The sequence below is a fragment of the Mesocricetus auratus genome, unplaced genomic scaffold (genome assembly GCF_017639785.1).
Source record: "Mesocricetus auratus isolate SY011 unplaced genomic scaffold, BCM_Maur_2.0 Super-Scaffold_100011, whole genome shotgun sequence".
Lineage (NCBI taxonomy): Eukaryota > Metazoa > Chordata > Mammalia > Rodentia > Cricetidae > Mesocricetus > Mesocricetus auratus.
Genome location: NW_024429195.1, coordinates 19679239 through 19751327, shown reverse-complemented (window position 1 = coordinate 19751327; position 72089 = coordinate 19679239). Strand labels below are relative to the sequence as shown.

At 36.2% G+C, this 72089-nt stretch overlaps 1 pseudogene; it reads right to left on the bottom strand.

The window, feature by feature from the left end:
* Positions 1-25734: 25734 nt before the first annotated feature.
* Positions 25735-60376, bottom strand: LOC110340797 (annotated as a pseudogene).
* Positions 60377-72089: the final 11713 nt, after the last annotated feature.

The following is a 72089-nucleotide window of genomic DNA, read 5'->3' as shown; positions in this document are numbered from 1 at the left end:
GTTCTGTTTCCCAGACTCTCTGGCCATGGGATTATAGGATGGTACTACCCAGACATATGTCTAACATCCATATATGAGAGAGTTAATGCCATGTTTCTCTTTTTGTGACTGGGTTACATCACTCAGGATGGTTTCTTCTAGTAACATCCATTTGCCTGCAAATTTCAGGATTCCATTGCTTTTTTCTGCTGAATAGTACTCCATTGTGTAAATGTATCACATTTTTTCTATCCGGTCTTTAGTTGAGGTGCATCTAGGTTGCTTCCAAGTTCTGGCTATGACAAATAATGCTGCTATGAACATAGTGGAACAGACATCCTTGTATGAATGTGTATCTTTTGGATATACACCTAAGAGTGGAGTTGTTGGGTCTTATGGTAGGCTTATTCCCATTTTTCTGAGAAATCTCCATTCTGACTTCCAAAGTGGCTGTATGAGTTGGCACTCCCAATAGCAGTTGAGGAGTATTCCCCTTTCCCCACAACCTCTCCAGCATAAACTGTCCTTGGTGTTTTTGATTTTAGTCATTCTGACAGGAGTGAGATGGTATCTCAGAGTTCTTTTGATTTGCATTTCCTGAATGGTTAAGGATGGTGAACACTTTCTCAAGTGCCTCTCAGCCATTTTAGACTCCTCTATTGAAAAACTCTCTATTTAGTTCTGTAGCCCACTTTTTAATTGGATCCTTTGGTGTTTTGGAGACTTGCTTTTTGAGTTCTTTGTAAATTTTGGAGATCAGCCTTCTGTCATATGTGGGGTTAGTTAATATCTTTTCTTATTCTGTGGGCTGCCTTTTTGTCTTAGTGACTGTGTCCTTTGCCTTACAGAAGCTTCTCAGTTTCAGGAGTTCCCATTATTTAATTGTTGACCTCACTGTCTGTGCTACCAGTGTTATGTTCAGGAAGCTGTCTCCTGCACCAATTTATTCAAGGGTACCACCCACTTTCTCTTCTAAGAGGTTCAGTGTGGCTGAATTTATGTTGAGGTCTTTGACCCATTTGAATTTAAGTTTTGTGCATGGTGGAAGAGAAGACCTGGGATCTGGGGTGCTTGGCTGCCTCTGGGATGTGATGCTCTGTGGCAGCCAGTAGGCAGTCCCCAAGCCCTGGAAGGCAGCCCCAGATGTGGGGCCTTGTTTACCTGCACCTGCTGGTCCCCTGGTCTCATTGGTAGAAGTGAAGACCTGGGATCTGGGGTGCTTGTCTCCCACCAGGATGGGAGGCTTTATGGGTGTCCCCAGGCACTGGAAGTCAGGCCCAGATTCAAGGCCTTTTTACCTGGGCCCTCTGGTCCCTTTGTCTCATTAGTGCTAGGGAAGACCTGGGATCTGAGGTGTATGGCTCCCTCCAGAATGGAAAGCTCTGTGGCCGTTCCCAGGCAATCCCAAGGTACTGGAAGTGAGGCCCAGATGCAGGGCCTGATACCACTGGTCCCACTGATTCTGCTAGTTCTACTGGTCCTGCTGGTCAATGTCTTAGTTTTTATAGAATATCCTATCCAGGACCTTATGGCTTTCAGAGTTTCCATGCGGATGTCAGATGTAATTCTGATAGGTTTGCCTTTATTTGTTACTTAGTGTTTTTCCTTTGCTTCTCTTAATCTTTCTTTACTCTGTATGGATTTTTTATGAGGCAAGGGGACATTTTTTGTTCCACTCTACTTAGTGTTCTGTAAGCTTCTTGTACTTTCATTGGCAATTCTATCTTTAGGTTGCAAAGTTTTTTGTTTTAGGACTTTGTTGAATATGTTTGCTGCACCTTTGAGGTTGTTTTCTTCACCTTTTCCCATTCATATTTCTTTGAGGTTTGGTCTTTTCATGTTGTCTCATATTTCCCAGATATTTTGTGTTAGGGAGTCTTTGGACTTAAGATTTTCTTTGATCAATGAATCTATTTCTCCTAGTGTATCTTCAAAACCTGGGATTATCTCTACCAACTCCTGTATTCTGTTGGTTATGCTACCATTTGTAGTTTTATATCTTTTAACCTGTTTCCAGAATTTCCTCAGTTTGTGTTGTCTTTATTTTCTCTATTTCAGTACTCAGGTCTTAAACTGTTTCTTTTTTTTTCTTGGCTTTCTTTAAGACATTTGTGTTGATTTCTTGAATTCTTTGGTTTGTTCTTTCTTCCACTTCTTTAAGGAATTTTCTCATATGTTCTTTGAGTTCCTGTATCATTTTCATGAAATTGTTTTTTTGGTCATTCTCTTCTGCTTAATCTGGGTTGGGATTTTCAGGTCTTCCTGGTGTAGAGTCTCTAGACTCTGATGGTGTCATGTTGGTTTTTCTGTTGTTTAATATGTTGTTATATTGTTTGCTTCCTATCCCTTCTTTCAGTGGGTGTAGATGGAATCTATTTCTCTCCTTGTGTGTAGGGGATATAAGTTTCCCTTCAGCTTGGTGCAAGCAGATCCAATACTCAGATGGTTCTCCTCTTCCTGTGTGTGGAGGTAGGAATAGCACCAGGACATTGGAATACCCTGTATGGAGTGTTCAGTCTGGCCTGATTCTCCTGTTTGCAGGTCCAAGCCTTAGGATGCTCTGAGCAGGGCACCTGAAGTTGAGCTGGAAACAGGCTCATGCTTAAATCCTTCCATGGGGTGGAGGCAGGACTAGGACTCAGGCCATCTCTTCATGTACTTGACCACCAGGATGGCTTCCTCAGTGTGCAGTCCCTAGGCCTCAGGAGGCTCCAAGCAGGGCACCAGAAGCTGAAACTTATATTTTAAGGAAAATATTTAAATTTCTATGGAAAATGATTGGATTTCTTTCTTAATTAAATTTAAATATCACTTTTGCTTTCCTCTCTGCATCCACTTCCATATATCCTCCTTGCTCCCTGTCAAAACAGTAGCTTTTTTTCTTGAGCTGTTGTTGTAGTTATTTATGGTAGTGGTGGTGGTAGTGTGTATGTCCCTAAGGAATACCAGGAACAGGAGAAATAATCCTCCCTAGAAATGAGCTTTGTTATCTTAAATTATGTGGTCAATCCAATGCTCATATAAATATAAGTAGCATGAGACATACTAAACAGTATATATTTCCATAATAGGGATATAATATATCCAGAATATAAGTATGTGTATGTGTGTGTGTGAATGAGCATTGCTTACAGGTGTTTTGAAATTGTAAAATAAACCTAATTTAAATAATTTCCTTTCAGCTACCCAGTTTCAGAGTCAGTGCAAACTTTAATACAGAATATATATATATATATAAAACATTTAAATCAATGTATACATGGTACTATTTTAAACAAGAAGAGATTCATAATCTTTAAAAAGCAGAGAAATATCTTATTATAAATATATACATGAAAGAGTTGATTATTGTAGAAGTTGGATTGTTCATTTTGCATCCATTTATTATACATATTTATGATTCCAAAATTTACAGGTAAATTCAAGCTTGAAGTTTGGCTTATGATGTAGAATAGTGACTTCCAAATAATACTGTATAAATAAAACACTTGTCAATGATTTGAAATTCCAGGGAAAATTCATTACTAATAAGAGTATCTGGAAATAGCTGTTCATATGAGTCTTCAATTTAACAAGTGATGAGGACACTTACAAGACTTATTTTCTTTGTGTCTGAGAGGGTATTTCTGGGAAGGACAAACTCAGAAAGAAATGGCCTGATTTTATGTGGGACCATTTCTTGTGCTGGCACCCTGAACTGATTTCTAAGAAGAAATGAGCAGAAGCTCATTGAACTCAGGAATTCTTCTGATTCTGAAACTTCTCTTGATCCTGGAGATGTCCATAACACACAGTGGGATACTCTTGAAACCAGTGTTTCAGCTTGTGCCATGCTTTCCTTTCCATAGTGGCCTGCAGGTCTTTAAACTTTTAAGTTAGCCTAATACTTCATCTTTCAGAGTTTGGATACAGTTATGAATAAAGCAACAAATAAACAGTTCTAGCCAAATGATGATATACCTATATTCATATATCTAATGCATTTTAATGTTCCTTGAAAGCAATATTTGGTCTTCATACACTACTTTCATGAATAATTCTGAGGATGCATGCAGTGTTAAGCATCTATTCTCCTCTTGAATATCATTAGTTAATTTATTAAATATCTTATAAAAACTTCAGTGAAAACTGTAGTTTTGGGGACTTTGTGGACTGGTACATTTTGTTTTAGTAATTTATTTTGTAGTAATTTCACATTAGTTCATATTTTAAATAAAAACTTATTATAATTTTATTAATGAATTGTCTCAAAATTGATCAATTTATTGCAAATTTTCAAATTCATTGGTGTAGAGCTCTCAACAATTTCAAACATTTTGAAATGCCTGTTCTTGAATTCTAACAACCCTCTTACGTTTAATACTTATTTTCCTTTACAAATTTTAAATTTGGTTTGTGATTGCTTTGTGATAACTTCATGTTTTGTCAGGATTTTAGTTTCACTATTCCTACTCCTACTTTTTCTGTGTTGCAACTTATTTACATGAACTTTGTTTTCAGAGCATGTCAGAGTATTTCCCAGAGGTTTTGATATTTGGGGTTTCCATTTTTCTTTTCTTGATGATTTTTTTAATACTCCCATTGGAAAAATCATTTAATTGTATCTATGTGTTGACATAATTCCAGAAGTCTCATTTTTCATTTCCAGATTTATTTGTTGTGGTCAAAGCAGATATGTAAATGTGTCTTTAATAATATTGGAAGAATTGGAGCATAGCATGCGAACTGTTTTACAGCATGTTCACTCATTGTTTCTCTTTTTATTCAGTGATATTTTATGTCCAATGTTTTTCTTTCACTCTTCTACTATTGCCCCACTCTCTTGAATTAGAAATGCCAATTATTTTATTCTCATTTAATTATAATCTTTATTTGTTTTCTTGTGACTTTTCTAATTTGGGACATGCTCCATAAATTTTATAAAGTTTTATGCCTTTGGGTTCATTATTCTCTGTTTTCTTATTTTGTTGGTTTTGTTTGTCTCTGTTGTTTTGGTCGTCTTGTGTCAATATTTCACAGGTTGTGAAAGGTTATTCCCTCTATGTATATAGAACTCTTCATTGTAATTATTATTTTATTAGAAGTGGGAAGATAGGACTTGGGATAGTCGTGGAATGATGTATGGTTTTAAGTGACTTGTTCAGCCACAAGCAACTTACCTGTTTAATTCCATGACCTGAATAAGATATTCAGAGTTTATTGACCTAGTCTGCAATCGGTAAGATAGTGTTCCTAAGTTTGACATGGATGTGCCACTGTTTGCAGAGTCTTTTATAAAACAGCATATTGAAGAATAAAAACATATGATTATGTCTTTAGATGCAGAAATAGACTTTGGCAGAATAAAAGATCAATTTGAATTATACATCCTGAAAAGAGTTAGGATGCAAGAAATGAATCTTAACATAATAAAAGAAGCTTACGTTATTTCTACATACAACATTATCCTAAATAGTCAGATGTAACATGGAAAATAAAAGGCAAGAGACAGAAAGTGCAGTTCAAGCTTTAAGATGAATATTAGAAAGGCAAAACATGTGGCAACTAGCTTCTTACTTGTACCTCAGACTGTATGTTCTGTTCCTGTCTTCAGAAGCTCTTACCAAGCCTGACTATAACCTCTTCTCAGTATGACTAGAGAATGAATGCTTCTACTGAATACTGAAGACTCTGCTTCTATCATTTATACCCCTCTAGTGTTAGGATTAAATTTGTGTGAGTTGTTACTCTTTTAGACTGATTCACTCCTGTGTAATTCTGGGTGGCCTTGAACTCAGAAAGATCCATCTACCTCTTAATCCTGAGTCCTAAGATCAAAAGCATGTACCACAACCACCCAGCTTCTGGCTCCTGAGATTAAAGGTTTGTGCCTGGCTTCTGTGGATTGTGCCTGACATTGCTTTCAGAATCCTCAGTCAAGCTTTAATAAATCACAAATAATGTATCACTAAAATCAGAAACTAAAAGCATTACCACTAAAATCAGGAGCAAAACAAGGTTGTCCACTCTCTCCATACCTATTCAATATATACTTGAAATCTGAGTAAAATAAGACAATTGAAGAAGATTAAGATAATACACTTAGGAAGTTATTTGCAGATATGACAGTGTACATAAATCACTGAAAAAGAATATCAGGAAATATCTACCACTGATAAACAGTTTCAGCAAAGAAGCAGGATACAAAATTAACACATAAAATCAGTAGTGCTCCTATGTACAACTTACAAATTCAAGAATAGGACATAAAAGATTTTTGTGTAAGTGTAACCAAGCAAAGTCAAAAACTAGTGTGTTGAGAACTTTAAGACATTGATGAAAGAAATCAAGGGAGATATCAGAAGATGGGAAGATCTTCCATTCTCATGAAAAAGTCAAGAGAATTTATATTTTAAAAATGGCCATCCTACTAAAAGGGATCACCTATTCAGTACAAACACTATCAAAATTCCAGCAAAATTCTCACAGAATGTGAAAATACAATTTCAGCTAGTGATGGAAGCATAAAATTCCCAGGAATGGTGAAAAACAATCCTGAATAATAAAAGAACTGCTGGAGTGCAAAGTGCACTCCCTGATGTCAAATTTCACTTTTGAGCTATAGTAATAAAACAGCATGATACTGGCAATGAAACAAACACAGGGATCCAAAGAATCAAAATAAAGACACATAAAATTCAAAATACCTGCAAATATCTGGTTTTATAAAGAAGCAAAAACTAAACACTGGATAAATATTGTAGAATAGTATCTGATGTAATATTTGTAAAATATTGGCATATATGCAAATTTTCTGCCATGAACTTGGAAACACCTAAATATATGGATTATCAAAGGTAAATTACAAAGGAAACCTAAAATAAAATCTGAATTCATAACACTCACTAAAGGCAATGTCTACTTAAAATATTTAGGGGAAATAATATTGATTTATATTAAGAGACAATGAGTATCAATCATTCTGTTACTAAGTTAGATTCTGTGAAATTTCTCCACCAATTTCAATTGAGGATACTATGAAAAAAATCACTACCACACTCAGGCATAGAGAAATGTTTCAGCATTCAGTAAACTCTGGACTAGTTTATAAACTCTGTATGTCATATTGTTAAGTATCAAATGCAGAAAGTAAACACAAAGCCCCATGCAACCCAAGAAGCTGTTCACAGTTGATAGTTTTTGGGAAAAGGAAAATGACCTTTTATTTATAGACTGTCTCTGGATATATCAACAACACTCCAGCTTAGCTTCTATTCTCAAAAGTTGAGCAATACATACTTAAAGTTGCATATTTATGTAGAAAAGACCATGTAGAGTTTGGATAAAGGGAATGAAAAGAAAAAAATTTATTGTTTGAAATTCTCAAAAATACATCATAATTTTCAAAACAACACAAAATAAATATTGACAATGAATAAAAAACTTTAGCTTTTTAAAATGTATTGCTTATTTTTAAATGCACATAAAAATTAAAGAGGGTCATTAATTGAAACATATTATTTGTACAATTTGCTGCCATTGAGGTCATATTATTTCCTAAGAAATATTTTAGACATATCATCTGAATTTTCACAAGTAAGCATAAATATAGTCACGATAGACATCAATTTCTTTTCCAGAGATGATCATGTTGAAGTATAAAATTCATGCAATTGTAATTGGCCAAATTAAGGGACACCGTTTCTTAACTTTATCACTACATAGAAGTGCTCAAAAAATAAAAGTTATCTTCTATGAGATATATCTACAGATGAAAGTGAACAAATTAATATTATAAAAAACATATGATTCCATAACTTAGCTTATTTTAATGACATTTCATTTTGGTTGTATGTGGAATTTGCAAAGTGAATAAGAACTATTTGATTTTCATGTATTTTGGTGCCAAATAAATCATGGTTACAGGAGGCAAAACTCATGGATATTTTGTTTCAATATTTATGTTGACATAGAAAGGTTATTTTATTCTTGTCCTTTCATCAATTTGTTATTAATCAAATTGACCCAATGAAAGCACAGTTCCTTTAGAAAATATATAATTAACATATGATGAAATTACTTACAAAATAAGCTATATTTTCTTAGAAAACAGAAACCAAGTAAGTGAAATGCATTAGCAATGTGTGAAATTAATACTGTTTTAAGTTTTGCTATATTCAAAAATATGAGAAATTAGTATTTTTAAAGAGAAAGAAAAACTGACGTGAACATATAAAGAATGGTTTTCACTAGTTGAGCATCAGGGTAAATTCTAGGTAACTCTGTAACAGGACCATGTGTATTTGCTTTTGAATTACTATGTGATCAACTTGGTATTTTTTGATGCTAATGAGATTTCTCCAACATTTACCCTCTCTTACCCTAAACAAAACAGAAGGCTCTTGAGGACGAAGCCAAAATTTTGCAAATGTTAATGGAATAAAGCATCTGCGAGATATTTTACATAGCCATCCTAGAACATATCCCAGAAGGCAATGTTGGAAACCAGAGACAGGCTTGTTATTCACATCCAACTGAATAACATGCAGTCCATTTGAGAGAACCAAGAATCCCACAATTCCATCTACTTGTATGTCCTAGATTCTCTTCCAAAAGAAACCATAGTTTTCCTAGGTCAACTGCTATTTTAGACCTCTACATGGTGTTTGTGTATTTCACACAATATATTTACTTCCTGGTTCAAGGAGGTTAATTTTCTTATAAAGTTTTTGTAAGATTATTATGGAGATGACCGGTTGGGTCATAACTATTAAATCAAAATCACTTCTATTAAATTATACCTTCTCGCTTGTAAGTAAATGGTGTTACATATAGTTTTAAAGTAGATAATATGTTCCTAAAGACTGTGCACTATTTCAACTTGTAACCTGTAATACCAGATCTTTACACATAAAATGCTTTTAAGTGTTATCGATGGTGCTTCAATAACTGTTATTGTAACAATAAAAACACAAAGCTAATAGTATTATTATACAGAAACAGTATTTTATTTTTCCACATGTTTATTTACATTACACAGTTTTACAAAATTCTTAGGAGATTTTAATTCTTACATGCAGTGAGATGCATATCATAAAAGTTCCACTAGTTAAGGACCACATTCTGTATTATGATATGGCAAACACTGGCAAAATTCTAAAAACCACTATGTTTTCCACAAAAATTGTCAACTATTTTAATGAAAGTAGTGAATTTTATTATTTACATAAAGTAAAACAAACTTTGGAAGACACTGAAATCTTGAAATCTGGAAAATAGTAAAATAGAGACCGCAAAGTATAGAAGGATTTATTTTAGGTTAAAGCATTACATGTGAGATATTTATCATATAGAGTACACAAAAGACAGAATCTTAAAAAGTTAAATATTAATCCACTCTCTGTCATTTACCATGTTACATTATAGAGAACACTAAACAATTCACACTCCACTGGACACATACAGATACTTTTTTTTTCTTTTTTTCTTTTTAAATTTAAATTTAGATTAGAAACAAGGTTGCTTCACAAGTCAGTTCCAGGTCCCTCTCCATTTCCCTCCCCTCCTCCCGTGCCCTCCTCCAACCCCCCAATATCCCCTCATTTCCCCAGGGAGGGTGACGTCCTCCTTGGGGGTGTCCATAGTCTGTCATTTCATCCAGGGCAGGGCCTAAACCCTCCCTCAAGAGTTCAGGGTGAGAGTGCACCTCACATTGTTGGATGGGAGTCCAAAGTACGTGTGTATACTCGGGATGAATACTGATCTACTGCCCAAGGCTCAATAGATTACCTAGGCCTCCTCACTGACACCCCCATTCAGGGGCTCTTGATCAGTCCCATGCTGGATACCCAGGCATAAGCCTGGGATTCAAGAGTTAACTCTTGTAGGTCAGCTGTTTCTGGGGTTAAACCAGCTCAGTCTTAATCCCTTTAGTCATCAGTCCTCCCTCTCTGTTACTGACTTTCTTGAGTTCAGCTCAGAAGAGAAATATGGCATGTTTCTCTCATATATGGATTTTAGACATAGATCTGGGTAGTGCCAGCCTACAATCCCATGGCCAGAGAGTCTGGGAAAAAGAACCCTCATTCAGTGGCTGATGGAAGAAGAGGCAGATACCCACAGATACTTTTAAACAAATTTCCAAATATTGAACAAGATAATCTGTTTAAACAAGGGTTGTAGAAAAATTTTGATTACAAGAATATTTTAGCCATAGTGCCTGCAGCAGTACTGTCCCCTACATTAAAATATATTTGTGGTATGTGCATGTGAGTTTTTTCTTTTTCAGTAAGCATCAAGAGCATGCTGGGGAAACCCACAGAACCAACTGACCTGAGCAAGTGGTAGCTCAAGGATCCAAGTCTGTCAGCTGGGGAAGCAGGATAGGACTGAACTAGGCCTTCAGAATGTGACTGTCAGTTAGGAGGCCTGGGCAGTCTATGGGGTCTCTGGAACCAGTATTTGTCTCTAGTACAGTAATGGAATTTGTGAGCCCATTCCCCATGGAAGGATACCCTCTCAACATAGATACGTAGGGAAGGGCATAGGTCCGGTCACAAATGATGTGACAGATTTTGATGATCCCTCATGGAAGACCACACCCTCTATAGGGAGTGGGTTGATATGCAAAATAAGATTGTTCATAATATAAATTTTGAAAAGGAGGTTTTCTTATTAATAAACTAGAAAACAGGATATATTCTTGGTTTGCCCTTACCTCTTTTTTCTGTTATATACTTTAAGCTTTCACTTTCACTAATTTTATGATTCTCATTTGTTTTATTGCACCCACTACCTAGGAGGGAAGAAGTAGGAGAATGGAATTTTTATGTCAAACTTATCCTAATTATTGGGGAAATGCTTTCATCACTTTCTAACATTTAATTAATGAAAATAAAAATTCTTTTAGAGAAGTTTGCAGAAGAAATAAGAAAGAAGGGAGAATCATAGTGGAATTATGGCAAGTATAAGAGACTGAGTTTACATTTCCCTGATGGCTAAGGATGTTGAGCACTTTCTTAAGTGTCTCTTGGCCATTTTAGCCTCCTCTACTGAGAATTCTCTATTTAGCTCTGTGCCCCACCTTTCAAGTGGATCCTTTGGTGTTTTGGAGACTTGTTTCTTGAGTTCTTTGTAAATTTTGGAGATTAGCCCTCTGTCAGATGTAGGGTTAGTGAATATCTTTTCCCATTCTGTGGCCTGCCTTTTTGTCTTTTTGATTGTGTCCTTTGCCTTACAAAAGCTTTTTAGTTTCAGAAGGTCCCATTTGTTAATTGTTGATCTCAGTGCCTGTGCCACTGGTGTTATGTTTAGGAAGTGGTCTCCTGTACCAACTCGTTGAAGAGTATCTCCCACTTTCTCTTCTAAAAGTTTCAGTGTGGCTGGATGTATGTTGAGATCTTTGATCCATTTGGACTTAAGTTTTGTACAAGGCGATAAACATGGATCTATCTGCAGTCTTCTGCATACCATTACCCAGTTATGCCAGCACCATTTGTTGAAGATGCTTTCTTTTTTCCACTGTACAGTTTTAGCTTCTTTGTCAAAAATCAGGTGTTCATAGGTGTGTGGGTTAAAATTAGGGCTTTCGATTCGGTTCCATTGGTCTACCTGCCTATTTTTGTGCCAATACCAAGATGTTTTCAGGACTATAGCTCTATAATAGAGCTTGAAATCAGGTATGGTGATGCCTCCTGAAGTTCCTTTATTGTATAGGGATGTTTTGGCTATCCTGGGCCTTTAAAACAACTCTGAGATACCATCTTACTCCTGTCAGAATGGCTAGAATCAAAAACACCGAAGACAATTTATGCTGGAGAGGATGTGGAGAGAGAGGATCACTCCTCCATTGCTGGTGGGAATGCCGACTCATACAGCCTCTTTGGAAATCAGTATGGAGATTCCTCAGGAAAATGGGAATTAATCTACCACTAGACCCAGCAATTCCACTCTTAGGCATTTATCCAAATGAGGCAGGTTCATACAACAAGGGCATCTGCTCCACTATGTTCATAGCAGCATTGTTTGTAATAGCCAGAACCTGGAAGCAACCTAGATGCCCCTCAACTGAAGAGTGGATAGAGAAAATGTGGTACATTTACACAATGGAGTATTACTCAGCAGAAAAAAACAATGGAATCTTGAAATTCGCAGGGAAATGGATAGCACTGGAAGAAACCATACTGAGTGAGGTAACCCAGTCGCAAAAAGACAAACATGGTATGTACTCACTCATATATGGATTTTAAATATGGATCAGGATAGTGCCAGTCTGCACTTCCACAGATAGAGAGTCTGGGAAACAGGAAAGAACCTAAAAGATATGCATATATGCATAGTACCCAAGAGAAGAGGATGGAGACAAGATCCTCTGAATGGATGGGGAACAGGGCGAGGGGGGGTAGTGGGACCTGGGAAGAGTAGAGGGGGTAAAGAGGAAGGGAGTTGGTCATGGGGGAACAGGAAGTTGAGGGGGTGGGGGTAAAATAGGGGAAGAGGGAATCATAGGATCGAAGACAGATCAGGCACCAGAGTGACCTCGAGTGATCTAAAGGTATAACATCAATTGGCAAGCTAAGCAATAGTGGAAGGACCACCTCGAATGCCCATTCCTGATAATGAACTTGATGTCTATAACTATCCGGGAGCCTTCATCCTGGGACTGATGGAAGCAGAGGCAAACACACAACTAAGCACTGAACTGAACCCAAGGAACCCAGTGACAGAGAGAGAGGAGTGATGAGCAAATTGGCAAGGAATGGGCTGGCAAAACCAGCAGAGACGGCTGATCTGAACAGGGGAGTGCTCTTGGACCCCAGACCGACAGTGGGGAGGCCAGAATGGGACTGATCTGGACCCCCCAAATGTGAGTGTCAGTGAGAAGGCCAGGGCAACCTATGGGGCTCTGAGCTTGGATCAGTGTCTATCCCTGGTATACAATCTGTCTTCATGTGCCTATGGCACAAAGAGAGATGCTCTCTCAGCCTGGACTCTTAGGGGAGTGCCTTGACCCTACCAAGAGTGAAATGATAGACTCTAGACATCCCCTATGTGGAGGGATTTGGCAATAGGGTGGGAGGGAGGGTGGAAGGGGAGTGCGGGAGGAGGGGAGGGAGAGGGAACTGGGATTGACATGTGAAACAAGCTATTTAAAATTAAAATAAAAAATGATTAAAAAAAAAAAAAAAAAGAGAGACTGAGTTTATTCAGAGTTACTGAAGAGTTGTAAAGTTCAGTCTCAGAGAAAACTTATCACTATTAATAGATCATTACATATTACTCTTCATTCTAGAAAATTAAGAATATCACGTTTGAAGGTTCAGTGTCAGTAATATATGCTAAATATCTCTATTTATTTAGAACTCTCCAAAAGAATAAAGAGATTTATATATTTACCTATACACACGTGCATGAGTTTACATATATTGCATGCATATTTGCTTTTATATAAATACATATACATATACATGGATTTATATTTTAATGACCTAATGTTGGTGGTATATTATGAAAGACAGACTATAGTGGCTAAAACAATTGTCTCTAACTGCTAAAAATCTGATGATTTCTCAGCACATAACTCAGAAAGAGTAAATGTTATTGCATGTTATACATGAAGGAACATAATCATAGATGTTGTAGAATTTGAGGTAGTAGCAGAAAGGTTTAAAACCTTTACATGTATAAAACTTTTATTAAAATGGAGTAAAGCCTTCAAACTACATATATGTTGTTTTAATAAGAAATTTAAGGGATTTGCTATGTGTTCATCCCTGTCAAATATGTATAAGTAGGTTTCTTATTCCTTGTGTTACATACAACAAAACATTGTTGATAATTTCCACTTTTATTATTTTGGTAAGTGGAATTTGATTTATGTCTATCACTAAATATTACTGAAATTGATAGCTTTCATGTATATCTTTGCAATATATGTTCTTTATTCAGTCATCTTGCCCATGTGCTAACCTTCTTTGGCTACTCATATTTTCCAATAGGATAGTTATATAGTCTCATGGACTAGTAATTCCATTGCCTTCAGAAGCCTGCACACAATCTACATAAGGCTGGCTAAATCATTGAAGTATGTCAGTCTTATAGACTTCATGAACAGAATGTACATTTTTTAATGAACGTATAAATAAATTTTGTGTTAAATAAATAAATCTGGAAAGTTGAAATAGTACTGTTTTACTTTTTTAATTTTTTTAATTTAGGTTAGAAACAATCTTGTTTAACATGTCAATCCCAACTCCCTCTCCCTCCCCTCCTCTCCTGCCTTCCCTACTAGGTCCCCCAGTTCCCCACCTAATCTCTACTCCATCACCAAGGAGGGTGAGGCACCTTTTAAAGCATCACTCGAATGTTTAAAATCCTTAAGAGATACTATTCCATCAACTGCAGTCATGTTTGTCATGAAAAACAATTCCAAAAAAAACAACTCCCTCGGTTAAGTACTGAGCTGAACTCAAGAAAGCCAGGGAGGGAGGACTGATGACCAAAGGGATTAAGACTGAGCTGGTTTAACCCCCAGAAACAGCTGACCAGACAAAGGTTAACTCTTGAATCCCAGGCATCAGCCTGGGAATCCAGCATGGGACTGATCAAGACCCCCTGAATGGGGGTGTCAGTGAGGAGGCCTAGGTAATCTATTGAGCCTTGGGCAGCAGATCTGTACCCATCCCGAGTATACACAGGGACTTTGGACTCCCATCCAACAATGTGAGATGCACTCTCACCCTGAACTCTTGGGGAAGGGTCTAGGCCCTGCCCTGGATGAAATGACAGACTATGGACACCTCCATGAAGGGCGTCACCCTCCCTGGGGAAATGAGGGGATAATGGGGGGGAGCTGGGAGGAGGGCACGGGAGGAGGGGAGGGAAAGGGAGAGGGACCTGGAACTGACTTGTGAAGCAACCTTGTTTCTTATCTAAATTTAAACTGAAAAATAAAAAAAATGAAAAAATGAAAAAGAAGTCATGAATTTGGAAGAGGGTAGAATACATGAAGGTAGCTGGGCGGTGTTGGTGCACGCCTTTAATCCCATCACTTGGGAGGCAGAGGCAAGCAGATCTCTGTGAGTTCAAGGCCAGGCTGGACTGACAGCCTCCAAAACAATACAGAGAAACCCTGTCTCGAAAAAACAAAAAAAACAAACAAACAACAACAAAAAAAGAATACATGGAGGTATATTGGATGGTTTGGGGTGAGAAAAGAAAAGGGACAAATGATATAATTAAAATGAAATTTTAAAACATTTAACAAACAAAACATATAAAATTCCAGAGAATGGAGGAGGGCCTACGTCCTGTCCCAAATGATGTGACAGACTTTGATGATCCCCCATGGCAACACTCACCCTCCCTATGGCGTGGATGGGAGGGTGGGATGGAGGGATGGTAGGGTGAACTGGAGGACTGGAGGGAGAGGGAACTGAGAGTCGCATGTAAAACAAGATTGCTTTTAATTTAAATAAAATTTATATAAGTAATAAAATTGTAAAAAAAAACCAAAAAAACTATTTATTTTTTTAAATAAAGAATATACAAAATAGTAAACATTTATTTTTGCCCAGTTCTCATTGTATATCTCCTCTCCTGAGAAAGTCATTTTAAATTCATTAAGTTTCTATCAAATCACTCGGAGGGGCAGTTTCTTTGGAGATTCAGTGTGATTCCCCTTATGTTTTCTAATGTTCTTTTCACAAAGTCAATTACTTATCTCTTCATTTTTTATAGCCACAAAAATCAGGCTTGTATTTCATGGCCTCTTTACATGATTTGTAACTACATTATATATGTGTGGACATCTTCTGGTGCTTATTTGAGCTCTCATTATTAATATTAAATGAATTTATATTATTTATGATACATATTAGTTGAGTAATTTTAATGTGACTTTATATTTTATACTTTTTTGACACATAGAATCATCCTTGTTTTTAGCTATATGAATCCAATTGTTTCTTGTTTGTATGTGGAAATGTCAAAAGTGTTCTTATAATAGTTTAACAATAATTATGTCAAAAGTAAGAGTGTAAGAGATGTATGAAAATTAATATTCATTTCCTAGTTTCTATTTTTAAAATATATTAATTGTTTTCAAAATAATTAAAGACAGTGCTTCCTGCTATCCTGAAATAAATCTCCGGTTTTGATTGGCATATTAGGCATAATGACAGTATGTCAAAGATACCTAAAAATCTAAAACCAAGCTTTTCTTAATATATTTCCTCATTTATTAAGAGATCAGGAGGTGTATCTAGAATTTTATAATTATAACAACTTTTAATCTCAAAGTTCCTAGAGTCTTTCAGCTACTGATGTAATCTTGGCTAATCATGGGTGACTGGCTACAACTTTGTGACATTAGCAGTACCCAACACACAAATAATGAGCAAACAAAATAAATAGAAAAAGGAAAACATACATGTCATGAAATTTTCACTGTTTATGTATTGCTGCTATCATCTGATTGAGGCAGGGTCTTACAATAGCCAGATTATACTTAAGTTGCCTTTACAGCTGACAATTGTTGTGAATCCTTGATGCCACTGCATCCACCTGCAAGATCTGGGAGTCCAGGTCAGCGTCACATGCCCAATTCTGTTTTCTCTTTAGAACAATTCTGCTATGGACTATCAATATCATAGTATAATAGTCATTTAAAGCCATATAACCATTTGCTTAAACTTCATTCAAGTATCCCAACACAATTTATTACTTATTGTATATACAATAATTCCCATTGCTTAGAAGGCACCTTGGGTTAAGCAACACACTTATTTCTTCCAAAGGAATTCAAAAGAATGTTTTATGAAGCGCAGGTTAGTTCAAAATTTCAAAGACCACTGATGTCCTTCCCAACAAACCCATTCTTCTTAGTGCCCTATGTTTAGAGACAATTATCATTTACATTTGTTTCCATCTTTTGAAATCAATAAGATAGGTAATATTTAGAAACATTTGATTTTTCAAAAGTTGGTTTGTTTCACATTTAGTTGTGTATTTCATGATAATACAGGTACTGGAAAATTTTAAGTATACCTTGAAATATTTCAATCTGACCATTAATTATACTCATCATGTGAAGTATATATTTCAGAAGCAAATACTTATAAGGAAAATAATTTGTTAAAAGTAATTATAAATTTTTTTTAAGTAAGCCTCCTTTTCATTATATACCTTGTGTTTTGAGTGGCAATTACAGCAAATGTTCTTACATATTAAAAGCCTGGTTTTTGTTTTGGAAATTTTAAAATCAAGCTATTTTAATCAGTTATAAAACATAACAGAATTAGAGGCAGGCTGATCTCTGTGAGTTCGAGACCAGCCTGGTCTACAGAGTGAGTGCCAGGACAGCTTCCAAAACAATACAGAGAAACCCTGTCTCAAAAAAAAACCTAAAAACAAACAAAAAAATAACAGAATTAAAAATGATGACATAAAAATTAATTTATAGTTAAAATGCAGTGGGGAAAACAGGGCTCATATAAAGATTTCTATTTCTTAGTTGTTTTATTTAGTCTGTTTAATATTTATAACTGTAATAATTTAACTTAAAAGTTCTCAATAAGGTTATGTAATTATCAGCTTACTACTATATAGACATTGTAAATTAAAGAATAGAAGATTTAAGGCCACCCACTAGTGAATACTCTGTTCACATTACTATTCCAGTCTTCTTAAATCAATTATCTAATGCTGAGTAACAAATCTGCTATCTTTAAAAAATTTTAATCAAAAATTCTACGATAAACATACATAGGACATACATATATAAAACATTCTTTAATAAACAATGTAGCAATTAAAATTAGCAATAAACAGTAAACAAAATAAACTTTAGCATTTTTATCAAAATGCTTTAAATGGTATTTTAAGACTTCACTATATAGTACCATGGATCATCGGTCTTCATTATATTTAGTCAATAATGGACAGAAGATTCCTTGTGTTACAGAAGCAGTTACTGATCCCTGTGTATTAAGAGTTGATATTTCAGAAAAAAAAGTATTTTAAATAACTTTAGGAAACTGGAAATATACAGTCATTTAAAACTGAACATTTCATTCTATCTGTCTTGAGATAACACAAGCAACAAACTGTAGGACACAAACACACAAGGTTTTCACACACACATACAATTCATTCACTGACTCAATAGACTTTATGTCATTAGACAAATGTTTAATCTTACTATTATCATATCATTATCATATCAAATATGATCATTAATAAAATAACTATATATCACCAAAGTGTGGGTGAAAGAATATATCATAAATGTGGAACTCATTCTATGAGACCATGAAGACTTTTTTGATGTTGTTGTTTTGGAGACAGGGTTTATCTGTGTATCTTTGTAGACCATGCTGGCCTCAGACTTACATAAATCCACCTGGCTCTGCCTCCGAGTGCTGGGATTAAAGGTGTATGCCATCTCCACCCAGCTAACAATGAGCATTTTAAGTATGGAGAAGGAAATGGACAATTGAAGTAGAAATAGAATTTATTACAGCAAAAAGGAAGAAGGAACTAATAAAAGTGCATTTCTGCAATATTCAGCATGTCCAAGAAAAGAAAAACATGTCAACCCATTTGACAAGAGACTTGACATTCACTGAAATTTAAAAACAGAATGTATTGAAGGAAAATAATTTGCAGTATTTTATAATATATATCCTCTGAATTCTCTTCATAACAGACATGCACGGATACTCAAACAATTTTTCTCTGGGCTATTACATGTTTTCCTGTCACTTTGATAAACTAGTTGTCTTGGACATGTATAGTATTTTAACTTCAATGAAGCCTGATTAGGTTTTACATGGAAATATTAAAGGTCTTCAAATCGCTTGCTTGAGGGTATCTTTTTAACACTAGATAAATTGGGGATTTAAAAGTGCATCATGTATATGTGCAGTCTAGTTACATTGTCTTTATTTAATCATAGTCACATTGTTTTTATTTAATTTCCTAATAGCTTGCCTGAAGTTGAAGCTCTGTCTAATTGTTAAAGTCAAATTGGGAAAAATTCCAAATTCTTTTTATTTCAAAATTGCAAGGATCATCGGTGCCCTTTTCTGTTCTATAGGTTTTTGAATTTATTAGTTTCTATATATCATACCAAAAAATGAAAACTAGAAAATAAAAATACAACATAAAAAGAGAACAGGATGATAACTTTAGTGTCATCATGTCATATAATGAATTGGGAGAAAATAGCATTGATTCTTCAAATATATACATATCAGATACAACTGAAATTTTCTATTATCCTGGTTAACATAGTCTGAGCTTTGTGAGTCTGTGACCTGAATTTCACTATATATATGTTACAGTCTATTTCTATTCTAAATTATTCTAAAATTACTCAAAATTATTTATCTGAACTTATAAATTGCATGCACTTTCTTGATATAATTCAACTCTTTTCTTTTAAATACTCTTCTCATGTTTCAAGCATCTATATACTTCAGAATAAAATATATGAAAATTCTATTTGCAATAAAAAACTTTCTCCATAAGCTATATTTATTAAAATCTTCTTTATATAAAATATAAAGAATAATTTTCATGAGGTTGCTTACACCAATTATTTGCATGAATGAGCATTGAATATATTCTTCAATAAGTGATTTTATCAAAACACATAAAATATAACTTTTTAATATTCTCTCAAAAGTGTTTTCTCCTACAATTGTGTGTACATATGTAAATAGTGTCTATCAGGTTTATTACAGGGTTGATTACGGTTAATTTTAAAAATTTATTTTATAGTTTGAAATTTTATATTAAGTGCAATAATTATTTTAATAAAATATAAATCAACTTATATATCAAAATTATGTTTCTTAAATTAACTATAGGTCAGAATGTGACTTGGAAATGCATTTCCACTATAATATTTTTATTAGTATTTCCAATGGAAGCACAGGAAACCATTGGAAATACACAGGAAGATTGCATGCTTTTTATGTATGTATATTCAAAATTAGTCAGTTCTTTATTGAAACTCAAAATACAAAATAAAATAAATTAAACATGACCTGAATAATAGTTCATTTGCATGCATGTCTTGTTAGGGAAAACCTGGATTTTTCCATTATTCTGTCTTTTCTTTAAATATAAAATTATTTCAATGTCCTTTTCAAAATATCGTGAAGAGACCAATAGAAAGAATAAAGGAAGGAAAAAGAAAGAAGGAAGGAAGGAAGCAGGCGTGCTTGGAAGAGAAGAAGGGAGGGGTGAAGGGAAGGAAGGAAGGAAGGAAGGGAGACAGAAATTATCCAGCTTACTAAGCATACTTCGCTTTAGAAAGTGATTTCTACCCTATTTTGCATAAGTATTCTACTTCAGTAGCTGTTCAAACACTAGAAACGGTGGTTTGTGTTTGAGACAAGGAACTTAATCTCCAAGTATTTAAAGTTTGAGGTTTTTTTTAAAGCCGAGTGGGTTTTAGTACCTTAAGGGAATTAAATAGCTTTTGAGAATGATTTTTATATCAACATGCTCCAAGGCTTTCGTAGGTTTCAGGCAACCATTTTCAAGATATTTTGTTCAAATAATGGATTTGTTTTATTCTCAGATAAGTCATTCAGTAATCCCTTGCATTGCAGCTTATTGCCGCTGTAACCAAAGTTAATTAATTAGAAATATTAAAGCATGGATTAACACTTGGACCCGATTCACAAATCATTTACTTGAAAGTATCTAAGTTGCCTGGTAAATTTACTTTTAAATGTAATGTTGTACTACAGAAACGTAGGTTTAAAAAGAAACTTTTAAGGACAGTGCAGTCCTTACAAAGTAAGAGTTCTATTGGTTCTATCAGGATCTTTCTAGGCAAACTGGCTCAAGCTATTTGTATTTGTATCTATTTTGGGAGTTGTTATCATATGTTATTCTTGATGTATACCTTATTTTCAAGAATAAAATGATTATCTGAAATGGAAGGTTTTCATTCAACTGTGTGACATGTTAGATTAAAAAGCAGCCCTATGATTTCTTCAATATTTGGACTCTAAGACTATAATTGGAGAAATGATGACAGTATTTCTAGGAAGACTTTTTCTGTGAACAAAACCTAGACATTGTTTGGCAAACCAGGAATAGATAGGGTTCTTTTTCAATGTATAATCAAAGGAAAACTAAAGACATTGATGTTTCTGTTTTTTTTTCCCATCAGAACAAGTCAAAATATAAAATGCTTCCACAGAAGGGCATGCATATCAGCTAAACAAACAATAAAATGTCAACTACAAATGTTAATAGTTTGAGAAAAATTTCAGAATCACTAGTCAAGGGGGTGGGAGCTTCTGGATCATTCTGTAAGGAACAGCTGCCTTAGCTATTTTATGATTACAGAGTTAAAAATTTCTGTAAAATTACTCAATTTTACTATAATAGTAAAAAATTTTAAAAGTAGAAAGAACAGTTGTGTAGGCATGACATGGGGAAAGAAATAAATTTGTGGGCATGATCCACTAAAGGTTTATGGACATTGCAATTTGAACCTCATGTAATTTATACACGCTAACATGATGTCATAGGACTGAAGAGATGGCTCTGGTTTTGTAGTGAACTCTACTTTGATTCCTATCATTCATATTTGGAGGGCACAAAACCTTTTGTAACTTCAGCTACAGGGAATCCAACATGCTTCCATAGTGTCCCATAAATTTGGGTAGTTATACATTCATTTTCATTGAATTTTAGGAAATATTTCTGTCTTTATTTCTTCCTTGACCCAGGGGTTATTCAGTTGGCCACTATCCAATTTCGATGAGCTGTAGGCTTTTTAGAACTTGTGTTTTTGTGGAATTCTAACATTATACCTCGGTGATCTGATAAGATACAGGAGGTTATTCTATTTTTTATCCATTGAGATTTCCTTTATGGCTGAATATGTGGTCAATTTTAGAAAAGGTTCCATGGGGTACTGATAAGATGGTATATTCTTTATTGTTTGAGTGGAATGCTTTGTAGATGTAACTTAAGCCCAATTGAGTTAGCTGCAAAAAATAATGATCTCATGAAATTTGCAGGCAAATGGATGGAACAAGAAGAAAACCATCCTGAGTGAGGCAACCCAGACTCAAAAAGACAAATATGGTATGTATTCACTCATAAGTAGATATTAGATTTAAAGCAAAGAATAAATAAATTATCAAATATACCTATTATAATGTATGGGAAAACAAATTGAGAAAACAGGACCAGTATGTCTCTCTGAAAGAATTCATATATATTTAAAGTCAGAGTCTGAAGAATACAAATTTCCTTGTCAAAGTCATTATATTCCATCCTTTAGATGCCATGGGAAAATACAGTTTTAATGGAAAATGCAGAGGGATTTTATAATCCAAGTTTTCACTCATTTTAGATTAGTCCAGTGAACAGAATACACGAAGAGAATAAGCTCAGTAACATCCTTGCATTACCACACAGAAAAGGAAAAATGTCTTGATGTTATGATGGGAGGTCACAAACATAAAATTCACTCAGGTAATCAAAATTTTACAGTAGTTCATTATGAAAAGATATCTAAAGACATGATATGAAAAAGCAAAACAATAACAATAAACAGATCTCTGCTTCCCCCCTGTTCTTTTCTTCACTTGAGAGTTTCTTTTTTCCATTTTTAATTTTATTTAAATTAGAAACAAGGTTGCTTGACATGTCAATTCCAGCTCTCACCCTCCCCTCCTCTCCTGCCCCCACCAACTCCAACAATCCCCCATCCCATTCCCTCTCTGCTCCCCAAGGAGGGTGAGGCCATCCATTGGTAATCTTCAAAGTCTGTAATATTATCTTGGGCAAGACCTACACCCTCCCCTATGTATCCAGGGTGAGACAGCATCCCTCCATGTACAATGGGCTCCCATAGTCCATTTGTATGCCAGGGCTAAATACTGGTCTTCTACCAAAGCTCTCATAGGTTGCCGAGGCCTCCTGACTGACAAGGCATCTAGATCTGTCCCATGCTAGCTGCTCAGTTAGCAGTCTGGGGTCCAAGGGCTTCCCCTGATCCAAGTTGGCTGTCTCTGTGGGTTTCACCAGTCAGGGCTTGCCTCCTTTCCTCATCACTCCTCCCTCTGTGCAATTGGTTCACAGGAGGTCAGTTTAGTATTTAGCTGTGAGTGTCTGCCTCTGCTTCCATCAGCTACTAGATTAAGGTTCTAGGATGGCATATAATTTAGTCATCAATCTCATTATTGGGGGAGGGCTTTTATGGTAGTCTCTCCAGTATTGGTTAGCATGTCAGTTGGTGTCATCCTGGTACATCTCTGAAAATCTCCCTAGTGCCAAATCTCTTCTCAAACCTACAGTGGATCCTTGACTCAATCTTCCTGCTCCCCTACGTCCTACTCTCTTCTCCTCTCCTCTTCTCCTCCTTTCTTTCTCCAGGCTTCCTCTCACCCTAAGTTCCTGATCCCCTAAGGAGATCCCATCCCATTCCCCTTCTCTGGGTTACCATGAATATCTCCCTTAGGGCCCTGCCTGTTTCTCAGACTCTCTGCCAGTGGGGATGTAGGCTGAAACCACATGTTCCATGTCTAAAATCCATATATCAGTGAGTTCATGCCATGTTTCTCTTTTAGTCACAGGGTTACCTCACTCAGGATGGTTTCTTCTAGTGCCATCCATTTGCCTGCAAATTTCAAGATTCCATTGTTTTTCCCCCACTGAGTAGTACTTCATTGTGTAAATGCACCACAATTAATCAATGCACTCTTCAGCTAAGGGGCATCTGGGTTGCTTCCAAGTTCTGGCTATTACAAAGAATACGGCTATAAACACATTTGAACAGATGTCCTTATTATATTAATGTGACTCTTTTGGTTATATGCCTAAGAGTGGAATTGCTGGATCTTGTGGTAGACTGAATTCCATTTTCCTGAGGAATCTCCAAAGTGGCTGTACAAGTTGGCACTCCCACCAGCAGTGAAGGAGTGTTTCCCTTTTTCCACATCCTCTCCAGCATAAACTGACATTGGTGTTTTTTATTTTAGCCATTCTGACAGGCCATCTCAAAGTTGTTTTGATTTGTATTTCCCTGATGGCTAAGGATGTTGAGCACTTTCTTAATTATCTCTCAGCCATTTTAGACTCCTCTATTGAGAATTCTCTATTTAGTTCTATACCCCACTTTTTAGTTGGTTCCTTTGGTGTTTTGGAGACTTGCTTCTTGAGTTTTTTTTAAATTTTAGAGATCAATCCTCTGTCATATGTGGGGTTATTGAGTATCTTTTCCCATTCTGTAGGGCGTCTTTTTGTCTTGTTGACTATGTCTTTTGCCTTACAGAAGCATCTCAGTTTCTGGAGGTCCCATTTATTAGTTGTCGATCTCAGTGTCTTTGATACTGGTGTTATGTTCAGGAAGCAATCTCCTGTACCAATTTATTCAAGGGCACTTCCCACTTTCTCTTCTAAGAGGTTTAGTGTTGCTTGATTAATGTTGAGATCTTTGATCCATTTGGACTTAAGTTTTGTGCATGGTGATAGATATATATTTATCTGCTGTCTTCTACATGCCAGCATCCAGTTATGCCAGCACCATTTGTTTAAAATGCTTTCTTTTTTCCATTGTATAGTTTTAGCTTCTTTGTCAAAGATCAGGTGTCCATTGGTGTGTGGGTTAACATAAGGGTCTTCAATTCAATTCCACTGGTCTAACTGTCTATTTTTGTGCCAATACCAAGCTGTTCTCATTACTTTATTTCTATAGTAGAGCTTGAAGTCAGAAATGGTGATCCCTCCTGTAGTTCCTTTATTGCACAGGGTTGCTTTTGCTATCCTGTGTCTTTTGTTTTTCCATATAAAGTTGAGAATTGTCCTTTAAAGGTCTATGAAATATTGTTCTGGGATTTTCTTTGGGATCGCATTGAATCTCCACTGCTAATTCCAGATTGACTTTGAATCTGCTCTGCTAATTCCAGATTGAATTTCTGTTTCCATCAGAAGGACATTAGGTTATATTCTCTCATAAAGCAATTTACATAATGATTCAAATGAACATTTGGAGGCTAAAATTTTGGTCACTAAGATAATCATTAAAATGTTCTAAAGAGATTAAGTAGGTGCTTGAATTGCTATTTGCCAATGACATCAGGAAATTAGAAGTTATAATAAGGAAAGCAGCTTCTCACTCCACAGATACCTCCTACTTCCATTCAAGTTTTCAAATCCATACTTACTCTTGCAGAGAAATCAACTTTTTGAAGAAGAATGATATTAAAGAGATTTAATGTTTTAAAAATAATTTCTCTTAATTACTAAGCATAAGAAAGAAATATTTCTTCATGTTGTTACAGAATTTTTCTTGATATTTATATTAGCACATCTATTCTCCATTATTTTAGAAACAATACTCCTGAAATACTCAGAGAAATTGTAGTAGAATTTTAGGAATATTGGCTTTTTTTTTTACTATTGTTCATCTTTATTTCAATGGTCTTTTTTGTCTTTGTCTTTTTTATTTCTTTTTTCTGCATAAAAAAGATCCCAGTATAAATCAAGGAGGGAAGAAGCCAGAGACACCCAAGCTTTAGTGTAGAGAAACGTTAGGGCAAGAGGACAAGTCTCATAGAGAGGAAGGGTAATGTCATTTAAGGGTTAAAATATTCTCTGAAAAAAACTGGAGGTGTCTCCACAGCCCCAGAGGAAGGCACAGGTGGAGGTTCTCACCTCTGTTCCCAAGGAGAGGAGAGGCAGCTACTCTTCTCCTTCTGGGTCATTCTCTTCCTTGTGTCGGTAAGAGTGCTACAGGGCTCAGAAGGCAGAGATCCACTTATGTGAGTTAAAAGTCAGCATCTCCAGCAGAAGCTTCACTCGATTCCTCCATCTCAGGCACCACCAACTGCACTGCCCAAGGCCCTCTGGGGGAAAAGGCTTCTCAGGGCAGAGATACCTCTCTGGGCCAGTCATCTTGTGGGGGCAATCCAGTGAGATCAAAGATTTTGCCCAAATGTTCTGCAAAGATACAGCCAACACTCCACATGTCCACGGGGGTTGCGTATGTAGACTGCAGAAGAACTTCAGGAGTACAGTACCAGAGAGTAATAATCACAGGTGTCAGAGCCATCTGGTAGTTGTAAATTCTAGCATAGCCAAAGTCAGCCAGCTTGACTGTCCCATTACTTGTCACCAGAATGTTCTCCAGTTTCAGGTCTCGGTGAACAACGCAATTTGCATGAAAAAAATCCAGGCCGCTTAGAAACTGTGGCATCAGGTCCTTGATGGTCTCAACTGGCAAGCCTGGTGGAGGTGCTTTGTCCAGGTAAGTCCTCAGGTCCTGTTCTATATGCTCCAGCTGGAGGGGGCCTTCCAATCAGCACAGTCCACGAGGTGACCTTACTGAGGAGGTGGGAGGCCTTCCAGCACTCCAATGTTGTATGTCAGATGGATGTCTGTGCTACCTCCTGAACTGACAGAGACATCAAGGTCACCCTCATGTCTCTCTTAGAATCCTCCTTATATCTTAGCTTCTCTGGTGGTATGGATTGTAGGCTTGTACTCCTTTGTTCTATGCCTAAAATCCATATATGAGTGAGTGCATACCATTAGAACTTTAGAGAGTGCATATGAGAAAAAAACTGCATGTAATTAGAAGGTATTCACATCGTTTGGTATGCTTTGATACCCATATTAAATTGAGTAGTTCTTTCTTAAAACTGGATTGTGAATGTCAAACTCAGAATTATAGTTTACCTAAGACAAAAGGTTTCTTAAATACTTATTTAGCCATTATATTTTCTGTGCACATTAACGACTGTAGGTGCTGTTTACTTCTCTGAGCTTTCTCTTTCTAAGAAAAGAGCTTGTGTGGTGGTTATCTCTTCTGTGTTTGTGGAAGGGTAAATGAACACTCTCCACTTAAAAGCTGTATCATGAATATAATTCAAGAGGGTGTAAACAAACATGGCAGCAACATCAGTTAATAGGCAAGATACAAGCACCTGCTAAATCACAAATAAAAACAGAAAATAAAGATAAAAGAGAATTAAATCAACAGAAGTAAAAATGATAAAATTTATCTGGAAAGTTATAATAAGAGTGTAGTAAAGGGGAATTAAACAGCAGCAGCAAAGAGGAAAAAAGTGTCTGAAATAAACAAGGAAAATACATTCATACTGATCAAACAAAATAATCAAAAAGTAAAGCAAAAAAGAGGGAAAAGTCTTTGCAAAGGAGATGGAGACATGGAGGGAAGAACAGAAATGTCCTCCAATGTTCAGGCATTCATCACTGAAGCTAAAAAGACTCCCAAAATAGTATAGGCTATTGAAATTATAGATGAATACTACCTAAAACTTGGAGGTGAGTCCTGTTTCTGGAGACAACTCAGAGTTTGGACATAGGAGTTAGAAGACTTGAGCTGCAACTGACCTGGAAGATTTCTCGCTGGAGATTAGCACCCAGAGTCTTATGGTGCTATGTAGACTGAAAAGAGAGAAAGAAAACATTTGTTTACCCAAAACAAAAGCCTGTGAACCACAACAATGACCAGAATGGCAAGATACCCAATAGAGAAACCGTGGCAGTATATTGTGGGGGTAATCAGTAGTCATCTCATTAGACGTATGACCAGCTAAATAAGGGTGAAATCTATGCCTGATTTTCTAAACACAGAACACTTCCTGTGGTTTGTGAGGTCACAGGCCCTAGAGAAAAATTAACCACTGCTAATTTTCTAGACTACTGTAACTTCTAGCTGCAGTGCACATACTTTGTTATGCACAGATAAGTATTTTTCATCCCCTATCAAAGAGCTTCTTTTTGTAGAAGATGGACAGACCAAAACATTAACCCACAAATAGTCAAAATGCAAAAAATAATTAGCTGGGCACTGCAGATTACCAAATAATGCATCTACAATGCAAATCCTTACCTAAGACTAGAAAACAAAAGGGGCAATTGAAAGATTGCAAGAGATGAGGACGAAAATTTCTTCTATGAGATATTATTTTTTATATATGACAGGAAAGCTGCACACATGAAATTCTAGCATCACTGTGAACTAAATTATAACAGTGACTGACAATTCCAGTTGACATGCCAATGTAGATGAAAGAAATTTCACAAGACCCTGTCCTGAGATGAAGAACTATGGCAATTTTGTGGCTGCTGAAAAAACGAGGGTCGGACTTCTACATGGACGAGGCTCTTATAAATTATTCTATACCAATAATACACACACACACACACACACACACACACACACACATATATATATATATATATATATATAGAGAGAGAGAGAGAGAGAGAGAGAATTAGAAAGGAGGGGGTAGGATATATACACCTGATAGTCAGCCATAGCAAAGACTGTGTCTGCCCAGAAATATTTTATAATTATAACACATGTCTGAATATTGGAAAACTGAGAAAATGAGATCCACTCACAAGCCTCTCTTGAATGCCTACAACCATCTATGTGTATGAACACTTGAAATTGAAACTCTCTGTGAATATGCCAATGAATATGGTAAATATTTATAGAATGACATCTAGCATTTAAATATGTTTAGAGAAAGTGACCAAACTAACTTAGAGGAATGAGGACAATTCAAAGGTTCACACAATCACTGTGAAATCCCCAGACATTTGTTCCCACTTGCTTTTCAGTGGAAGAAATCTCTAAATTTGTCTGTAATGCACCCGTTGTTTTTGACCACACCAACAAGAAGAGTTCTGCTTATGAATTTGGCTTCCACCAAAGCCAAAATCAGTTTTCACATTGATACTAACCTTCATCTTGTGGCATATTGACTACATGAAGAACACAAGCCACTGACTTTGAAATGCAAGAGTTCATTGCCTCTGCTCATCGTGGAAGTGAGATCATTTTTTCTTTTTTTTTTCTTTTTTTTTTTTTTTTTTTGGTTTTTCAACACAGGATTTCTCTTTGGCTTTGGAGGCTGTCCTGTAATTAGCTCTTTTAGACTAGGCTGGTCTCGAACTCACAGAGATTCGCCTGCCTCTGCCTCCCGAGTGCTGGGATTAATGGCATGTGCCATCACCCCCTGGCTGGTCATTATTAAATAGACACCCATTAAAAAAATGACAAAGCTACAAAGTAAACGAGAGTCACTTTCCACCTCAAGCTGCCTAGACACATTTCAAATCCACATTTTATACTGTATATATTTTAAGATTTTAGTATTTTTATGTGTACTGTTGGGTCTATATAGGTGTGTGTGTGTGTGTGTGTGTGTGTGTGTGTGTGTGTGTGTGTGTGTGTGTGTGTGTACTTGTCAGAGTGCACAGCATGTGTGGTAGTGCTCACAGAGGTCACAAAAGGTTGCCAGAGCTGCTAAAACTTGAGTTTGGTAAATGAATTCTGGAAGAACAGCAAGCAGCCTTGATCACTGTGGTCTCTCTCTCCAGCCCCTTCACACTGTTGTTTGTTAGTTTGTTTTGTTTTTGCCAGGTAGAAAATTCTGTAATTTGAAGGATGTTTGTCTTTTCTTTTATCTGTGGTATTATTGAGAAATTTGTTCCCTTTCATATTTATCAATGGGCATTCACTGTTAGGATTCTGTTTCTCATACTCGTTCAGATTCTAGTATTTCTTGTTTCCTGCGGATGACAGATTCCTTTTGCACTTGTGCTTCTTTGTACATCCCCTTACCTGTCAGTTTCTTGGAGACCTAAGTTTGGTTAGCATTTATAAGCCAATAGCTTTATATTTCCAAGAGTAAGTGTTGTTTTCCAAATTAGAAAGCTGAGGTTCTTTGGAGGAATGACTGGCTCCAGTGTAGAAGTAAGAAATTTACAATAATAACCAACAGTAACATATAGGAAAAAACATGGAAATCAGTCAAAGAAAAAAATTTAGAGCCACATAGGAATAGATAAAATGGAGAGACAACCAACTTAAAGAACCTCAGCATTCCAAATTGATATAACTTGTACAAGAAAAATAATTGCACTATGTACAGTCCCAAGTACAAGATAAATATCCTTTAATACATACTTAATAGACAATAGTTGAATAAGAAAAAATAAATTAGAAATGGTCTATTCTTGTAAGAAATTTCAAATGACTTATATTGATGTGCACCTGAAATTGTTCTCTTAATGACAGATGTTAACAATGAGTGTTTTTCAAAGAGTACAAAACAGAAATAGGAAAAATAATCTGTACTTATCAGGAAATCTATTGTTGCTCCACTTGGATGTAGCTTTATTCAAATGAGTATAATACAAGACCACAATTTTTGTTTGGAATTATAGGTATTTTATCACTAGTAGCATAGTAGGGTCTTTACACTTAGAAACTTATGTTGCTGATTATCAATTTACACAACTGAGTAGCTGTGCCATTATAAAAATGATGCTTTGAGTGTGCTATGTAAAGAGGAAATAATACCTGTACATACTTGTTTTTTACAGAAGGAAAGGAATGATGCCACATGTTAAATGAAGGAAGATCAAAGAGAGAGAATTAAGTTAGATTTATTCATTAATAATAGCATTAAGCCTATTAGCCTTCAGAGCTTAATTTTTGCTACAAGGGGTCATGTTCAAATAAATTATAACATCCACTTTAGAAGGAGAAGTCATTAAAACAGTGACATATGTTAATTAGTATAATATTTGCTTAGTTTCTTAAATTAGTTTGATTAATCAAACATTATAAATATGAATCATAAAAATCAGTTGTTCCCAAAATATATAAATACATTAAAAGTGTAAGAAATACATTAATCATTTGTAGCAATCAGAAAAAATGAAATTTATGATTTTGAAGTGATGCTTCAAAACATTCAATGTCTTTAATTGACTTAAATATTTGCATTTTAAATAAATACTGGGGTTTGAAAAAAGAATGACCAGTGGCAAGCATCAACTAAAAAATAGTTAAGCATATAAATACAACTGGAATAAATACATAACCAAAAAATATAGAATATTCAATATATCATGTCTTTCATTGTCATATGTACAGCATAACACAAATTAAGGATTTAGTCACAGTATTGGAAGTAAAAGCAAATTTACATGAAAATTAAAATCATTCAGTGTGAAATGTATTAAGTAATTAAGTAAATGCATAAATAAAAACATAATAATTCAAAATAGAGATAAACATAAACTAAAATTACCAAAATAAAACAGCCTAGTTTCAATAATGGGGTACTTCTTTTGGGGTTGTTGGCCACTTAAATTTCAATACATAACAAGTATTATAGGTTATGGCCAGTGTTCCTGGTTATCTTCCTTAATTTGACAATAAGACTCTATTGCTGAATATACCACAAACTTGAGTCATACATCATGGAGATATCAAACTGGTGATGACATGAAAACTTCATCATTCTTACTAGATAGCTTCTGTGATGTTAGACTGTACTACCAGAGAAGAAACAAAATCTGCTCTATTATCCAACTGTGAACACTGAGAGCAAAAGTAATTATTAGTGTGCCACAACATCCTCACTGGTAGTAAACAATGGCATGAATACCATGGAAGCAACCAAACCCTTTCTGATTGGATATTATCCCCACTCAACAAGATGTAATGCATAGTTGGTACCACTGTTGGTCAATTGCCTGCAACTAGAAAGGTCATTGTCCCACAAAAGAAACTATCACTGTTATATTGCTTAATGGACACAGTATCAAATTGAGTCCTAACGACTTATCATTATACCAAGATATAATGCTCATCAAATCAGCTATTATTGAAAGAGATTCTATTTTTTTTTGTTTTTATGAGACAGGGTTTCTCTGTATTGTTTTGGAGGCTATTGGTCCAGCCCAGCCTCAAACTCACAGAGATCCATTTGCCTCTGCCCCCCGAGTGCTGGGATTAAAGGCGTGCGCCACCACTACCCGGCCAAGAGATTCTAATTTAAACAGATCTGAAACTGTCCATGATGTAGAGTACAAGGATACTATAGCATGTTTGGTTCTACAGAGAAGATATGCTTCATAGAGTCTTACATCTAAGTAATGGCAGAGGAGTGTAACCAAGAACAATATTAGCCTGTAATATCTGGGGATCAGTGAAAGTGACTGACTAGTAACTCCAAAAGTGGTAACCCATCTTAGCATTGATTTAATTCTTGTTCATAGTACCGCAAAGTCTTAAGATAACATATTTTTAAATTTGAAACAAGTAAAAAGGCAAGTATCTGGTAGAGTTGTTGTCGGAAATATTTTATTATAGCTGTTTTAACACTGGAGGGAAATCTTGGTATTCGCTAACAATAGACTATTTATATTATACTTTCATGAAATCTCTAAGAATAAAAAAATTGTTGATGTCAGGAATTCCAAGTCTCCTGTAACCGATGTTCTATTTACTTCCATTTTTTCTTTTTTAGTTTAAAATAAGAGTACTTTCAGGAATACACATAACTCTTTAAGTTTTACAATTAAATATATTTTCCAAGCACAGAGAATAGGAGATATAAAGTAAGTAATATTATACAGACTGAACAGGATGTGTTTATGAATATACATGTATATTTGTACATATATGTTTGTGTAACAACAATTAATGAATGAAGAAGACATAAATTTCAAAGAGAACATAGAAATGACATGGTTTGGAGGATGTAAGGGGAAGGAAGAATTAACGCAATGATATTATAATCTCAAAAAACAAAAGAAGTAATTAAAATGTCTGTGGTAGTTTTTTCTTTCTATATACCATCATTTTTCTATTTCATATTTATGAAGTCATTAATCAGTTATGCATTAAAAATTTGAAAATGAAGTTTTTATACGTATCTTTTCGTTTGTTTGTTTTTCAAGACAAATTTTCTGTCTATTGCTTTAGAGATTTTCCTGGAACTTGCTCTGTAGACCAGGTTGGCCTTGAACTCACAAAGTCCTCCTGCCTCTGCTTCCTGAGAGCTGGGATTAAAGGCATGAGCCGTCAATGCCCAGCTGTTTGGGTCTTTTCAAACTAATTTGTAGTTTGTGAAATCACTTCAGAAAAAAATTTGACAGGAGAAATTCGAGTGAAAAAAAGTAAGTGGAACAGAATCACTGACCTCAATATTAAAGTAATAAATTTATGTTGGTGCGAGTCATAATGTTAGGTAATGTTAACATCATTATTCCAGGAGTCAGATGTGTAGCCATAGTCACATGGCATAATTAACAAGTGAGATTAGATGTCATTTATTTCATATGTGAGATTTAACATTACCCAAATTTAAGAACAGGAATTTGATAGTTTTTTTCTAAACAAGAGGAATTTGTTTGCTCACCTTTAAAAATTCGTTTAAAGGAAACTAGGCATTTAGAGCAAATAAGACTTCTTTTTTATGTTTAGGATTCCTGTGGTCTCAGGAGTCAGATTAATAGCCACTCTATGAGCTATATTAACATGCACATCTTTGCTACATTTTGCCTCAGGTGGCACTAGGTGCAGAAATCATATGACACGGGGAGCACACATCTTGACTGATTTTGGCAAGACCTTCACACTGGAATTCTAGTTTTAACAGAGATTTTCACATGTATTGAGCATTGCTACACTATGGTCAGAAAATAATCAGTCAGAAGCAATTGTACAAAATATCAAAAATTGTTATGTAACTTCATTTTATTTAGAATATCTATTATAAATCACTGACATGAAAAAAAGACTAGGGTTCTAGTTTCATTTCTTTTTTTATTGCTTGTTTGAGAGAGTTTCCTTTCTTTTGATGTGATAAAACATTTTGATAACTGAAGGAAAGAATTTACTTGTCTTAACATTCCAGGTCAAAATAAAGGAATGGTAGCCCAGACAAGACCTGAAGCAGCTAATCACATAAAATCGACAATACTAGGTAAAGAATGAATGTATGAGAGATTATTTGTTGTCTGTTATTGAACTTTGATATTCTTGTATAGTTCAGGATCCCTAGGAAGTTGTATTTCTACACTGTAGACTGGGACCCACTCTAATGATTAAGAAGCTGACAATGCCCTCAACAATACTGATATGTCTATCTGATCTAGGCAGTTCTACACTGAGGCTTACTTCTCAGATAAGTCTAAGCCAAGTCATGGTGACTGTATAAATTGAATATATTTAAATGGAAATTTTTGTTAAGGAAGTTAAATGTTATCAAAGCAATTGAAACAATCCCCTCCTAAAAGAAAACACTAGTGCCTCTGAATTGCTGCTTGGCAGAATGTTCAGTTTTTATACATCTGTGTGATAATTTAGCAGTGAAAATGCACAGGAGAAAAATAACTGTCTGAAGATGTAGCTAGACTAAGAAACAATTTTGTGATTGAGTCATAAAGTATGAACCTGTATATTATATTTTCATATTCATTTACAACAGTAGGCACCATTCAAATGTAAAGCTACCTAATTTTAAACTTAATAATATGATTAAATATAAAATCCAGTAAATTGTAGAGAAATATTTTGGGTTACTATTCATAATTCTGAGCCAAGATTCATGTTCAAGATTCATATGGGGAGTAATATGATTTCCATTTCATTGCCATGATCCAACTTAAGAAATTACAAATAACTTTCATTTTGTATTAGCAAATGCAAACAAATATTGAGCTGTTAGTATGCAACAAGTAGACATTAATATGCTTTCCATATACTCCTTATGGATATGACAGCAAATAAAAAATAGTTTCTGAATTTTCCTTAGTTTTTTATAATTTAAAGTTAGTAGATGAAAGTGCTGAGATGTGTACTGAGTAAAATCACAAAGTCCTTTTAAATAGATAGTAAAATAAACTGCCAAATACATTAGGTGATTATCCATTGGCTTGCAATAGGAATCCTATAAATAAGCATGGTTATACATGCACTGATCTTTAGGTGTGAATAAATAAAGGAAATCACTTAATATAAATGTATCACTTTGTAATTTTAAAAATGTTTGCTTCATTTTCAATATTTGCATTTGTTTATTATATTTTTCTGTGTATTAGTGTTTGCATGTATGTGTTCCATTTATGTATCTATTCCTAGTGGATAATAAGAGGGTATCAGATCCATTGGAAATGGAGTCGTAGATAGTTATAAACTGCCATGTATAAGCTGGCTGTACTCACACACAATCCTGATTCTCAACAAACGAGTATTTGCTCCTAGTCACTAAGCCATATGTGTCTCCAGCCCTAAATTATTTGCAATTTGTAAAGTTAAGTTTTCAAAGCAGAAATTGTATATTGTGTCAAATAAAATGAAAAAAATTAGCCTTGAAAAACTTTGTTTTGCAGTGAACTTTTAAAAAGGAAACTGGGAACAATAGTATATATACTTAGTAACAAGACACCAAGGCTGCGTAAAACTAAATTAATGGCTATATGAAATACCACATCTGAGAAACATGAAACCTGAGATTTAGAGTTTTGTGCTTCTGCTGAAGGAGAGCATGCAAAGTTGATCTTTCTGTGTCTGTGTTACCTCATTCCATGTGATCTTTAATACTTCAACTAATTTACCTGCAAATTTCATTTATCTTCACAATTGAAGAGTATCCCATAGTCCACAATTTACATGTTTATTATCCATTAGTCACATTAAGTACTTTTAGGTTGTTTCAATTTCCTAGCTGTCATAAATATTGCATAAAAATCATGGCTGAGCAAATATACATGGAGGAGGATGATAACTCCTTTCAACAGGTGCTAATGAGTGGTTTAGTTGTGTCATATGGTCAATGATTTTGAGGATTCTCCACACCTTTTTCCATTGTTGAGAAGCTAAAAATCCATATCTCAAGAAATGAAATTCTAGTTTTATAATACATGACAAAATACATAAGGAAATTCTGCACTGCAAAGGGCATCATCATTGGGACAAGGAAGGATCCTACAAAATGGAAAATATTTTTTACCAACTACACATCCAGTTAATGACTAATATACAAAATATTTAAATAACTTAAGTAAACAAATAACTCAATTAAAAATGAGGTGTCGATCTAAATGGAGAATTATCGAGAGGAAATTAAAATCTCTGAGAAACATTTAAAGAAATGTTCAACAAGATTAGCCATGAGGAAAAAAATGTTATAACTACTTTGCAATTTCATCTTACACCTGTCAAAATGGCTAAGATCAACAGAACATGTGACAGCAACTGCAAGCATGTGGAGTAAAAGGAACACTTATCTACTATTGGTGGGAATGCAAACACATACAGGGGGATTGGAAATCAGTGGGACAAAGCCTGAAGATGGGGATCAATCTACCACCAGATCAGAAAATACTACTCTTAAGCATTGTCTTAGTTAGGGTATCTATTGCTGTGTAGAGACACCATGACCACGACAACTCTTATAACTGAGAAACAATTGTGAGACTTGCATTTTCAGATGTTTAGTCCATTATTATTATGATTTGACCTGGTGGCATGCAGGAAGACGTGGGGCTGGGGCTGAGAATCCTACATCTTTACAGGCAGGCAACAGGAAGTGATCAGGCAACAGGAAGTGATCTGTGTCAGTGGGCATGGCTTAAGCCTATATGAGCCCTCAAAGCCCACATTGCCAATGGCATATTTTCTCCAACAAGGCCATAACTTCTAATAGTGTAACTACTTTGGGGGGCCACTTTTTTTCAAACTACCACAGGCATATACCCAAAGGAAACTTCACCATACCATAGAGATTATTGTTCCACTTTGTTGATAGCTGCTCTATTAATAATATCCAGAAATTGGAAATAAAACTACATGACTGTCAATAGAAGAATACAGACAGAAAATATGATACATTCACACGGTGTAGCATTATTCATCCCTCAAAAAAACCTAAAACAAAAACCATAGTATCATTAAGTTTGCAGGCAAATGCATGGAAATAGAATAATCACTGCAGCACCTGCACCACAAGCAACTCTGAGGTATCAGGAAAAGAAAGACCAGATGTCCAGCTGTTTTTATGAAGAGAATGTAGGTGCTGCCTTTATTGCCAGGAGAGAATGAGTGTGTCTTTATTTTGCAAGAGCTAAGAGGTCTCTCTCGTAGGAGGGAGCAGTCTCATATATAGTTTTACAACACAGTAAAAAATCCCCAGGTGGAAGAGAGCATGTTTTCCTCCTGCTAGATGTTGATGTCAGTGGGGCAATGTGGGGGCAGTAAGCCAGGACTAAAAAACAGTATGTACCTGTGGCTATCAGCTGACAAACAACTCAGAGACCCTGTGGAGCTAGGCCCCAACAACTCACCATGAGTGAGGTATTCTTAACCTGGAAAGACAAATATGATATGTCCTTGCTTATATGTGCTATTAGCTCTTAAGTCAATAATAACCAAGTAAAAACCCACAGAACCACAGAGGGTAAGTTTATATTGGGACTAGAGTGAACAAATATATTTCTGTGGAAAAGGGAAATAAGATAGATAGATAGATAGATAGATAGATAGATAGATAGATAGATATGGAGGGATGGGAAGGGGGCTGTAATGGCATGATCATGTAAGGGAGAGGAGGAGAGTGGGGATACTGGGTTGCAATGTGATATGACACAGCTAAAATTAAGGGGTGTTTGAGGCAATATGGATACCTAATATTTTAGAAACTTTACAAAATGTATACACATATGAAGGCAATCTAAATGAAATTGCCGAATAATAGGGGATTACAGAATCCCAAATCACCATCTCTTTTCACCCAATAAAGATTCCAGTACCAGGATTGGGTTATATATATCTGAGCTGTTGGTCAAAGAGACCCTCGAAAGAATCTTCAAACAGTCCAGGATGTTGACAAGACTGTAGTTTGCACTCTACATGATGGCAGCAAGGCACCATTGCTGAAGAAAAAACCTATATTGAACATGGAGATTTAAAGCCAGTACCTACATCAAGCCTTCAGTCCTGTGCCCTAGCATTGTTGGTACAGGAAGTTACTCTTAATGCTACCAAAAAGGAACATAAACAACAACTTAGGTGTAAAACCTTTATCTATAATGCTTTTCTGCTTATAAGAGAAGCTACAGAAATTGTGTTGCAAAGCTTGTAGAAATAACCAACCAATAATTGATTTGACTTAAGGCCCCCTCTATGAGATGTAACCCATAGTAGATATTGCTTGGGCAACTAGGAACCTGATAACAGTTACATTAGGGACCTAGAATAAAAACCAAATATTGAAGGTCTTAACTAACAAAATAAACAAATAGAAACAACAAAAAGAACAAAAGTAGTGATAAAATAACCACTAATGACATTCTACTATACTCATAGGTTAATGTCTCATTCAGCCATTATCAGGGAAACTACCTCCTGCAGCAGATGCAAAAAAAATAGAGACCCACAACAAGACATTGCACAGAGAATGAGCGACCTTGGAACATTCATCTCTGAATGGGATGCCTCCATCTAATCCCTCTGCTCAGAGCACAGGGAACCCACAGAAGAGGAGACAGAAAGGGTGGACGAGACAGAGGGGAAGGAGGACACCATGAGAAAAAAGCATGCAAAACTCAAGTGAAATCACAGAGACTGGCTCAGTCAGAACAGATCCTGCACAGGTCTGCACCAGGTCCCATGAGCCATATTAGTGTTTTAAGGGATTCTGGAGTGTGAGGGCCATGTGTCTCTGATTACCATGCCTTTTCTTGGGCCATTTTCCTTTTGTCAGGTTGCCTTGTCCAACTCCAAAGTGGTTTTTTGTCTTATTATGTTTTATTTTGGTATTTATTTTTTAAATGAATAAGTCAACTAATGAAAACCTAACCACTAGGGTAAATGTTACTAATTAACCTTCACTTATACTTTGCATGAGAAGTAATATCAGTTTCTTTAACATAATGGCACTGGGAATATCAATCATTTGAGGACAGACCTTGTGTTCAGGTTCAGGAGTAGTTTACGAACATATATGGGTTTGGAGTGTATTAAATAGACCATACTAGCCTGGGCCTCTTGAGTGTTGGGATAAAAGGCATGCCTTATCAGACCTGTCTTATTGGATAATACTTTTAAACATATTTTATAATACAGATAATTGAAAAGAAAAAGAGTAGGATAATGAGACTAGCAGTGATTTCAAACATATGATACAAAAGTAAGAAAGAGAAATAAATTGGATGTATCAAAGTAAAATAATATATATCCCAAAAGATGAAGATACAAATGTGATCCTAGAATAGCATAAAATATTTACAGATGAGAAAACTCATAAATGGTAAAGTTCCAGAATGTTTAAGGCTGTATTCAAATGACAAGAAAAATATAATAAAAATCATTAATTTATACATTCTCAAAGAAGAACTGGGAATCCATTTCTTCACATTAGTTTTAAAAAATCAAATAATCACATGAAAGATTCAGTAATTCTAATTTAGGAACTTCAAAGAAAAACAAAACAGTGATAAATCACTCCATTGGCTTTAGGATGAAGAAAGGACGGGAGAGGAAGCAAGAGAGATGGGTAAGGAAAGTGGAAAGGAGAGAAGAACTCAGAGAAAGAACAAAAGAGGACAGGGAAAGAGAGAAATAATGAAGAGGCATGAAGAGAGATAGAAATAGAATGATACGGAGGTGTGAGGAGAAAGCTAAAGGGAAGGGAGAAAGAAAAGAAGGAAAGGAAAAAGGATAATAAGGCATAGCAAGAATGTGGAGAGCTCATGTCTCTTAAATTTTGATACTTATAAAATAGTATCTGTAGTGTGGAGAACTGCATGAAAATTAGTTTGAAATTAAAGCTAGAAGTACTACATGAACCTTGAATTTCACCATTGAATGAGTGGGCTGACCATTGTTCATGCTAGTGGTATTCCAATAATCCAAATATGGAAACATCCCTAGTGTCCATCAAAGGGAAGAATAAAGATGTTTTTACCCAAAACAACATTATAGCATCTTTATTTTGACACATGCTATAGCTTAGCTGAGCACTGGTAATAAAAAATGCAGGATAATTGCAATAATTTAATATATATACATATATAATCATTTCCAAAATCATTTATATTCTAACCTCCAAAAATCTGTCAATTTATATATTATAGCATATAGATAATGAAACATATATAACACAATAGAACAGTCTTAACAAAAACCTTTACATTTTTTTTTGAAAACTAACATTCCTTTTTGATTTTCTTGACTGCCTACTATAACTTGGCTTGTCATGTCTGCTTCCACTCATAAATTGTTCTCCTTGACCAAACTTCTGCCCCACAATGCAACCAATGTCCATTACTTGTTCTGTTCATGTACAGCGTCATCTGGCCATGATACCTGACTCAGACACTTACACATTCTCTGAAACTTTTTTTTGTTTGGATCATAAGTACAGACAGGTTTTTGCAATGCTTTTCACTCTGGCGTTATTCTAAACCTCGTGTAATAAAGCTGATAGAAAGTGGCAGTCCTCATACCACTTCAACCAATGTGAAGCAATCTATGCCCAGAAACAAGCACAAGGAGTGATTTATGCTGTGATAATTGCATCTTCTCTTCTCTCTTGCTTCTAATTAAATTAATTAATTATGTTCTATTTGCACAAGTGGACTTGATTTAATATGGTGTATGTAATTAAAAACTCAGGAAATGGAGACAGTATAATGTTGCTCATATTACACAAAATCATTATGCTCTTGCATCCAAAAGCATCCTTATTTATATAAAAAAGGATATTTACCTTTTTCTTTGTTCAAAAAATTATAATCTTGATGAAAATCATCAAAAATCTACTAAACTGATAGATGATACATAGATAGATAGGTATATATATAGATAGACAGACAGACAGACAGATACATAGATAGACAGATACATGATAAATAGATAGTGTTTATATTAATGTTGCTTGAAGCAAATGCAGGTATCAGGAAAGGGTAAACTAATACATAATACTAAATTTTATAATAATTGAATACATTTCTTTTATTGATTAGCAACATAACTTGCCAGTCAATAACACCATTCTGGATCAATATATTCTATTTTAAAGTTCACCTTTGCTGCTTAGAAAGATGATCAATAATCCTTGGTGGTGTTTATCATCCTACATACATAATTACAACATGTTGAGTACATATCATGTTACATGACAGTACATGATGTCATGGCTCACTGATTGTTATTGGACAATCTGTGGGTTTTTCCATAGAAAAGACTATTTCTGCTCATCTCACCATTCCTCAGGTGTTCATAGTTCCTTGTTTAGTGCTGAGGCCCTGTAAGTTATCCCCCTTCTGTGTTAGGATGCTTCTTACTGTTGTCATTATCCAGCTCTTGCTTAGGCATTCGTGGTGATGGGATTTCAAAGTTGTAGAATGTCTGACATTCCTGGGAGAGGCAATCTCATAGCAAACTTTCTGTGCCTCTGGCTTTTGCGATCTTCCTACACCCTTTCCCATTATGCTTTTGGTGCAGTACATGCAAGAATTGTGTTGTAGATGTATCAGTTAAGGCTTGGCATCTCATTGTCGCTTTATCTACATATTTTTTCACTTGTGGTTTTCTGTAATTGTCTTTGTCTTTTGCAAGAAAACATAACTTAGATGAGGAAGTGAGACTTACATATTTTCTTGTAGGTATAAATATAAATGTTTAAAATATTAAGAAATTTTCTGGTTCACCAAAGTAGCAGCTGCAGGTTCTTTTTTAAGATCCATAATGACATTAACCCCTGGTAATTGGTTATTTTCAGTATGAGGTATAATTTCCATTGTTGAGCAGGCCTGACTTCCAATCATGGAGCTACTGGTTACCACCAAGATGTACATATCACTATTGCACACTGGGCCAGAATGAAAACTGCTTTAGTTCATAGACATCATAGCTAGGTCACTCTTAGTTATTTCCCTCCATTGAAGGTTTGCACGGTGCCTCTTTCAGGAAGATGTCATATAATATCAAATTTTGATCATCCAAGTCCTGTATCCAGTGTACCCAGATCAGAAAGTTCTTTTTTGCTCTTTGGTTTTTTCCTATTGCTTAAGAGGTAAGAGTTATAGACTTTGAAAATCACTTGGAGACTAAAAACGTAATGTTCCTCCATGAGACAGACCAGAACTAGGTTACCAGCACCATGGGGAAGGTGGCAGCATGCCACCTTTTGCAGTACTCCTTCTCCAGTGGATATACTCCCCTTTCCTTCAAAGACATTACAATCAATGTACATATTCAAAGACACACAATCATATATGTTCTTGGCATTAAATATGTTATTTTAACGATTTTTTCTTTTTTATTATTTGTTTTTTAATTTAAATTTAAATTAGAAACAAGGTTGCTTCACAAGTCAGTTCCAGTTCCCTCTCCATGTCCCTCCCCTCCTCCCATGCCCTACCCCCAACCACCCCTCATTTCCCCAGGGAGGGTGAGGCCCTCCATGGAGGTATCCATAGTCTGGCATTTCATCCAGTGAAGGGCCTAGACCCTCCCCCAAGAGTTCAGGGTGAGAGCGCATCTCACATTGTTGGATGGGAGTCCAAACTATTTTAACGTTTTAAAATCACATTTTTTGACATTTAATGCAATATTTAATACTAGTCTTTCATCTTTGGTTTTCTAAGCATTGAAGGATAATTTTTTAAAGTGTAAAGTAGCAAATAACATTTTCTGCACTGATGCTCTTAATGGGTTATTGCTTATTTTTTACTAGAAAAATTTTTAAAAATCTAATGGTAATGCAAGTCTTGAGATTCATATCACTTATGATGGTCACCTTAATCAGATTTTTTTCTGTTATTGAATATTTCATCTAAATTATTGTCAGTGCCTTTGACAATTCTTTTTCTGTATGTTTTTTATTTAAATTAGAAACATGCATGCTTCAAATGTCTATCTCAGCTTGTCCCTTCTACCTCCACCAGCCCCACCCTCAGCTCAATCCCCACATCATTCCCCAGGTAGGGTAAGGCCCTCCTTGGGGGTATCTCCAGAGTCTGTCATTTCATCCAGGGCAGGACCTCGGCCCTTCCCCACGTGTCCAGGCTGAGAGAGCATCCCTCCATTTGGAATGGGCTCCCAAAGTTTATTTGTATGTCATGGTGAACAGTAGTCTACTACCTGTTAAGGGAAGCCTTTTTCTTGAAAGAAGCCTTCCTGCCAGCCTAGTTCTAGAGCCACATCAGTCCTAAATAAACACACAGGAGGCTATATTAATTATGAATCTGTTGGCCTTGCTTGTTTCTTATTGGCTAGTTCTGACTTAAGTATTTATCCCGTAATTGCTAATCTAAGTATTTCTCTTACCGGAGAAATTTCCGGGCTTCCTACCCCATGGCGTTAAATCTTGACTCTCGTGTTTCTCCTTCCCAGAGTCCTCCTGGACTCCTAGTCCCACCTATCTAGATTCCTATTGGCCAGCAGTGCTTTATTGACACAGGACTTCCCCAACAACTACCCAAAGCCCCAGAGATTCCTGAGGCCTCCTCATTGACACTACATTCATGGAGTCTGGATCAGTCCCCTGTTGGCCTCTTAGTCATCAGTCTGGGGTTCAAGAACTCCCCCTTGTCCAGTCAGCAGCCCAGGGGTTTATTCATCAGCAAACAAAACTGTCAGCATTGTAGGATATTCTATCACAGCAATCCATCTTGTTTTGATTTATTTTCTTGTTGCCTTTCTATAGTAAAAGTCAACTTTCATAATTTCAGCTAATGTATTAATAAAATATAGGAAGATAGATTGAAAAAGCTAATATAAGATCATAACCATATGACACTTTCTTTGTTAGTTTCTTATGTGTGTTCATTTGTTTACTTATTTTAAGACAACACATCATATATTCTTAACTGGACTCAAACATTCTGTATACTTAAGGATAAATTTAACTCTGATCTTCCTGCCTACACCTTCCATATGCTGAGGTTAAATATGTGTACCACCATAGGATAGAACCTATGGTTTCAGATATACTTTGAATGGACTCCACCAACTGAGTCAGTCCCACAGCCTTTCAATTATATGTACTGGAAAATATATTCATATGGTGGAAAAGGACAGAAATAAATTTGTGGTTAAAATCCTAAATAGACTATAGGATTTTGTAACTTATTTTTATTTTATTTTATTTTGGTTTTATGAGACTGGGTTTCTCTATATTGTTTTGGAGGCTGTAGGTCCAGCCTGGCCTCGAACTCACACAGATCCACCTGCCTCTGGCTCCTGAGTGTTGGGATTAAAGGCGTGCACCACCACTGCCCAGCTGGATTTTGTAACTTATTAAATTCTGTATCATCTCAAAAATTTAGTAGTGTTTTTTGCTCATTAAATTAAAAGATACATACTACTTTCTATAACCAAGAAATGAGTTTCAGGCAAGCCTGATATTTTATCAATAATTTTAAAACAGCAATAAGCCTTCCAGATCCCACCCTCCAGTGTCTCCAGGTTCAGGTGAGCTTGGGTCCCCCTGGGACCACCCTCCTGCTGCCCATCACCCACTCCCTCAGTCTTCCGGGTACCTGCTCCTGGCATCCAGAGGATCCAACACACATAAAAGGCATAAGTCCTTCCAGACACCACACTCCAGCGTCTCCAGGTTCAGGTAAGCTTGGAACTCTCGCGGACCACCCCTGTGCTGCCCATCACCCAATTCCTTGATTTTCCAGGGCCTGCTGCTAGCATCCAGAGCACCTGCCCACACAGGAAAGGCATAAGTCCTTCCAGACTCCACCTTCCAGAGTCCCCAGCTTCAGCTTCAGGAAAGAAGGAGACGAGTAGAGATGGAAAGACCCACCTGCACCCACTGGAAGAAGAGATGGGAAGAAAACAGAATAAGAGGTCACTTAGCAATAGAAAAACCGACATGACTCCACCAGAATCTAGAGACCCAACACTGGCAATAACTGAAAGGCACAACATAGATGAACCAAAAGAGACAGATCTTAAAAAATTATTTTATGAAGATGATAGAGACCCTCAAAGAAGAAACGAGGGAATCCCTTAAAGAAATAGAAGAAAAAACAAAAATACATGAAATGGAGGAAAAGACAAACAAAAAAAGTCAAGAAACAACCAAATCTCTTAAAGACTCTAAAGAGTATCAAGAAAAAACAACCAAACAAATGAAGGAAACAACTCAAACAGTTGAAGGATTGAAAGTTGATATAGAAACAATAAAGAAAACACAGAATGAGGGGATGCTGGATATAGAAAAGCTGGGTAAATGATCAGAAATGACAGATGCAAGTATCACCAATAGAATACAAGAGATAGAAGAAAGAATCTCAGGTGTTGAATACTCATTAGAGGCTATACAGTCATCAACCAAAGAAAATCTCAAAACCAACAAATCCCAAACACAAAAAAATTAAGGAAATATGGGACACCGTGAAGAAGCCAAACCTGAGAATAATAGGTATACAAGAAGGAGAGGAAATACAGCTCAACTGTACAGAAAGCATATTCAACCAAATCACAGAAGAAAATTTCCCTAACCAAAGAAGGATATGCCTATGAAAATACAAGACTCTTACAGAACACCAAATAGGCTGGACTGGAAAAATAAGTCACCTCACCATATAATAATCAAAACATCAAACCTACAGAATGAAGAGAAAATATTAAGAGCAGCTAAAAATAGGCCAAGTAACATATAAAGGCAGAACTATCTGAATTACACCCAACTTCTCAAAGGAAACTATGAAAGACAGAAGATCCTGGACAGATTTCCTACAAACACTAAGGGAACAAGGATGCCCGCCCAGACTACTGTATCCAGCAACGCTTTCAATTACCATAGATGGAGAAAACAAAATATTCCATGACAAAGCCAGATTTAAATAATGCATATCCATGAATCCAGCTCTACAGAAAGTACTGGAAGGAAAACCTAGACCCAACGAAGATAACTACATTCACAAAGACATAGGCAATAGATAATCCCACTTTCACAAACACCAAAGGAAAAAGGGAGGAGAACCTACACAAAATAACACCATCACCAATAAATCAAGCACAAACGAGAATCAATGGTCATAAATATCCATCAACGTCAATGGTCTCAACTTGCCTACAAAAAGACACAGACTAGCAGTATGGATACAAAGACAGAACCCATCCTTTTGCTGCCTACAAGAAAGACATCTCAATGTGAAAGACAGATGTTACCTCAGAGTAAAGGGTTGGGAAAAGAATTTCCAATCAAGAGGACCCAAGAAACTAGCTGGTGTGGCAATCCTAAGACTTCAAATTAAAATCAATCAAAATAAATGAAGAAGGACATTTCATATTCATCAAAGAAAAAGTCCATCAAGATAAAGTCTCCATTTTGAACATCTATGCTCCAAATACAAAGGCAACCACATTCATGATAGAAACATTACTAAAGCTCAAATCACACATGAAATCTCACACACTTGTAGTAGGAGACTTCAACACTCCACTCTCACCACTAGACAGGACCTCCAGACAGAAACTTAACAAAGAGACAAATGAACTAAAAGAAGCTATGACACAACTGGGTTTAACAGACATCTATAGAACATTCCACCCAAACACAAAGGGATATACCTTCTTCTCAGTGCCACATGGAACCTTCGCTAAAATCAACCACAGAATAGGAAACATAGAAAACCTCCAGATATACAAAAAAATTGAATAACTCCCTGTATCTTATCAGACCACAATGCATTAAAATTAGAATTCAACAATAACACAAATTGAAGAGACCCTACAAACTTATGGAAATTGAATAATGCATAATTGCATCATACCTGAAAGACTTCCTGAAATTCAATGAGAATGAATACACCATATATCCAAACCTATGGGACACTCTGAAAGCAGTGATGAGAGGAATGTTCATAGCACTAAGTCCCCACATGAAGAAACTGGAAAACACTCAGAGTTGAGAATTAATAGCACAACTGAATGATCTACAACAAAAAGAAGCAAACTCACCCAGGAGGAGTAGATGCCAGGAAATGATCATATTGAGGGCTGAAATCAATCAAATAGAAACCAGGAAAACATTGCAAAGAATCAATGAAACAAAGAGTTGGTTCTTTGAGAAATCAACAAGATAGACAAACCTTTGTCCAAACTAACCAAAAGACAGAGAGAGAGCATGCTAATTAACAAAATTAGAAATGAAAAGGGGGACATAACAATGGGCACTAAGGAAATCCAGAGAATCATCATGGCATACTTTGAAAAGCTTTACTCCACAAAATTCAAAAATTTTAAGGAAATAGACAGTTTCCTGGATAGATGTCACTTGCCAAAACTAAATCAAGAACAGATAAACAATCTAAATGGACCAATAGCCCTTAACGAAATAGAAGCAGTTATCAAAAGTATCCCAAACAAAAAAAGCCCAGGGCCAGATGGCTTCAGTGTAGAATTCTACCAGAAATTCAAAGAGCTAATTCCAATACCCCTCAAAGTGTTCCACACAATAGAAGCAGGAGGCTCACTGCCAAGCTCTTTTTACAAGGCTACAATTACCTTGGTACCCAAGCCACGCAAAGACACAACTAAGAAAGGGAACTGTAGACCAGTTTCCCTCATGAACATCGATGCAAAAATATTCAATAAAATACTAGCAAATCAGAATCGAGAACACATCAGAAAAATCATCCACCATGATCAAGTAGAACTCATCCCAGGAATGCAGGGATGGTTCAACATTAGAAAATCTATCAATGTAATCCATCATATAAACAAAGTACAAAAAAAAACCACATGATCACTAGATGCTGAAAAAGCGTTTCACAAAATCCAGCACCCCTTCATGATACAGGTCCTAGAGAGATCAGGGATAACAGGAACATACCTGAACATAATAAAAGCAGTATATAGTAAACCAACAGCTAACATCAAACTAAATGGAGAGAAACTCAATGCAATTCAAATAAAATCAGGAACAAGACAAGGCTGTCCACTCTCTACATATCTCTTCAATATTGTACTTGAAGTTCTAGTTAGGACAATAAGACAAAAAATGAGATTAAGGGGATACAAATAGGAAAAGAAGAAGTCAAGCTTTCACTCTTTGCAGATGATATGATAGTTTACATAAGTGCCCTGAATAACTCTGCAAGGGAACTCCTAGAGCTGATAAACGCCTTCAACAAAGTTGCAGGATAAAAGGATAACTAAAAAAAAATCAGTGGCCCTGTTAATACAGATGATAAAGTGGCTGAAAAAGAAATCAGAAAATCATCACGCTTTACATTAGCCATAACCAGCATCAAATATCTGGGGATAATGTTAAACAAGGAAGTGAAAGATCTGTATATCAAGAACTTTGAGCCTCTAAAGAAAGAAATCAAAGAGGATACCAGAATATGGAAAGATCTCCCATGTTCTTGGATTGGCAGTATCAACATAATAAAAATGGAAATCTTGTCAAATGCAATCTACATATTCAATGCAATCTCTATCAAAATTCCAGCACAATTCTTCACAGACCTTGAAGAAAAATAATCAACTTTACATGAAAAATCAAAAGACCCAGGATAGCCAAAACAACCCTATACAATAAAGGAACTTCAGGAGGCATCACCATACCTGACTTGAAGCTCTATTACAGAGGTATAGTCCCAAAAACATCTTGGTATTAGGACTAAAAATAGACAGGTAGACTAATGGAATTGAATTGAAACCCCTGATTTTAATCCACACGCCTATGATCACTTGATTTTTACAAAGAAGCTAAAATTACACAATGGAACAAAGATAGCATCTTCAACAAATGGTGCTGGCATAACTGGATATTTGCATGCAGAAGTCTGCAGATAGATCCATGTCTATACCCTTGTACAAAACTTAAGTCTAAGTGGTTCAAAGACCTCAACATAAATCCAACCACATTGATCCTCTTAGTAGAGAAAGTGGAATGTGTCCTTAAATGAATTGGTCCAGAAGATTGCTTCCTCAACATAAGTAGCACGGACATTGAGATCAACAATTACCAAATGGGACCTCGTGACACTAAGAAGATTCTGTAAGGCAAAGGACACAATTAACAAGACAAAAAGGCACCCCACAGAATGGGAAAAGCTATTCAGTAACCTCACATCTGACAGAGGGCTGGTCTCAAAAATTTACTAAAAACTCAAGAAGCAAGTTTCCAAAACACCAAAGGATGCAATTAAACAGTGGGGTACAGCACTAAAAAGAGAATCCTCAATAGGGGAGTCTAAAATGGCTAAAAGACACATAAGAAAGTGCTCAATATCCTTAATCATCAGGAAGACAGTAGGTCATGGGGAAACAGGTAGGTTGAGTGGGGGATAGAATAGGGTGAGAACAGGATGAGAAATACCATAATAGAGGGAGTCATAGGTTTGAAAAGAGATTTGGCACCAATGATACCTCTAGAAATCTAAAGGGATGACACCAATTGGCAAGCTAACAATAGTGGAGAGACTACTTTAAATGCCCATTCCTGATAATGAACTTGACGTCTACCTTATATGACATCCTTGAACCTTTATCCAGTAACTGATGGAAGCAGAGGCAAACACCCACCATGAAACACTGAATTGAACCCACAAAAGCCAGTGACAGAGAGAGAGGAGCGATGAGCAAATTGGCAAAGAATGGGCAGATGAAACCAGCAGACACAGCTGATCTGAACAAGGGGAAGCTCTTGGAGACCAGACCAACAGCTGGGAGGCCTGCATGGGACTGATCCTGACACCCTGAGTGTGAGAGTCAGTGAGGAGGCCTGGGCAACCTATGGGTCCCTGTGCAATAGATCGGTGTTTATCCCTGGCATACAAATGGACATTTTGTGTCCATAACACAGAGAGGGATGATCTCTCAGCCTGGACTCTTAGGAGATTGCCTGGACCCTGCCCTGCGAAATGACAGACTCTGGATATAACCGGGGTGGAAGGAAGTGGGGATAGGGTGGGAGGCTCGGGGGGATGGTGGGGGGTCTGCAGGAGGAGAGGAGGGAGAGGCAACTGGGATTGACATGTGAAGCAAGCTAATTAAAAATTAAAGTAAAAAAGGAAACAGTAATAAAAACTTCAAAACCTCTACAATCAAATTTCATATTCCATAATCCATAATTTAGAATTTTTCATATTTTCTAACTTTTACCTACCTTAGAGATTTATACACAGCGTTATGTACCCCCATTAACAGAAAAATGTCAAATGTTAGCAAAACTCTGTTCGTGGTATCAACCAACAGTGATTTTGATTTCTTTTCAGTGATATTAGTTTTTCTTTAAAATTTTATTTTCATGAAAAATTGTATTTGGGGACTACAACGCAGCAGAGCCCAGGCGACTGGCGGGTGATAAACCAAAGTGACTAGCAAGGAAAGGCTTCTCTTTACAGATATGTGTAATATACATTATTGTGTATATTAAGGAATACAGTAACACAGTTAATAAAAGACCCACAGACAGATATTGGGGTTCAAGCTTCAAGTTGAAGATCAGAAAAGTAAAACAGTTGGTAACTAGCTCTGACCTCTACCTTGGTCTGAAAGGATGATCCTGTGTCTTAAATTTCTCCATCAAGCCTCAGAATTCTGCCTATCCTCAGCATGGCTAGAGAATCTATCTCCACATGAGACCTTTTGCTTTTTATACCTCCCTAGTGCTGGAATTAAAGGCATGTGATCCCAAGTGCTTTGATCATCTTTGTGTGAGCTCTTTCTCTTTAGGACTGGATCGATTTTCTGTAGCTCAGTGTGGCCTTGAACTAATAGAGATCTGTGGGATTAAATGTGTGTACCACCACCGCCTGGTTTCTATAGCTAACTGGTGTGGCTGGCTTTGCTTTTTACCTACAGGCAAGCTTTAATAAATCATAAATAATATATCACCACAAAATGCATAGATATATCTTAAAGAAGAATAATAAAAATTAACATTTCACTTTGTCCCTTATATGTATGTTTACACATAACAATACACTTATGATGCAGAAGGTCACCAGTATAGGCATCAAACTCACAGAAAAGAAGGTTGCTGGCTGATGGGGATTTGCACATAAATTAGAACATATATATTGTATAACAAGGACGTTGGAACCAGTGCACAGAGTTTAATGATGGCTCCTGAAATCTTTGCATTGTTTGCCTGAGTATTGTATTTTCTTCATATTTTTTCTATAGTTTTCAGTGTTCACTGACTGCAGATGACTTAGAATGTTCAAACTCCCCAAGATGAACATATTGTGTGTCTTTTTCTTTAGCCAATTTGTCCCATTAGAAATATGTCTTGTGGTTCCCTAGAATGATTTCTAGATATTTTATCCTTTCCACTAGCTGAAAAGTATACAGTTATCTGAGAAAGGACTAGTCATTTAACATTTCATATAATGTTTGCAAATAACACTGTTTCAAGTCATCCATAAATACAAACAGATGTTTTAATTACCACATTTGTGTATTTCTGGCTCATGAGCACTACATGTTAGAGATACAGAAAAAAAATATGTATTTTTCCAAGTGGTGGTGTTGCATGCCTTTAATACTAACACCCAGGAGGCAAATGCAGGAGAATCTCTGAGTTCAGTGTCAGTTTGATTTATAGAATGAGTTCCAGAACAGCCAACACTGCTACACAGAGAAACCCTGCCATGAAAACTCAAAAAGAAAAAGGAAGAAAATTGTGCATTTTTATTTCCACAATATCAAAGTTTTTGTATAATAATTAACCCAAAAGTCATGGTAGTTTTAATGTCAATAATTTGTTAACTAGTCATTGTCTTTTAGGAGAGACATGACTGAGGCAAACATAATTTTTAAAAATTATGTTTTTAGTCTAATATTGTTTCAGGTCACTCAAAATAAACACAACAGTATATGTACATTTGAGTAGGCTGCAGAATACATACAAAGAGTTAAACGGATTCAGGAGAGTTCATGGTGTGTGAAAGTGGGCTATGAAGCAGAAGTGGTAACTGTTAGAGTTGTAAGTCTCTGTAAATCAAACACCTAACAATGCAGAAGTACTACAGCAATGCTGCTGTAGAGTCAGATTTGTATAGAGCCTCAGAAATCACACTTCAGATGTAAGGTTGAAGACAAAGGGCATTGTAGATGAAAAGGGCAGGGCTCTGACTCAGACAGAAAAACAATAGAAGGACAGAGGTATTTCAGGTCCTGATGGACAAACAGGCTGATGTATAGATGCCTAGAGACTATCCAGAATTAACAAAGTTGAAGCCTACTTTAATTCAATAAGGCAGTTTTGGTGTGGCTGGAAGTTGGCCCTTTATCACATTTACTGCATGGCCACAGGCTGATGCAGCTCTTGCCAGCACAATGTGATAACCTCACATTTATGAAAACACTTAAGAGAAGGTTCATCAACAGTCATTGAAACCATATATCCTTGGGGATTTTAATATGCCCATGTGCTGATAGAGTTCAAATTGTGCTGATAAGTTGAGAGGACAGTGCTCACCTTTTAGAAATAAGTGATGTATCAGTCTGTTATGTTGAGTGATACTGGATAACTGATAGTGTTTATGTGCCAACTAATCATAGCATCACAAAAGTGAAGACAAACACTGCTTTAACTTCTCAACATTCAGCATTCATGTGAAGAGAAGTGTGGATCTATTTCTCCATGGTATATAGTTTTAAAAAATAATGTTTGAAATTAAAGGTTATGTTATGTTATCAATCATAGTGTGGGAAAGAAATTGTTTCTGCCAATAATGTGTTCAAGTTCAGGTTATCAATGAAAGTAGATATTTTTATAACAGTTTATTTTTTACCTTGGTTATAAGTGATAGCCAATGCTGCAGATATGAGATTATTTCCCATGGAATAGGATATTTCCAGAAAGGTCTGAGAGTTCCCAGCTTGCCTTCATCAAATTTTATATCAGAGTGGGTTCTACATCTTTGTCTATGCCCACCTCCATACCAATGTTCTTTCTCTCCAGTCTACCCACATATTTGCCTAAAATTTCATCCTTCATCTCAGGTGGTATAAAATCAGACAATGTGTTTACCTATTGCAGATACAAATTATATATCTTTGTATTTATACATTATTCATCTTATGATTAATTTCCATGTTGAAAATTGAGCTTAGGCCCTCACATACATTAGGAAATTGTTGTTTCTTTGAGATATATAACCTGTAAATTTTAAATGTTGTAATGTTCCTACTGAAGTGGTTTCTCAATTTGCATGTTTTTAAAAATGTGGCTATTGGCAAAATGAATTAATCCACCCAGAGACAAATACATTGAAAGGACTTAATTTAACAATTATCAGGTGGCTAACTGCAGGCCATGTTTGGAATACTTTCTCAAATTTCAGAGATAACATTTATCTGAATCAGGAGATGACAATAATTTTTCTCTACCTCCTTATTGATAAGGGTTATTTCTGATGAAGAAAATCAACAATCCCTTGCAATATCTGTGAGTAGTTATTACTTTGCATAGATTTCTGTATGTTCTATTTGATATTCTCCTTTGTCTCTAACATTTTATTTTTCCCCTGTGAAATGACCAATGGATCACACAAGCTGTTTCTTCTTCATGTTTACCATAAACTTCCAACATCTTTTCTAATGTGTTTGAAGTGCTGTCAATTTAATGAGGCTATAACCTGTTAAGATTCCACAAGTGTTGGTTAATGGGAGGGTATGTCATGGGCCGCTTTGAACTACAAAACTATTTTCTGAAAATATTGACAAAGTTTCTTACCTAAACATTATAACAAGCATACAATTCTATGACAACAGATAAAAATGATAATTAACTGAAAACAGCTAGCACACTGCTGCTTCCCCTGAGATGGAAGTCTGAATCATTAGAGAAAACCAGACTGTAGTCACCTCTCCTTGATCAAATGATCCTGAACGATGACATATATGAGCAGACACTTTTTACAGCATCAAGCCAAGAAGGGTAATTACTTTTTGTGCTGCAAAGTCTCTCTTGTTATCAAGAGGACACCATACCTAAATCGGAAAGGACAGATATTCTTGGTTTAGAATGCTGTTGTATGATTAATAGGTGAAGAAAGATAGATGTTGGTTGTTGTTATTGCTGTTACTTTTAACTATTTATGGGTCATAACTTTACATTTTGTAAAATAAGATAAGCATCAGTATTCATTTTTTCTATATAAATTTAACATCTAAAGAAAAGTTTGAATAAAATTACAAAAATGTATGTCATGTAAATCATTTAACATGTGATGTATTTACGTCACATAAAATTATAAAAGCATCAATATGTTTTATATTGCCTGATTTAGGATGGAAGAAGATAGATTAACCAACTTTTTATTTTCATGATATTGTTATAGAGGAAGACATGTAATTTATTTGTCACTATTTGTTCATGGGTTCTTCGTTTATGATGCTGGAAGCTGGTGAGATCATTTCATTCAGACCATTCAATCTTTCAAACCAAGCCACTGCATTGTACTGACTGACAGTGACAGAGACTGTTCAAATTAAGGGAAAGATTGAAGGGTAATAACTTTAATACCTGGTACTGCTTACAATTCTCATATAATTTGCAAAGAATATATTCTGTTTCCTCCCTGACTACCACTTCCATATCTGTATTTGCCCATTTTGCCCAAAGTTGCCCACCAGCTTTTCCTTCAGCTCCTCTCCTGAATATATGTTACCATTACTGAACACTAATGTGTAACATACCTGCAAAGAGCTGCACTAGATGGTAAATGTTCTTCAAGACTAACTGACTGACTTTATAAGTATGGTGATGCTGCAATAATAAATGGCACACTTATTGAGAGTACAGGTAACTGTTTGTTGTAGAAACTACTAACAAGAGTAAAACAGTAACCCAGATGAGTCGAGTAGTTTTCTGCCACTGAACTGGAAGCCAGTAAGGGTCAAGCACTCTGATATTCCTTCTTTTATTCCTTCCTACATACATGCCCCTAGCCATGCCCAAAAGTGAGCCTGGCTAGTGGCATAGTTCCTCTGCCCTATCTGTAGTCAAGCCTAAAGTGAGTGTGGTTAGCAGTGCTGTTCTGCCCTTTCATTACTACATCTGTATGTGTCTTTAGAGTGTCACATGGATAATGGCAGAGTCCTGTTTCTCCCTACAATTCCCATTTCAGTCTAAAATCATATTTAAACTTAAAGCAAAACTAACTTGTGTCAATGAACAAAATGTCTCAAATATCTATCCCATCTAAACCTAAACTTACCTAAAAGAAACACCCAAGTCTGAATAACTCCTTCCAATTCCAACTATAAATTAATTGAAAACTAACACTAACAGGTATAAAATATCCTATAATATCAATAGTAGGGAGAGGGGTTGTGGGATTCTCAAAACTACTTCCTGCTGAGATGGGATGATGACAATCTCATGAGGACCTGAGAGAAAAAATTGTTATTGTAACAAAATATTCCGTAGATTAGACAGTCTCTGTTTGGCAGGAGATGCTTGATTGAAGTTCCTGACTGGAGTTCTAGTGTTGATTAAAGCTCTCCTCTGAAGCTCTGGCCAGATTGTAGAAGATGCACTATATCAGTTCCTTGGACTGGAGTTGTATCGAGTGATGCAGTTCCAAGCCAGTTTCAGGATGGTGCTTGTCAGGTAGAGTCAATGATATGGGGCAGTTCAGATGCATCTAGTCGAATCAGGTGCAGTAGAGGAATTGGATCCTCATTCTCTTTCCAAAGCAGTTTAAGATTGCTGGCAAGAAATCCCTTGTTCTCTGCAAAACTCAAACATTAATATTAACCATGAAAAAAAAGTTTTTTAAACTTTTATATGTATGCATAATGGGAAAGGTGACACTAGGAAAGATGGTAAACGTGAAGGAGATTAGAAATTTCAGAAAGAGATATCCACAGATAGCTTTTATTTTCTTCAGTCTTATATCAATGGCTCTTTGATATAATACAGAAATTCTGAATTTTAGTCAAATAATATGCTTGAATAGAGAGTAGGAAAGCCAATCCAACTCCAAAGATAGCTTCAGTTAAATTCACGGGGAATAAAGTATATGAAGAAACAAAGATAAGAGGGTATTATAAAAAAACAATATAGAGAGGGTTAGACTTTGATACCACACACTGAGTTATTATTTGTTTGATGGTCCTCAGGGTAGCTATTCATTCTTCTTAAGGAATCCATACATCCAATACTCTTTCGTTGAGTTTTCCTGTGAAGACAAGAAACAAAACACTTCTCTTTCCTTTTATGAGGTCACTTTACCCATGGTAGAATATGATTTTGTAGATGAGCTGTTATCTTTCCTCCTCCTGAAATGTCTTCTGTTCAGATTGAATCTTAATTCCGATGGAACCCAAAGTTTTTCTTCTCCTGTGAAAACAAAAGCAAAACTTCTTCCCCAATGTAACACATATCCTGGTTTCCACATTGAGGTCATAATATCCTTAAAATACACTGGTTGGTTCAGTTCAGAATTCTTCTCTGTAGTCTAGTGTCTTTCTGATGCAGTTTGTCCTTTTTCATTAGCATTAAGAAAATTCAATGTTAGCAAAGCATTATGTAACCTGTGTTTGTGGGTCTTTGTTCCCTCTGGCTGTTCATGAAGCATCTCTTTTAAGATTCGGTTAGATCTTTCAACCACAACTTGTCCTGTGGGATTGTAAGGTATACCAGTTACATGTTTTATATTAAACTATTTGAAAAATCCTTCCAATTCACTGGAGATATATGCTGGAGCATTAGCAGTTTTTATTTTTGCAGTTATACCCATAACAGCCATCACCTCTAACAGGTATGTAATAACAGAGTCAGCCTTTTAAAAGCTGAGGGCAGTAGCCCATTGGAAGCCTGAGAATGTGTTTATGGTATAGTGCACATATTTCAAACTGCCAAATTCTGGGAAGTTAAATACTTCCTTTTGCCAAAGTTCATTTCTGTGAATACCGTTGGGATTACAACCTGCTGGTAATGGAGTTTGACTGTAGAATGAGCAAGTAGGGCAATTTATTATTATTTCTTTGGCTTGTTTCCAGGTGTTAGAAAAATCCTTCTTTAAACCTTTGCTGTTAACATGGGGTTTCTTATGAAATTCTGAAGCTTCCAACACATTAATAAATGATGAATTTCATCATTGCCCTGTGCCAGAGGACCTGGCAGACCTGTATAGGATCTGATGTGTGTTATATATATAGGATGAGTCCTGTTTCTGATGGTTTCCTGTAATTGTAAAACAATGAGATTAATTCTGTGCTATCAGGAACAAATTCTGCAGTCTCCATGTGCAACACAACTCTCTCTGCATACTAAGAATCGGTGACTATATTGAGAGGTTCTGTAAAGTCATTAAGTACCATGAGAATGGCATATGTCTCTGCCTTTTGTACAGAGATGTAAGGGCTTTGAACTACTTTACTTATATTTCCTGATTTATACCCTGCCTTACCTGATTTGTTTGCATCCATGTAGAAGGTAAGAACTCCAGAAATAGGCGTTTGTCTCACGATGCATGGAAGAATACAAATTGTTTTGTTTTTGAATTTGATTCTCTCTCTTTTGGGATAGTTGTTACAAATAGTTCCCCAAAAGTCACTGCAAGCTATTTGCCAATACTCATTATCCTTCCAAAAGGAGGAAATTTCCTCATTAATTAAAGGTACAATAATTTCATCTGGGTCTTTCCCAGTCAGTTGATGAAGCCTTAACTTACATTTTAGTATCAAATCGGAGATCTTTTCTATATATGTTTTCAATTTTTTATTCTGTTTATGTGGCAGAAATACCCATTCTAGTATGATGTCTTCCTCTGCATTAATATTCGTGAGAGGTGTTCTCTAGATTGTAAAATAACCAGAATGTAGTACAGCTTTCGACCCACACAGTCCACATGTGATTCTAATATTCTCTTTTCTAGCCATTCTAATTCCTTTTCAGCCTCAGCTGATAGTACTCATGGGCTATTTAGGTGTTTATCTCCTTTTAAAGCCATTTTCAGGTGTTTTAACTCATGCCCTTCTACACTGATAATTGTCTGTAATTGATAGATTTCTCCTAATAGTTTTTGAAGATCATTAAGAGTCTGGTAACGAAGTCTTCTGATCTATACTTTCTGCAGTCTAATTTTCTGACTGTCTAATTTATAACCTAAATAATTAATAGAATCTTCTCTGTATTTTTTTCTGGGGCAATTTGTAATTGCCAGTGAGAAAAAGTTTCCTTTACTGCTTCAAACACCTTTTCCAAAGTACCTATATGTGAATCAGACAGTGATATGTTCTCCATATAATGATATATTAACGGATGTGGAAATTGGTTATGAATTATACCTAGAGCTTTATTTACAAAATATTGACATGAAGTTGAGCTATTTAACATACCTTTCAGTAGCACCTTCCACTGGAATCTTCATACTGGATGGCAATTATTATAGGTAGGTACTGTGAAGGTGAACTTTTTCCTGTCATTTTCTTGTAACGGTATAGTGAATAAGCAATCTTTTAAATCTATAACTATAATTGGCCAATCCTTAGGTATTAGAGAATGTAGTAGCATCCCAGGTTGTAGAGACCCCATAGGCTGAATTACCTTGTTGATGGCTCTAAGATCAGTAACCATTCTCCATTTCTCAGACTTCTTCATGATAACAAAAACACGTGAATTCCATGCACTAGTTGATTCCTCAGTATGTCCAGCATCTAGCTGTTCCTGAATTAACTTCACCAAAGCCTCTAACTTCTCAGATGTCATAGGCCATTGTCCTAGCCAGACAGTTTCATCTGTTAGCTATTTTAAGGGTAGAGCTTTTGGTTGCTCTGTAGGTTTGGCATTAGCATCCTGTTTCTGTACAGCCTATATGTTTGGAATCTGTCTTCTGCAATGCCTTATTATATTCTTTCTACCACCAAGAGCTTGGCTATAATGACTATCTGATACAGGAGGCATGTTAATCTGCTGTAATTGTTCACGACCCCAGAGATTAATAGCAGTATCTGCAATATATGGCTTTAATCTTCCTCTCTGTCCTTTTGACCAAATAAAGTCAATCCAGCTAATGCTCTGTTTAACGTGAGACAGGGTTCTGATCCCTAAGAATTGAATGTTTACCTCTTTTAGAGGCCAAATCAGGGACCACAGTTTCTGATTTATGATGGTGACATCAGTTCCAATTTCTAAAATGCCATTAATAACCGTATTATTTACTTTAACTAGTAACTTGTGTCTATGATATTGTATAGAAGTTTGCCAAAATATATGTTTTTATTTCCTCCTGATATAATTGATTCATCCCATGTAGCTAATGTATTATCTAGTGTCATATTATTTACAATGGGGAGTGAATCTTCTAATTGTCCTAGGAGAGGTTGTCCTCTACTGTTACTTGGAATGACCAGACTACCTTGGATTTTGTGGCCTTCATGAGGCCCCTGTACCAGTTTCTGAGCTGTAAAGTCTACCTTGTCTCTCTTTAGTCAACCAGCATTCTTTGGTCCAATGTTTGTCCTTGCCACATCTCCTGCAGAGACCAAAAGACTGAGACCTTCTGTCTGAAGCATTCATTGTAGAAGCATTATTTTTGGAATGCTTCGTCTACAGTTCCTACTCAGATGTTCTATTTTACCACAGTTAAAGCACGTGGCATCTTTATGTCTGTTGAATTTTTTGGTGATTGCCTCCCATACACAGGCCTCTATATCATCATGGGTAGGGCATTTGGCATCCTGGTGCCTTCTCAAACCTGTAGAAATTGGCTTACCTATCCAAGCTCCCATATCCTGACTTTTACATTCAAGGTTAGCTGTATATAGGACCCATTCCTCCAATGGTGCTGATCTTATTTTTAATTGCCAAATTACCTGCTTGCATTGTGGATTTGCATTCTCATATGTCAAAGATTCTATAGGGAGTCTCCTAGATTCTGGATTTGTTACTTGAACTTCTATCGCTCTGGACAATCTTTCTAAAAATTCAGTGATCCTTTCCCTTGGACCCTGCACTATTGTGGTATAGGGTTGTATTATCTCTCCTGTTTCACAAACCTTATTCAAAGCATTCAAAGCAGCTGTACAGCATAAAGACAACATGTGCTCGTCATATGCAGACTGATCCTGTAGGTCAGCGTAAGCACTCTCCCCAAGAATCTTGTCTTGGGATGTTTCATAACCGTTTTTAATTTCTGAATACCTAGGGCTTTTGCCTCTTGCCTCCATGAATCTCTCCATTGAATTTTACATGAATATTCAAACACAGCCAAGGCCAATTGGGCCCAGTCTCTTGGGGTTACTCTATTTGTACTATCCCATGAGGTTAGGAGCTCTCTGACATAGGGAGAATGAAGACCTTGATTCCCTTTAGGTCCTTCATCTGTATAGGTTCCCATTGATAAGCAACAGAATGATCTGGGTGCTTTTTCATTGCTGGATTTTCAGTTACAGATACTGGGAAAACCATAGAAGAGGGTATAACAACCTTAAAGATATCTTTCCAGCATTTGAGAGGTGTAGGGAAACCTCTTTTCTGACCTGTTGCCTGTATGTCTGATTCTGAAGAATCTGGTTGGATGTCTTCTCAGAACTGCAATCTATCATTGTTCCTATCAGCTCTTGAAGTTCTTGGGTCAAATAATTTTCCAAGGACGTCATGGAGTCGTTAATGTTTTTGCATTCATTGCTTGTACATAATTCCAAATATTTAATATTCTCATCCTAAGAAAGTATCTCAATAACGTGTAAACTGTCTTCCAGAAATAACATTCTATCAGCTAGTTTCATTGCTCTCAGACATGGAACAAATCTTTTCTGTTAGCATTTCAATCTTATGTGCCAGTCTTCGTAGTTTGCTAGTGAAATCATCAAATAAGGAACAGTCCTGTTGGTTAAATGTTTCAACATTATGTTCCACTTTTTCTATTCTATTGAGTAGATGTGGAACACATTTTTCCTGAAAGTAATTCAGTTTTATGTTCTGTCTCTTTAAACCTGTTTATCAGATCTACATTATCATTTTGAATATCCTGAATATTTTGTACCAAACCTTCCTTACTATCCTGCAAGGAATTTTCCATTTTCTGAATTCTTTGTACTAAGATTTCATAACCCTCCTGCGATGACTGTTTGATCTGTATAATTTTGTCATTTGTTGCCCTAATCTCAAACCATTTCTTTAGTAAAATTATATAGTTATGAAACTAACAACTACCATCGTGGGTAGAATGTACCTTCCAGGTAGTTCCTCAAACCTTCCTAATATCCCTCCATACACAAAACAAGAAAATTCTTAACATCCTGCATTGTAATGTTAGCTGTCATTGTATAAAGCACTTAAGTTTGTTACAGTGGAGTTTCATCAGGCTGAATTCAGCAGGTCGCCAGTGAAAGAGCATGTGGCCGTGAGAGAAATCTCTGAAGAACATTTGACCTTATCAGCAGGTAGAAGGTGCTGATTTCCAGCAGCAGGAATCATGCCTTGCTGAGCAAAGTGGTGGGGAAATTAGGGAAAGGAGAATTCACATGTGCCTGGGGTCAGCGGTGGTTGGCCTGAGGAGCAGCCATTTTCAGGGTGCCTGGATCAGGGTTCTGGAACTTCCTCCACTTCTGACAGCAAATGATGCTGCAACGATAAACGGCACACTTATTGAGAATATAGGTAACTGTTCATTTTAGAAATTACTCACAAGAAAAAAATAGGAACCCAGATGAGTTGAGTAGTTTTCAGCCACCGAACTGGAACCCTTCTTTTATTCTTTCCTCCATACACACCCCTAGCCTTGCCCAAAAGTGGGCCTGGCTAGTGGTGTAGGTCCACTACCCTATCTGTCATCATGCCTAAAGTGAGTGTGGTTAGCAGCGCGGTTCTGCCCTTTTGTTACCACATCTGTATGTGTCTTTAGAGTGCCACATGGATAATGGTGGAGTCCTGTTTCCCCCTACACCATGGGAAGTTTAAAATGATGTAGCCCAGAACCAATTTATTTTAGGGATTATTATAAATCCTTGTGAGCCATTTTGTAACCCTTTAAATGTGACCAAGCATCTCTGTGATCATTAAGAAAATCCTTTGTAATGTAGAAAGATGGACCCTGTTTCCACCAACATATACTAGCAGTATCATAAAAATAGTATTAGAGGCCTATTGCTGAGATTTTCCCTCTTTGCTTTGGTCAATCTACATATTATTTCTATCAATACATTTTAATATCTCTTTATTTATATTATCATTATCTATTGTTCTGTCATTGTTAAAGTGACATCAAACTGTTACCATATTTAAACACTGAATCTCTAATAACCTAAATCTGTATTTCTAGGCCATGGTCACTCTTCTTGTCTCTAGAATATAGCATCTCTTGTAATCTCTGTGGTGAAAACTTTTTCCTTTGTGATAAAAATAAGTGAAGCAAAATCTTATGTTACACTCACTTTTTCCATTAGAAAATGACAATTTTGCAGGACGTTGGTGGCACATGCCTTTAATCCCAACACTCAGGAGGCAGAGGCAGGTGGATCACTGTGAGTTCAAGGCCAGCCTGATATTCAGAGTTCCAGCACAGCCTGTATCAAGAAACCAAAAAAATGACAATTTCTAATATTTTAGCTTACTTCATTTACTTCTCTGATTCCCAGCCTCTCCCATTGAGACTTCCCTTCCCCAAAACACTTTTCCTTCATCACTACTCTCATCTTTGTTTGAGCTTATGAGAGAAAGGAAGAAACAGAGACACAGACAGAGTTACAGAGAGACAGACACACAGAGACAGAGTAGCATACAAAGAGACAGACAGACAGACACACAGAGAAAGAGAGTCTCTTGTAGTTAATTAATCAAAACTACTCTGAGATACCATCTTACTCCTGTCAGAATGGCTAAAATCAAAAACACAAATGACAATTTATGCTGGAGAGGTTGTGGTGAAAGGGGAACACTTCTCCACTGATGGTGGGAGTGCCAACTTGTACAGCCACTTTGGAAATCGAGATGGAGATTCCTCAGAAAAATGGGAATAAACCTACCACAAGACCCAGCAACTCCACTCGTAGGCATATATCCAGAAGATGTCCATTCATACAAGGACATCTGTTCCACTATGTTCATAGCAGCATTATTTGTAATAGCCAGAATTTGGAAGCAACCTAGATGCCCCTCAACCAAAGAGTGGATAGAGAAAATGTGGTACATTTACACAATGGAGTATTACTCAGCAGAAAAAAAAAACAATAGAATCCTGAAATTTGCAGGCAAATGGATGGCACTAGAAGAAACCATCCTGAGTGAGGTAACCCAGTAACAAAAAGAGAAGCATTCACATGTACTCCCTCATATATGGATTTTCGACATAGATCTGGGGAGTCCCAGCCTACAATCCCATGGCCAGAGAGTCTGGAAAACAGAACCTTCATTCAGTGGCTGATGGAAGAAGAGGCAGACTCCCATGGGTAAGTACTGAGCAGAACTCAAGAAATCCAGTGACAGAAATGGAGGACTGATGACCAAAGTGGTTCAGACTGGGCTGGTTTAACCCTCAGAAACAGCTGACCTGACAAGGGTTAGCTCTTGAATCCTAGGATGATGCCTGGGAATCCAGTATGGGACTGATCAAGACCCCCTGAATGGGGGTGTCAATGAGGAGGCCTAGGTAATCTATTTAGCCTTGGGTAGTAGATCAGTATACAAATGGACTTTGGGCTCCCATCCAACAATGAGAGATTCACTCTCACCCTGGACTCTTGTGGGAGGGTCTAGGCCCTGTCCTGGATGAAATGACAGACTATGGACACTCCCATGGAGGGCCTCACCCTACCTGGGGAAATGAGGGAATATTGGGGGGTTGGTGGGTGGTGGGGGAGGAGGGGAGGGAAAAGGAGAGGTACCTGGAATTGACATGTCAAGCTACCTTGTTTCTAATTTAAATTTAAATTTACAAATAAAATATATTAAAAAAGAAGTTTTTTACAGTAGCAAGAGTTATTTATTGAAGCCTAGATCACTTACCCCAGGCTACAACACTTTAATGAATGGCATCAGTCTCCCTAACATACCATGAACTACAAATAGGCATTCATCTCAGGTAAGAGTGGATCACCGTGGATGACTTTATGGAATTCTATCAAGGACTCCTTTAGGGGAACTATTTAATTCTTCCAAGTTTAGTGATGGAGACCTAAGAACTGTGCTAGTCCTTAGCTACATTGTAGAAATGAAATATTTTCATTGAAGAATGAAATTTACTAAGATGTGGAAGCTTAATACTGTAAAGTTATTATATTGAATGCCTAGAAAGGTTTAATTGGCATTTTCACTCTTGGATCAGCCATTGCTTACATTAAATCAAGGCATTTCCGTGTCTTTATCTGAATAACTGGAGAAAAAAATACCCTGTGTTCATAGAACTTGTAATGAATCAGTTCCTTGTGGATGTGTACTGAGTATTTGATTTGTTATTTATTTTGAACATAGTCTGCCTTTCTTTCTGAAGTCATCACAAGATACTGACACAGACTTCCTCTGCCTTAAATCATCATCCAATGTTCCAAATGACAGAATTCCTGCTAATTTCTTTCTTTCTCATCTTTAATATCAGACTGTATTACTACCTCAAATTGTCCTTTCATCTAGAAAAATTTTAAAACTTAAATCTAAATTTGGACAGAAGAGTTAATGCAGCCTAGTCAACTCCAACTTAATACAAAAATAAATGTGTGAAAAGTGTCAGTTGTTCAGTTATTATATGAATGGGTAATAATAAAACAAAATCAATGCTGTTGTGCACATCAAGTTGTTGCCATTATTTCTTGATTTAATAAGTAATTTTTGAATTAATGGACATGCAAATATATTGTTGTTTTAATTGGGTTAGTTTGTTCCTGCATAGATAAACATTCTCTAAGACAGTTTTGATTAAGTACAGTCTGAGGAATAAGTTTGTCAGTCACATGAGACAAAGAGAGGGTAAATAAACAAACAAATAGACCAACAACAGCAAAACATCTAGAATTAAATTGTATTGCTCACATACACCCATGGAGAAGAATCAAGTATACAAACCAATGGAAAAGGAAAAGGTTGAGTGACCTGAAACTGTACTCTCAACAAGCAATTGAGAAACTGGATAGCAACAATGGGGGAACAAATACTGAGAGTTGCACTGTAGTCCAGGACATTTCTCACGTGCTTCTCCTGAGTTAATCTTGAGTGCTGACTTTATACTGTGTAGACACATATTCCATAGTTTTTCTCTGTGAATGACTAGTAGGTATTGTAATAGATAAGCACAGATTTTGAGGGTATAGAGATCAATGGGTTGAGTCAAGTGCAGTATATCTATCTGGCCACAGGGATGTGGTGACAGGTGACAGATACAAAGAGATATATAATTATTGAGGAAGAGGAAGGAATAGAACTTGAATTTTGTGTCAAGGTTAACAAAGTTCTGTTTCATGTGATGGTATACATTCATTACATTCCAAGTGGATTCTGAGGATTCTCAATCTAAGGACATAGAAATAATAAAGATGCATTTTACATATATTACCCCAGAATAATTTTCTGGATGAGTTCTTGGATAACATTTCACAAAATTATATTAATAACAGACACCCACTCTTGGTAACATATACAAAGCTTAAATTTTGAGGAAAATTCATTTAAAAACTTACAGTTTTTCCTCCTAATCTTATGCTGTTACATATGTGTAATAATTGCATGATATGTAATTGAGTTAAGCATATATTGTATTCATAATTATTTAATTGTTTTACAAACCAACTGTAGTTAAAAGTTTCTCATCCCACCGAACAGTTACCAAATAATACTCTAAGGCATAACGTTAATTAAAATAGTTTGACCAATGGATTGGGAATATTATTATTGACTAGTTCTCACAATTACATTACCCCAGTTTTATTAATCCAATAGTCACCATGTGGTCATGGCTTACTGGTAATATTATTTTTGGCATCTTATCTCCATAAATGTTTAGATTTCCTGCACAGCTATATTCTGCCTGGCCATTGGCCAAAACAACTTCATTCACCAACCAATAAAATTAACACATATTTCAGCATACAGAAGGACATCCCACATAATCTCCCTTTTACTTCTAATTAAAAAGAAAGCCTTTAACTTTAACATATATATATATATATATATATATATATATATTACCTGCCTGTTCCCAAATAAGCACTCAAATGTTTAACATTAATTAAAACTGTTCAAACAGTGACTCAGGTATATTACTTACTATCTTTCATAGTTAAATTAACCTATTTTATTAAATGTGTGTGACAGTGGCTTGCCATTAATGTCCTGACATCTGACCCCTTCAGCAGCTACATGTTATCTCTCTGACTCTTCCTTCTATTTCTTTGTAACTCTCTTTGGATATCCTGCCTAGATATATTCTGACTGGTCATTGGCAAAATGGGTTTATTCATCAACCAGTAAAAGCAACACACTTTTGCAGCATGCAAGATATCCCAGATCAATGAACCACAGTTTCCCCACTCCTCTCCTCTTGTTCCCTCTACCTACTTACCAGCTTCTACACCCTCAATCCACTCTTTATCCATTTCCACTCAGATGATGTAAGGTCTCCCATGGAAATCTTCAAACCATGATATATCTAGTTGAGGCAGGACAAAGTTCCTCTCACAAGAATCAAGGCTGAGCAATGCGTCCGACCATAAGGAATATGCTCAAAAGAGCCAGCTCACACATCAGAGACAGATCTTGATTCCACTGTGAGGGGCCAAACAAAATAACAATCGACACAACTATCATTCAGATACAGAGGGTCTAGACAGGTGCCATGCCAGCTCCCTAGCTGTCTATCCATAGTCCATAAGCTACCACAAGCACAGACTAGCTGTCTGGGTAGGTTTCCCTGTACCCTCTTGCTCATATAATCCCTCTACCTTCTTTTCAACTGAACAATTGGAACTCAGTTAAGTGCTTGACTGTGGATCTCGGCATCTGCTTCCATCTGGTCCTGGATGAAGGTTCCATGGTAACACTTAGGGTAGTCACAAATCTGATTACATTGGAAGATCAGTTCAAGCACTCTCTCCACTGTTGCTGGGAATTTTATATGGGTCATTATTTTGGAGTCAAGAGCTTTTTCCTGGCTTCAGGTTTCTCCCTAACCCCTTAATGGCCCCATCTACCAAAATACATGTTTCATTACTTCTCACCTCCCAGTTTAATTATGCTGATCCATCATGATCCCATCTCTAATCCCTTCCACTCTACTGTCATCCACACACAGTTTGCCCAAGACATCTCTGCAATTTCCTCTTCCTGGGGAGATCTTTGCCTCCCTCTAAGGGTACTCCTTGGTACCTAGATTCTCTGGGGCTGAGGATTATAGTCTGGTTATCCTTTGCTTTACATCTAATATCCACTTATGAATGAGTACATACTGTGTTTGTCTTTCTGGGTTTGGGTATCCTAACCCAGGATGATTAGTTTTCAGTTTGATCTATTTGCCTGCAAATTTTATTATGAAATTATTTGGGTTTTTTTCTACTGAGTAGTATTCCATTGTGTAGATACACCACATTTTCTTTAGCCATATTTTGGAATAGAGGCTTCTAGGTTGTTTCCAGGTTCTGAATGTTATGAATGATGCTGCTATGAACATAATTTAGCAAGTGTCCTTGAGGTATGGTTGAGCATCCTTTGGGTATATGCCCAAGACTGGTATTGCTGGATCTTGACATAGATTGATTCCCAGTTTTCTGAAAAAGCTCCATGCTTATTTCCCAAGTGACTCTCCAAGTTTGTCCTCCCACCAGTAGTGAAGCAGTTTTTCCCTTACTCAGACATCCTCTCCAAAGTAGGCAGATATTAGTATGTTTGATCTTGACCAGTTTGACAGGAGTATGATGGTATCTCAGAGTTGTTTTAATTTGCATTTCAATGATGATTAAGGATGTTGAACACTTCCTTAAGAATCAGCTATTCAAGATTCTTCTGTTGAGAATTCTCTGTTAAATGTGCTCTATTTTTTAATGGGATTATTTGGTATTAGTTTGATGTCTAGTTTCTTGAGTTCTTTGTATATTTTGGATATCAGTGCTCTGTCAGATGTGGAGATGAGATGGTTAAAATCTTTTCCCATTCTGTATGCTGCTGTTTTCTTATTGACTGTGTCTTTTGACTTATAGAATCTTTTCAGTTTCAGGAGGTCACATTTATTAATATTCTATTTAAATATCTGTGTTGAGTAGTCTCATGTGCCAATATATTCACGACTGCTTCCCATTTTCTCTTCTATCACCTTCCCTATAACTGGATTTATCTTGAGGTCTTATATATTTGTATTCTTCTCTTTGCCAGCATCCAGTTATATCAGCACAATTTGTTGAAGATGCTTTACTTTTTCCATTGTATGTTTTGGGTTCTTTGTCAAAAAACAGTTGTTCATAGGTGTGTCTATTTATATCAGGCTCTTTGATTCTATTCTATCAATCCATCTGTCATTGTTTATGTCAATACCAACCTGTTTTCATTACTATAACTCTATAGTAGAGCTTGAAGTCAGGGATGGTGACACGTGTAGACGGTCCTTTATTATTCAGGGTTGTTTTAACTGTTCTCCTTTGTTGTTGTTGTTTTTTTCATAGAAGTTAGTAAGTATTGTTAATCCTAGGTCAGTGAAGAATTGTGTTGGAATTTTGATAGTGACTGTATTGAATCTGTAGACAGGTTTTGTTTAGATTATCACTTTTACCATATTAATCCTGCTGATCCATGTGCAAGTGATATCTTTCCATTTTCTTCAATTTCTTTCTTGTGTTATATAAGTCTTTCATTACCCCCAAGGTATTTTATATTATTTGTGACTACTGTGAAAAATGTTTCTCTGATTTCTTTCTTGGCCCACTTACCATTTGTGTATAGGAGGGCTGATTTTTTTTAATCTTGTATCCAGCCGCATTACTGAAGGTGGGTATAAGCTATAGGTATTTCCTGGTAAATTTTTTGGGGTCACTTATAGTATACATTACTATCATATAGTTTGCAAAGAATGAAAGTCTGACTTATTCCTTTCTAATTTCTGTCCCCTTAATCTCGTTTTATTACCTTATTGCTTTAGCGAGAACACTAAATACTATATTGAATAGAGAGTGGACAGCATTGTCCCTGATTTTAGTAACTTGCTTTGAGTTTCTCTCCTGTTAATTTGATATTGGCTGTCAGTTTTCTGTATATTCCCTTTATTATGTGCAGGTAGGTTCCTTGTATCCCTGTTATGTCCAGAACATTTATCATGAATAGTTGTTGCATTTTATCAAACAATTTTTTCAGCATCAAATGAGATGATAATGGGGATTTTTCTTTGTTTGTTTATATGGTGGATTACATTGACAGATTTCTAGTGTGCTGAAACATCCCTGTATATCTTGGAAGAAGGCTAATTGATCATGGTGAATGACTTTTTTTTATGTTTTCTTGGATTCAGTTTGCCAGTATTTTGTTGAGTATTTTTGCATCGATATTCATGTGGAAGATTGGTCTGTAATTCTCTTTTTGCATCTTTGTGTTTTGTGTATATGGGTAACAATGGTCTCATAAAAAGAATTTGGCAATAGTCCTTCTGTTTAGTTTTGTAATTGGAAGAATATTTGTATTCACTATTATATGAAATTCTGATGGAATTCTACAATAAAGCCGTTTGCTCTTGAGCTACTTCTTTGTGTTTTTTTTTTTTTTGGTTGAGAGATTTTAAATGACTTCTCTTTCCTTAGGCATTATAAATGTCTGTTTAATTTTTTGAGCTGGTCTTGATTTAACTTTGGTATGTAGTGCTTCTCAAGAACATTGTCCATTTTTTTAGATTTTCCTATTTTATGTAGTACAGGTTTTGAAATATGACCTGATTATTCTCTCTATAGCCTCAGTCTGTTTCTTTGTCTTGCTTTTTGTCTCAGATTTGGGTAATTTGGATATTATCTCTGCCTTTTAGTTATTTTGGATGACAGCTTGTCTAGATTGATGATTTTTCTTAAAGACCTAACTCCTTGTTTCATTGATTCTTTGTACTGTTCTCTTTGTTTCAGTTTTAATGACTTATGCCCTGCATGTGATTATTTTCTGCCACACACTCTCTCCTTGGAGAGTTTTCTTCTTTTTTTCTACATGCCATGTTTGTTATTAAGTCACTTGTGTGAGATTACTCCAAATTATTTATGTAGGCACTTATTGTACGAATTTTCCACTTAGTGTTGCTTTTATTGTTTCCCATATGTTTGGGTATTTTGTGGACTCACTTTCATTGAATTCTAGGAAGCCTTTGATTTCTTTATTTCTTCCTTCAGCCAGGAGCAGTTCTGCTGAGATTTTTTCAGTTTCCATGTACAGTAGTGACTGGACTGGAATCCATGTTTCCTTGGTGTCTCCAAAACATTTGTCTAAGGCCTTTTGGTTTTCAGCGACTACATTGAGAAGTTGGGTGTATTTCTGATACATCTTCCTTTATACATTACTTGGCCTTTTTCATTGAAGTTCCAAAAATTCGCTCTATTCTGTATATTTAATATTCTAATAATTATAAGGTGAGATTCTGTTGAAGATATTTTCTGTGTTTTTGATCTGGAATTCTTCTTCTGTACCTACTTTTCTTAAGTTTGGTCTTCTTGGGGTGTTCAGAATTTCTTGGATTTAACACTTTCTTTGACTGATGAATCTACTTCCTCTATCATATTTTCAACATCTGATTGTCTTTCTTCCATCTCGGATATTCTGTTGATGATGATTGTAATTATTGTTCCTGTTTGTTTCCACAGATTTTTTTTCATTTACAGAATTCCATCAGCTTGTATTTTCTTCATTGTTTCTCACTGGTTTTAAGCATTGAACAATTTCCTTTAAATGTTTGTTTGTTTTTGTTTGTTTGTTTGTTTTTGTTTGTTTGTTTTTCCCTTGGCTGTTTACTACTGTGAATGGATTCATTGATTTCTTCCAATGTTCTATTTGTTTTATTCTTTGACTTATTTTTTTTTTCTTTTTTTTGATTTTTCAAGACAGTGTTTCTCTCTGTATTGCTTTTGAGCCTGTCCTGGAACTCTCTCTGTAGACCAGGCTGGCTTCAAACTCACAGAGATCTGTCTGCTTCTGATTCCCAAGTGCTAAAACTAAAGTCATGTGCCACTAAAGCCTAGTTTTCCTGGACTTCTTTAGGGGTTTTTCCTTTCCTCTTCAAGGCCCTCTTTCATCTTCATAAAGTAATTTTTAAGTTTGTTTTCTTGTGTTTCTTGTGTTTCTGATGCTCTTTTAGAATCAATGGGTTCTTGTGTTGTCATGCTGCTCTTTCAGTTTTTGAATATATTCCTACATCAGTGTTTACTTATCTTTTCTAACAACCAGTGTGGCTTGCACCTATGACTGTTCTTCTAACTATTGTGGTTTGCACCTATGCCTATGTTGTTGATGTTTTTCCAATTGGTGTGTTTTGTGCCTGTGCCTATGTAGTCTGCTGGGTTTGTGGGGAAGGACTATCACTGGGGAAGATGTTCACATGTATGGAGTTGGGCAGTGGATTAGGTCTTGGTGGAGCAATATAATCATATGTTTTAAATGCAGATAAATAATTTATACAATGAAAATAACCACAGTTTTATTTATTTTTATTTACCATTTGAATTTACTTTAAATTCAATTAGAAACAAGCCTGTTTTACATGTCAATCCCAACACCCTCTCCCTCCCTTCCTCCCCCAACCTCCACCAACCCCCCTCCTCAGCACAGCTCTGCTCCCCAGAGAGGGTGAGGTCCTACAGGGGGATCCCCAAAGTCTGTCACATCATCTTGAACAGAGTCTAGACCCTCACCCATGTTTCCAGGTTGACAGAGCATCCATCCACATAGAATAGGCTCCCAAAATCTATTTGTAAGCCAGTGATAAATACTACCAGAGGACCCATAGATTGCCAAGGCCTCCTCAGTGACAACCACATTCAAGGGTTTGGATTAGTCCCATGCTGACCTCCCAGACATCAGTCTGGGGTCCATTAGTTTCCTGTCATTTGGGTCAGCTGTTTCTGTGGATTTCACCAGCTCGACCTTTGCTCATCACATAACCACAATAATTTTTTAAAAAACGTTAAAACAATGCTATTGAACTTTTCCACTACCTTTATATTATAGTTTAAATAATTTCTTACATTTAACTATTATTTTGCAAGTATTTACTCACTTTTCAGTCATTCCCAGTTCATAGCTAGCTATTTGCTTTCATTAGATGATGAACTATTTGATCTTATACATTTCTTTGAAAAATAGGAATGCAAACGTATACAAGATGAAAATCATTATTTAAACCCTTTCTCAAAATTATTTGGAATTCACTTTCATAGA